Source organism: Pinus tabuliformis, chromosome 4_2, assembly GCF_031772625.1.
Source record: "Pinus tabuliformis cultivar Carrire ecotype Pingquan chromosome 4_2, CPIR1, whole genome shotgun sequence".
Lineage (NCBI taxonomy): Eukaryota > Viridiplantae > Streptophyta > Pinopsida > Pinales > Pinaceae > Pinus > Pinus tabuliformis.
This window is the reverse complement of record NC_142304.1, coordinates 28,216,898-28,288,986: the sequence shown is the minus strand read 5'-3', so window position 1 is coordinate 28,288,986 and position 72,089 is coordinate 28,216,898. Positions and strand designations below refer to the sequence as shown.

The 72,089-nt window shown below is 42.2% G+C and overlaps 1 pseudogene; it reads left to right on the top strand.

Annotated features, from left to right (window-relative positions):
* The first annotated feature begins 16,535 nt into the window (after positions 1-16,535).
* Positions 16,536-68,768, top strand: LOC149168182 (aldose reductase-like; annotated as a pseudogene).
* Positions 68,769-72,089: the final 3,321 nt, after the last annotated feature.

Here is a 72,089-nt window from a genome sequence, read left to right as displayed (position 1 = left end):
TTCACCTCACTTACAGGGGTACCTCTGCATTGCCAGGTCAAGCACTCCATCGATCTAACCCCGGGTGTGTCGCTACCCAATGAACCGATCTATCGACACTCTATTCTGGAGAACGATGAGATCAAAAGGCAGATTCAGGAGCTATTGCAGAAAGGGAATGTTAGCCCAAGATCATCACCTTGTGGGAGTCTGATTGTATTGGTACAAAAGAAGGACGGGACCTGGAGACTCTGTATTGACTATCGGGCACTGATCAAGATCATTGTCCAGAATAGGTACCCAATCCCACGGATTGATGAAATTTCTTACCAGATCAAGGGGGCCAAACATTTCAACAAGATTGACTTGAAGTCCGGTTATCACCAAGTTCCTATCGAACCCTCTGATGTGTGAAAAATTGCCTTCAAATCCAAGGAGGGCCTCTTCGAATGGTTGGTCATGCCTTTTAGGTTGACGAATACCCCTGTTACCTTCATGAGATTGATGGACGACATCTTGCAACCCTTCACCAATGCATTTGTGGTGGTGTATTTAGATGACATATTGATGTTTAGCCAAAGTAGGGAAGATCACCTCCACCATATTCGATAAGTCCTTCAAACCCTGTGACAACACAAGTTGTGTGCCAATTTGGAGAAATCCACTTTTGGCATGACTCAAGTTCAATATATGGGGTACATCTTTGATGAGAAGGGTGTGCATGTGGCCCCAGCCAAGATACAAGTCATTTGACATTGGCCAACCCCAACCACTCTAACAGAGCTTCGCAACTTTCTCGGTCTTGCCAATTTCTATCACAAGTTCGTATTGGGGTTCTCTCATATCACTTGGCCTTTAAGTCAAGTCACCAAGGGTGGAGAGAAAGCAAAGTTATTTTATTCTTAATCCCAACAAAAGGCATTTACTGAGTTGAAGAATCACCTTTGCTCTGCACCATTGCTCACATTACCAAACATGTAGCAACCATTTGAGATCGAGATAGATGCCTCTGACTATGCTATTGGTGCAGTTCTTAGTCAGCAAGGGCATAAAGTGGCATATCACAGTGAGACACTTTCAAACACAGTCCGAAAGTATCCCACCTATGACAAAGAGATGTATTCCATTGTGCAGCCATGCTGATAATGGAAGCATGACATTTTGGGGAAGGAAACAGTCATCCACATAGACCACCAACCCCAGTAGTTCATACAGACACAAGGGAAGTTTCAGAACAATCGCCATCATAAATGGTCCACATGCCTGCAACAGTTCCATTTGAACATTACATACAAGAAGGGAAGCACCAACAATGTTGCAAACTACCTCAGCTGAGCACCGGTCATGGAGTTGACCACTATGCTTGACCCTTGTGGGCACGAGACTGTGGGGTGGCCGCATCTTTACAAGAGTGATCCAAAGTTAGACAACACATATCAGACACTCCTGGAAGGTAAGAAAGCTCCAAATTTTCACCTCCATGATGCAATATTATTTTTGGCAAAAAAATGACATCAGGGAAAGACCCAAGGTTCAGGCACAAGGGGCCAATAATAGTTCGTTGTAGTCTAGGACAACACTGACATTTTCACCTTACCCCGTGGGATGAGTCTCACCCAAGGCATGCCACGACCGAAACTAAGAAGGGTTTAGTATAATGTCAGGGATATCTTAACCATTACTCTATATGTGACCCAATGCATATATTCAGTCTAACAACATATCAACATGGTGATCAATCTAACATGAGAATAGACTCGCAACATATTAAAAATTTTAGTGGGTCCATGAATCATAACCAAATACACACATAATACCAAGTAACCAGTCTGATTTCTCATTTATATTAATCTGGTAGAATATTCAGTACATTATACATTCGGCCTCAGCCATAGACAAATACATAAAATACTAGGCTTATAAAACATCGTGAACCCTAATAGACCTCAACTCTGGCTTCCCTGCTACTACTCTGCCCTTTAGGTCAGATACTCTAGTAACTCACACCCTTCTCGTTACTCATCCTTAACCAAAACTATTCAACCCTTCTCTCCTTGCAGTCTCCTCCTTTTATATGGTCTTCTGTTGTTTGCATTGCCAGTTCTATTTGGTTGTCTCTTTCCTCAGTTGTCTCTCGTCTACCTTGTCCTCTTGGATGCCCCTGCTTTATGCTAATACCTTTCCGCAACCGTCCCACAACTGCCTGTTCCTGTTTCTCTTGCTATTTGTCTTCTCTGTAACTTGATCATTGCTGCCACCACCTGTTTTCCCTTCTTCGTATCCTAAAAATCTTTTAAAATTCAAAATTAATGCCCCAACAGGCCTCGGCCACAGTTCTTTGACTCATCCATGAGTCAATCTATCTCAAGTGTCGTGGGTCCTATTGTTGTTTCTGTGGATACTTCTGTTGGTGGTCGCTCTTGTTCTTCCATTTGATGAGTTACTACTTCCATTGTCTCCTCTGTCATTGGCTGGGTGGTTCCTACTCTGGTTGCTCCTTCTTCTCTCTGCTGGACTTCTTTCCCAAATGAAGGCCCCAACTTAGGAACGACGGTGGTCGTTTTCTGCCTGAATTCATTGTATTTGTGGAGGGAAACTTCCCATGCAATTATGATTGAGTCAGCTTGTTGGGTGAAGTCTTTTGTTGCATTGGACGTTAGTTCACTTGGTCTTTGACTCTGCAGGCGGTTCCACTATTCCTCACTATTATTGTAGACTTCCTTTAGGGCCAGTACTTGTAGTCGAACCGGAGGTCTCAGGTCTCAGATGATCTTTTTAGTTTTCATTGATTCTTCCTCTATCTGAGCGACTTGTGCTTGAATATATGTGATTTGTTTGTCGATCTTTTGTAGTTGGTCAGAGTCTATGCATTCCTTGTTGTTGGAAAATAATATTTGGAGTTGTTCCCTCATAGGATATACTGGATGATTATTTATTGTGAGGCTTCTCAGCCAGTCATGAACTTTATCCATTAGGGTGTATCCATCGGCCAGTGCTTCAGTGAGTGCTTGTTTCTTAGCTGCCACCGTGCTGATTTTTTCATCTATTGTCCGGGCATATATCTCCACCGAATCTGGCAATGTTGATCTAACTGTCTCTAGCTTTTTCTTCATGTCAGTGTTTGTTGCCACCAGACTTGAGCATGCTGCTTGAATGTGGTCACAGCAATTTTCCAACGTGCATGTTGCAATGTCCTTTAGGGCTTCTGTGTTAACATCTGTTATCGTCAGCCAGAGTGACCGAAATTTTTCTATCACCTAATCTACCTATGCCTGTAGATTAGTATTTTCCTGTCTTAGGTGATCTCTTTCCTCTGTGACCTCTTGTAGCTACTGCTTCTGCTATTCATGTTCCTAGACCAGGTCATCGTGTATCCTTTCAGATCTTTGCGCAACTTGCTGGATGAATGCAAATAGTTTTGATGATGACCATTGTTGCAGGGTCTTGGTTTGCATTGTGTTGGGATCTGGAAAGTTCGCTTGAATGGGTAAGCCGCTGGCAATGGATTTTTCGGGGTGGGAGGTGGGAGAGTTTACTAGCTATGAGGGTGGGGTGAACTAGGGAGTGGATGGAATGATATTAGGGTTTGGAACCAACGAGAAATTTATAGGAAACACTGCCTAGTATTGGTCATTTCCCGCTAACTCCGAAATGGACGTGACTGGTTATTCCCCCTGCAGTGGTCCCAACCCGAGAAGTAACGATACTAGTGAGGCCATTTGGGTTCCATTGCCATGGGTGGCCCCTCTAGGCTATTGGGTTGAGTCTACTTCCATTTCTTCAGTTGCTATCCTTGTACCGGGGGGGTGGTTTCCGACAGGATTGCAGAGGTGGAGGTTGTGTGTGGAGAAGGTTCCCGCGACTGTGGTGGAATTACAGATGAATTTTTGGGGTTTCCTTCGATAATGGGCAATGCAGATATCGATTTTCTGACTTCATTAGTGAGGTTGACAATGTGAATTGCTACGGTAGTTCTGGGCTTATTGGTTGTCGGGGTTTTATTACTCTTTTCTTCGTGGGCTTTGGGATTGTTGGTTGTGATTGAGCATCCGGGCCAACAGTAGGAATTTCCACGGCTAGCAGGGTTTTGATTATTGGAGTAAACATAGTAAAACCTCGAAAAATAATGGATTGAGTTGTCTCACCTGAAGGTTCACCGAAGCTTGTGATTTTTTGCCTTATTGAAAACATTTGTTGTTCCATTTGTAGAACCATTGGCTCTATGTCTTCCTCATCTTGTCTCTTTCTACTTCTCTCTCTTGCTTCCCCTGTTTTCAACTATGGCTTAAATCCTTCAAAAAAATACCAGTATTTCCCTTCAATGATCTCACATGCAACCCTTGGCCATGACCCAATCTCGTTGTGGAGTTCTACCTCGGATAAAACAAATTTTTGCAGCTTCATCTTAAAGGTCTAAGGGTGGACACATCTGGGTCTGAGGTATGTGTGTCCATGCGAGACTCCAAACCAGATGTCTTATGAAAATTCATCCAGAAGTAGTTTGGGTATTCTTTTTATTCACCTAATTGTGTCCAGCATCAGCTCGTACCATTCGGTGAAGGTCGCCTCAGTGATTTCTTGCTGCTTGGGTCTCCTAAAACTCTCCATGGCTCATACCTTAGTGCTACCGGTTGTCCTTCAATAATATGCATCATCTCCCTTCCTCTTGGTGGTCGCCACTTCCACATTGCTAAATTCATCAATATGTATCCAAATATGAAATTAGTACTCCTCCTGTAGATATCCTCACAGGCCTCAAAAAGCTCATTTAGCACAAAAGCTGACCAGTTGAGCACTTCTCCCTTACAGCAGTGCTCCGCAATCGAGATTGCGTCCAAAGTGCACTCGTTTCTTGCAAAATGCCTCATTGTTTTGCCTACTATTATGTAGCAAGTGAATTTTATCTCAATTTTGCTAATAAGATCAATCTTTGCTCCCCTGCCCCCGCGCTTTGTCCCGTATTTCTCATAATAGTCATTATCTCCTTCCTTCTTTGCTCGTTTCGTTCCTGCTTGGAACATTGTATTTACTGCATTTCCTCTTACCAAAAGTCCTATGAGACGATGGATATCATCCACATGAATTGGATACTCCTTATCAAGCCACAACAATCCTCCATGCATTCTGCTGGCTAGGAGCTTTGTGCACTGCATCGCAACCAGTTGTGTGTCGAAAATCGGTAGACTCCTCAGATTAATTAACATCGATCGTTGTAGACCTTTGAAATCTTCTTTGAACCTGGTTGTCATCATGCCATCTCCCTTCAGAATTTCCTCTATGCAAACCTCCCTCTTTAGCACTAGAAATTGGAAGCAATCCATAAGATCAAGGTCCACCAAGGTGGATTTATCATATTTTCCATATGGATTTTCGAGCATGATAGTTCACTCATCGAGTCCGTCATCTGGGACTGAAATAATTCCCTTTGCCATTGATCTTCATCTTTGGTATACAAGTGTTACTGGAGGCCTTGAACTTCTGCACTTCTGCTACTGCTGTTCCTCAGAGAAAATTTGGAGTTCTTCTGCTACTTGCGTTTGAAATTCTGTAGTTTCTTGCATTGTCATGCAAATTAAGTAGACAGAACTTGACACGAATTTTTCTGACTGGACTTGGTAACTAATTACTACGGAAACTTTCCCCATGCAGCTTAACCGTGTTGTCCCATTGTTGGCTGACCTGGACCTGACATCTATGACATAGAATGGGGAAGGATGGAGTGGGCCACATGGTTAATAAATTTTTCATGATGGGGGGTATTTATTAGCTAAATTTGTTCCTAACAAGAAAATATTTTATGGGCCTCTATCTAACAGTTGTATTATTATTTACTTATTATGGAAAGGACTAGTTGTATGGTGGAAAAGACTGACAAAGCGTGTGACTATCCCTCGACCACAAATGGGTTGTGGTATCATGGCATTGTTTCCGCAACCTTATTGACACCTTTTCTTATTCTTGAAAAAGATAAAATACTTTAAAATACATGAATTACAAATGAACTTCATAATGAACTAAATAGGTATTACTAACTACAACCTACTTGCGGGCTCATCTTTGAGACCCCTTAACTTGATTGTATGGTCGTTGCCTTGTGGAAGGGTTTTAGGTGTGTGCCATTCGCCCATCCTCGTAGAATTATGTCGTCTAGTTGTGCTAGCCTTACCGCTCCAGAATCTTTGATCTCCGCAACTATAAACGGGCCCAACTAGTGCATTTGCAATTTCCCTGGAAACTTTTGGAATTTGTTGTCATATAACAGTGCATGGTCTCCGACTCGAAATGCTTTCTTTCTGATATGTCTGTCATGCCAATATTTCTGCCTCCTTTTCTCTACTAATTGGTGGAACTTAGCTAGGAATCTCAATTCATCCAGTTCCATCAATTGATCCATTCTTTCTTTTAATGTTGCATCATCTGTCATTTTGGTTGCTTGAGAAATAAACATGCTTGGTACTATGAATTCCATTGGGACCACTGCTTATTTTCCATATACCAGCTGAAATGGTGTTTGTTTGTGTATTCTTTTCATTGTTGTTCTGTAGGCCCATAAAGTTGTTGGTGCTCTTTCATCCCAGTCATCCCTGTTGGCTGATACAATTTTCGTGAGGCCTTTCTCCAGTATTTTATTAAACGCTTCAATTGTTCCATTGGCTTGTGGGTGGTATGGGCTAATTTTGTGATGTTGAATCATAAATTTCTTAAGAATGGACTCAACAGTTTCATTAATGAAATGTGTCCCTTGATCACTTGTCAGGCTTTTTGGACAACCAAACCTTGATATTATGCATTCAAAAATAAATATTGCAGCAGTGTCAGTTGTACAGTCCTTGACTGGTGTTGCTTTTTCCCATCGTGTGAGATATTTTGTAGTTGTTATGATGTATCTTGTGTGTGAATGTCACACTGGTGGTGTTATAGGGCCAATGAAGTCTATCGACCACTTCTCAAAAATCTATACTGTGTGAACTGGGTTTAAAGGTAGTTCATCTCGACGTGATGGCTTTCCAACTCTATGACAGACATCACAATTTTTATCGTATTCCTTAGAATCCTTGTGGATGGTTGGCCACCACAATCCTGCGTGCAGTATTTTCTTTGCGGTGGCTTTCCCTCCGACATGGCCTCCCGCAACTCCAATGTGACACTCCCATAGCACTTCTTCCCTTTCATGTTGAAGTATACAGCGTCTCAGAATTTGATCAAGGCCCATCTTGTAGAGATGTCCTACGATTAGTTGATGATCCATTGCCCTTACTACTAGATGTCACTTTTATGTTGACGTATACCCCTCCGGGCAGTACCCTGTCGTTAGTAGCCCAGCAATTTCTTCTAAGTAGTCTAGAATTTCCTCTATTCTGAATAAGTCAGCATCTAGTAATTGATCATCTAATGGCCCTTCATTCTCTCTTGACTCCAGCCTTGACAGATGATCTGGCCCCACATTTAGCCTTCCTGGTTTTATGACTACCTCGAATGTGAATTCTTGAAAGAGTAATAACCAATGACATATTCTGCCTTCCAATACTAGTTTTTTCACCAAGTACTTCAGTGTTGAATGGTCTGTGAAGAATTTGAATGGCGCTCTCAGCAAGTAGTGCCTGAATTTTTATAGAGAGTAAACCATGGCCAATGCTTCTCTCTCTCTTTTCATATAGTTTCTTTCTGTTGTCGATAATTTCCTACTGTAAAAATGTACACTGGGTGGTCCATATTTCTCTCTCCCAGATGCACCAGTACTGCTCCTAGTGTGATCCCTACTACATCGATATGTACATGAAATGTCTTATTCTAGTATGGGTATACAAGGATAGGAGTGCTTACCAGTTTTTCTTTCAAATTATTTAATGTTGCTTGGCAGGCCTCCGACCAAGTGAATGCTTCTGTCTTTTTCAGTAACTTCTCCATAGGGGTTGTAATTGATGTGTAGTTCCTGATAAATCGTCGATAATACCCTGTATGGCCTAGGGTGGACCACAGCTGCTTTACATTATGTGGGGGTTCCATGTTAATGATTGTTACAACCTTTGCGGGATCTACACACACTCTGTCTTTGCAAACAATATGGCCCAATAGTGTTCCGAATGGAACTGCAAAGATGCATTTTTTTAGATTCAAGGAAATTTGCAACTGTCTACATCTCTCAAACATGACCCTTAATAAGCTTGTGTGTTTCTTTAGTAAACTGTACATTGTCCAGTCATCCATGTATACCTCCAAGAACCTGTGAATATAGTCTCTAAATGCAGCTATAACGATTCTTGAGAAAACAGCTGGTGTGTTCTTCAACCCGAATGGCATTACGTGATAAGCATATGACCCCCATTCTGTTGTGAACATTGTCTTCCTCTTGTCTTCCTCTGTTATTCGAACCTGATGATAGCCTGAAAATCCATCAGTGAAGGAATACGCTTCATTCCCCACTACATTGTCCAGAACCTCATCACTAAATGGTGTTGGGAAGGGATCATGCACACATGCATTGTTCAAACTTTGGTAATCGACACAGATTCTGATCTCTGTTGCGTATTTCTTGTTCTATATAACGATTGGACTAATCCATTCCACTTCGTCCACTGGGAATATAAGTCTGGCTTCTAGCATTTTTTCAATCTCCCTCTTGACCTTTTCTTTCACTCTTGGGTTTAGCCTGTATGGTCTGTGCTTTACTGGATGGGCATCTGGTTTCAGCACAATCTTCATCTCTCCTATGTCCCCTTTTATCCCTTTTAGCTCAGCTACTGAGGCTGGAAATAAGTCTTGATATTCTTGCAGCAGGTCGAAGATCTCCCTTGTTGTTTGCTCATCCCAGTAATCTCTGATGGATGCCATCTTGGGTTTATCATCTGATCCGATGTTATGCTTTCACAATTTCATCGAGAGTAGGTGTGCGGCCTCTCCTGCGGGACTTTCTTGAATATCCCTTTCTCCTTCTGTTTCCTGAAAGGTCAAGTGTCTTAATCCTTCTAAACCATCCTCATCTAGTTCTGCGTCTACTTTGTCGCAAGACATATATTCTGGATAACCTGCTTCATAAAAATACTATAGAAACTTCTCATCAACGCAACCTTCCCATAATTGTCTTGGAGTGAACAAGACCCTTTTGATGGCATATAAGGTTTCAGTAATGCGTCGATCATCATCTTTGAATGAGAAGTTGTTGCTGAACTGGCTAGCCATGATATCCCAATCCTCCTTATGTCTACGAATTTACTCTTGTATGTACCATTCTTGTGGGATTGTACCTAGAGTGTGTATAAAAATATGCACCCAATGTTCCTTCGGAACCTTTTCTCTTTCCCATTTTTTTATACAGTCTTCTAAATGATTCTTAGGATCAAATTTCCTCTATACTTCACTCGATTTTGCAGTCAATCTTCTTCTTGACTAAACCTCTCTCTCATGGCTTGCTTTATATTTCTCCATTCACTCAACGTGTTGTAGTGCGCTCTCCACCACCTTGCCGAGGTGCATGTAACGCGATATCTAACAATGGAACCTTGTGATCTTCTATTGTGTCTCTATCTACCTTGTTTAAAAATATGTCCATTGATTCAATACGTGAAATCTTGGATAGTCGCTTACCTCTTCCCCTATCCAGTTTATCCTGCATATCTTTGTGCAACGTCTAGTATCAATCTCGTATCCCCCTTGCTTCCATGTGTCCCACGTGGCTTCTAAACCAGCTTTTGAGCTTTGAATACTCCTCCAACTGACTGATCCTCCTACTGTAGGATTTATATAATCTTCTCTCTTTCCTGTCGTTAGTCTGTACAGCTGGTCTAGCATTCCCAGCTCGTCTCTGTCATCCACAAGTTCCGTGAACCTGGGTCCTTGATATGGATCCAAGGGTTGTATCACCTGCATCCCTTCTGCTTCAAAGATCATTAACTCTTTCTTCAGGTTGATGACAACATAGTTTTCATATGCCCAGTCGATACCAAGAAGTGTTGGGTATGGGTCCTTGTCACCCATTATATCAATCACTTCAAATTCAGTATATGTCTTTACTCCTGCTACATCCACCTCTACATCTTCAAACCTTCCAATAGGTAAAATACAATATTGATTTGCCATCCTCAATTGTATTGGTGACTATTTAAGTTACGGATTCCCTAGTGCCTCCCATGTTTTCCTAGGTAAAATGTTTACATCCGACCCCAGGTCTAGCATTGTGTCCTTGATCTAGAATCCTGCAACCTGAGCATCGATCTGGAATTCCCTTCCGGTTCTCTTTTTGTTCTGCCACACTCTTCTTGTATGTATTTCTAGCAAGTTGGCAGATATTGGTTCTCCTTTCTCCTCGTCTTCTGGCAATATTGCTTTCAAAATTTTGCACAACTCCTTCAACATCTGTTAATCGTCAACGATCTACAGGAATAGCTTAAACCATTCTTCTATTAATTGAGCATTTCCGAGTGTGCGTTTGTCCTATTTTTCATTTTCCTTTGTCTCTTTCATTCCTTCAAATAATTTGGCTGCTTCCTGATAATATTGTTTTTGTTGTGTGGGGTTGTATGATTTCTTTGGGGATGCTACCCAAACAATTGAGGGCGGGTCCACCATACCCCAATCTTCCCATATCTTCTTTCCTACTCTTGTAACTATATTTATGTAAGTTACGAGAAGAGTGTCATTAGTACGAGACTCTGCATTGATCAGATCGACCCCTCTCTATCTAGTCCTCTCTTCCCATTTTTCAATGCGCTCAGAACAATCCTCTGTGGCATGTGTATTGACCCTACATTGCGAACACCATGGTCTTCTGGGGAGTAGACATTCTCTGGAAACATGCCCCTCCTGATCACAATTATAGCATCTTACGGGACCTCTACCTCCAGCTCTTCCTCCTCTCATATTTCCTCCTCATCCTCCCCTACTAGATTCATTTACTATGAACATAGACCTGTCCAGCCGCTCTTCTAAAGCATCTAATGCCTTGCACTAGTCAGTGTGATGCATTTTGGATGCACAAAATTCACAATAGTTGTTATTTGGTACATTGGAGTACTTTTGTAGTATTGGACATACCCATGGTAAATGTCTGTAATTCCTATAGATTTCACAGTATTCTTGTGTATTCCGTCCTGGGAAAGCTCCTTGCACTCCTACTGCCACAACTCCTATTATTGGTGGGGTTCTTAATGGTCCTGCAATTCCCCCTAAATTATTGATGCCTCTCAACCTTGGGCATTTTGTCGCAACATGTCCTTCCACCAGGCAGTGAGTACACCATACGTTAGGTCTAGCTGGTCGAATTGGTTGTAGATATTTCAGTTTTTTCGTTAAGTTGGCGATCTGATTTTGGAGGCCCATGATTGACGGGTCTTGCAATCCTGCCCCCCCCCGATACTCATGCAGGTATCCTGCCATGGCTTCTATACGCGACGCTTATTCTAAAGCATCTTGGAGAGTCCCAATCTTTTGTTGTGTCAACGGTGTTCTTGTAAGGGGTAAGAGCGCTTTGATGAACCAGTCTCTCTGATGATTAGGATCTAAGGTGTAGCTCAGCTTGGCAATAGCATCCTTAAATCTCTACATCAGTTCCCAAGTAGTTTCACCTTCCTTCTGCTTAATTTCCCATAGTTCAATAATCCTTGTTGGTCAGTCTAAGGTACTTTGAATTCTTGAACGAAGCCTCTCTTGATATCATCTACTGTGGGATTCTGGTTCTATTCTACCCATTTTATAAACCAACATAGATCTCTTTCCCTTAATGTGGTTTGGAACTCAATTGATTTGACATTATCTGGCATTTGACGCACTCTCCATATAGCTTCGCAAAGGTACCAGTGTTGTTCTACGTCTTCATTTCCTCTACCAGCAAATTCAAGATATCCAGTGAAAGATCTTGCCATGTTGACTCGAGTATGCGCCAACAACAAAAATCCTTTGTTTCTGGTCTGTTGAGATCTGTGTAGTCCTAAATTACAAACACTGCTAATTCCACTATTATTTACTATGTTAAAAATTTCCTTATACTTCTCATGCACATGGTGTACTCATATCGTTTTAACTAACTTAGCAACAAGTTTATCAGGGTTATTGTAAAGCACCAGGGGAAGGTCGGGGTGGATACTACCTGTACTTCGGGGATTCTGCTGCTGAATTCTTGTGGATGTTTCATCTTCATCAAATAATCTTCTCATGACATTACCTATTTCATCTTCCATTTCCTCTTTGTAACTGTCACGAACCTTTTCCTTCGACATCTTTCCCACAACCTATAAGGGAGAGTCCCCGTCATTATCTTGGCTTTTGTTCCTCCAATCGACATTCCTATCTTTTTCTACATCTTTCTCCATTCTCTTTCCTTCTTCTGAGCCCCCTGACACTGCTCCTGCTTGGTGGGGTCCCTCTGTCTCTCTTTCAGTGTTTGTACTACTCTCTCCTACCACTTTTCGGCTAGTAGTGCTCTCCTTTGTGCTCTAATATCTCTAGCCTTCCGCAATCCTTCTACATCCATTCCTTCAGCAGCATCTACATTCCCTAACCAGTAGCATCCTCCCCTTAGGCCCTTCCCCCAGTACTGGGGTTTTACGCTACCATGGTTGTTGTAGGTAAAGGTAACAGCCCTTCTTCCACCATGAACATATTAATCCACAACAGTACTTCCCTCACCAAATTCCCTTTTAATCCTGAATTAAAAATTGCTTCCACCCTTGAAAGGTACTGATAGTTCTTTGCTATGAACTCGATTATATATCCCTCTACTGTAGTATGTACCCAAAAATATACCCTCGTCAGATCGATATCCAAGTGTCTAAGTGATGCAAGGTCTGTGGGAACCTAGTCATGACGGGTTGGTGTCATTCCTTCTGGTCGACTCTGCACTTTTAGCCTCCTTAACCAATTATACAAGTCTTCTGGGAACTTACACCAGAAGATCTCGTATTGGTCACTCGCAACCTCAAAGTATAAAATCTCTTCACTTACTTTGGCAATAGGTTGACCCCGATGAATAGCCTGTTCTGATATAAACTAGTCTACTCTTTTATCCCACCAATCCCGAATCTCTTTCTTAAATATCCTCGACACCATATTCCAAACTAATTCTTATAACTTCAGGTCCTAGCAACAGAACCATTTGTTGGCACAAAAATGACATCAGGGAAAGACCCTAGGTTCAGGCACAAGGGGCCAACAATGGTTCGTTGTAGTCTAGGACAACGCCAGCATTTTCACCTTACCCTGAGGGATAAGGAGTCTCACCCGAGGCATGTTGCGACCGAAACTAAGAAGGGTTTAGTATAATGTCAGGGATATCTTAACCATTACTCTATATGTGGCCTAATGCATATATTCAGTCTAACAACATATCAACATGATGATCAATCTAACATGAGAATAGACTCGCAACATATTAAAACTTTTAGTGGGTCCATGAATCATAACCAAATAAACACATAATACTAAGTAACTAGTATGATTTCTCATTTATATTAATCCAACAGATTGTTCAGTCCATTATACATTCAGCCTCATCCATATACAAATACATAAAATACCAGGCTTATAGAACATCGCAAATCCTAATAGACCTCAACTTTAGCTTCCCTACTACTGCTCTGGCCTTTAGGTCGGATACTTTGCTAGCTCGCACTCTCCTCACTATTCATCCTTAACCAAAACTATTCAACCATTCTCTCCTTGCAGTCTCCTCCTTTTGTATGTTGTTTTGTTGTTTTCACTACCAGTTCTATTCGGCTGTCTCTTTCCTCGGTTGTCTCTCGTCTGCCTTGTCAACTCAGCTGCCACTTCTTTTTGCTAACACCTTGCCGCAATCATCCCGCAACTACCTATTCATGTTTCCATTCCCAATTGTCGTCTTTGAAACTTGACCGTTGTTGCTGCCACCTGTTTTCCCTTCTTCGTATGCTCAAAATATTTCAAAATTCAAAACGAAGGCCCCAACAATTATGCCACATGGGACACATATTTGTTATTTTAGTGAGCGTGCCAAGATGATTTGGGAAGCTCACTTGTTGGCTTAATGGGCCCTGAGCTAGGTCAAGCGTTAAGAAGCCAAGCAAGTCCCTACACTACTAGCCCTTTCGGAATCAATCCACGGAGCACAGGCTGAAGTCTCACTCGAAGCAGTATGGGGAGATGCAGGAACTAAGTTTCCACACCCTGAGATGGTTGTGATGTTGTTTTTTAGACATTCACTCTACCTTCATAGATCGATAAGCCCTTTAGGGCTTATCAATGTACTTCTCTTATTCATCCTTGGAGCCTCCATGAAAATCTCTGGTCATCCTTTGCAAACCCTAAATATATAGATTAGGTGCTTACGCGCTTCTGTAATTAGTCTTACTTTTGTGTCTACTCAGATTAGCTTAAGTATTGGTTAACTTTAACATGTATTATGGTTATCTTTACGTAAACATATATTCTTACTTGCATTCATATGACAAAGTGAAATAGATAGATTCGCGCATCAATATAGCATTAATTCATAGCCCTAATATTCAACATAGCATAACCGCAACATTAATAATAGAAGTACAATAACGCATACACAAATGGAAAGTACACAATAATTTCAGGATACTTCTCTTTATTGATGATTTGGATTCCCAATACAGACTCTATCCTCCCTACACACATAGCTGCAGGGCTTCACGCACTCAGCTGCAAACTTATACCATAGGCCTCTGCGCATTCAGCTGCAGAGCCTCTTCCTACACTAAGACTCTCTCTCTTAGCTCTTTACAAACTCATAAAGTACTTCTACTTCATTTTTTCTTCTACTCTACTCTACTACCCTAGACTCCTCTTAAGACCTCCGTTTTATACAATCCCATGGTCGTGGACCAAGGGCGGATCTCCAAAACTGACACAACCTATCTAGACTAAGGGTAGAAAACCCTTTTTGAATTTAGATATCTTCACGCTCTGCGACCACAAAATGCAGAGACTTTACTTTTCTTTATACAAACTTCGGGCCTTCTACCCCAAAACTTGGGTTTTTAACCCCAAAATTGACCCCCAGGGGACCCGTTCCCAACAAGCCCCCAACACAAACATGGTGACTCGCCCTCGAGTCACTCGATCAACATGGAGATCTTGTCGTGAAGACCTTGCAACTCGACTTGGATGACTGCTACCTCGGCGACGCATTGTGTTTCCGCCTGCTTCATCTCCTCGACCAACTGCTTTGTCACTGGCCCTACGCTATCAGAATTAATCTTCTATTGAGTCTCCTGCAAACTAGCCAATTTGCCTTCAATAATGGTCGTGATCAAGTAGGCCTCATCCAACCAAGGCTTCAATCTAGCCTTCAGCACGGCTTCCTTATGCTGAGCTGCATCTACCTTTTCTTTCAATGCCTTGGCCTCCTGCAGTTTAACTAACCTCTGCCTGATGGCGACAGTGCACATTGTCGCTTTGACTTTGTCATAGCACTGTTGGAGCTCTCATGCTTCTGTTTCTAGTCATTGTACCGTAGGATCTTCTTGCAGACAGGTGACTACCTCGAGCGACTGCTTAAAGAGCGTGGTACAGTACTTTACTGTGCTCTCCACCGCTGCTACCACGTCTTTCACAATGGTCTCACGCTGCTCTCTGATCGTTGAACTGCAATTCTGCAATTTTGAGGTTCAGCTCCAGCTGAACCTTTTCCAAATCTATGCATGCATCACGCACTCCTGCAGTGAGTTTCTATACCCGCACATCCACTGGTTCAGCCTCGGGAATTTCCAGCTCCAGGACAGTCCGGCATGCTTCATCCACAACCTTGGTTGTGTTGATTCTTGTCTATAAGGTTGGTCACAAGGTTAATGGCAGAGTCTTGTTGCACAGCCATCTGGGTGTTGTTGACCTTCTATTCATTGATGATCTACAAAGTTCATTGTTCGTGGGTCTGAAGTTATTCGATCACACCGTCCTGCAAAAGGTAAAGCACCTCATTCGGAAGCGCGGCCAGGTTGAGTCTAACTCCCTTGAGTGCACTGACAGCGGGTCTATCAACTTCAGTCTCTGTTGTTAGTGCTCCATCCAGCAGCACTATTGCTCGGGGGTCCCTTGCACGCAGCATCTCAGTAGCTTCTGAGGTGCCAAGGGCCAAACTGGTGGGTGTCATGCTGGTCTGTATCTGTGATGCGTGGATCTGTAGCTCGTGCAGACTCGTATTAATAGCGTCCAATGTTTGTTGTTGCTGCTGCTCGAACTGCTGCAGCAGTTCCGTGGTGGCATCCCACACCGTATCCCCTATATCATTCAGATCCCCCTCTGTTAGGGTGATCAGATCTAGAGACGTCTTGGTAGCCTTGGACTTCTTCCATGACCCTACTTTTTCTGGACCTTTGGTGTGCTTGATATGGAACGGACTCGTCTCCGGATCCTCTCCTCCCTGCTCCATCTGTTTGTCCTCTTCTTCCTCTATATCTGGTGAAGGCGATTTCTGACCTCCATCAGAGCCGCACTCCTCTCTTGCCTACCCACCCAACTACTGCGTAGTAGCGCGCTCCGCCTTGGCCCTGTCGTCGGCCTCCTTTCTCCTTTTCGCGGCCAATTGTTCCAACTTCAACTTGGCTTCTTCCTTCTTCCGCTACATGGCGGTCTTGCTAGATCCCGTCATCGAATCCATGGCATTGTGCCAATCTTTCGGCCAGCAGTCAAGGACTGCTGCAATTGCATCATCGGTGGCCAAGTATGGCAGGTCATGCCATTTCTGCTCAAGGTCCTTCTGCGCCCGTATTGACACATGGTGGAATTCAGCCTTGAATTCCACGTATTCTTGTAACTTCTCAAAATTTGTAGGTGTCAACTGCGACTTGCGGTTGATGGCCATATGTATGCTCATTTCCATCAAGATCCAGAAGATCTTGTTATCCTTTATCCACTAAGGATCCTTCATCGCCCACAACGAAGCGAACTTCGCTGCCTCTGGTAGGTCCGGCATGACTAGAGGGAACTCACTATCTTCAAGTAGCTCCCACGCAACCAACACTATGGACAGCAATAGCCATGCATAGTGAAAAGTCTTACTGTGATTTATGCCTCGTGGCAGTTCACAAGGAACTCACCGCAGAGGTAGCGCACCCAGTTAAATTGGACTCCCTCCACACACTGGGCCACCAAAGTTATCACTGGTGTCAAAACTTCATCTACATGAAACTTTTGCATCACCTTTCCTGCTAAGATTTGCATTGCCACTTTGACCGCAAGGTCACAAATGCTCAAAATGGCATGGTCGCGCGACTTCTTTAACAGCTTGAATTATTCCTTCATCGCCTCGGTAAGCGCATGCTTGCCAGCCTTTCCACCAAACACCATGGCCAAATTTTTTCCTGTATATGGTAGCCGCATGATCCTATGGATCAGCATTTTTATGATGGGTATCGGCTCCTCCAGCCACAGACACCCATCGTGCACCAAACACATCAGTTGCTTGATCACTACCAGCGTGATAGGTGTGCGGTAGTAATGTGGTGCCCATAGTAGGTTTAGCAGGCCTGCCTTGTCCACACCTTTGAGCCACTTCCTCGGCTCCAACGTGGTTACTCTAGTATTTTTGTGGAAGACCCGATGCGTAAGTTGGTATGTCGCTAAATGAGGGAAGCACTCTGTGTCTGCTAACTCCTAGTCCTCCAACCTCAAAATGGGGACATGCCCCAAGCGCGACCCCTCAAAGACGATTTGGTCCTGTAGGAGGGGTGTGTGCAGGGTGACTTTACTCTCATCAATCTCTTTGGGCACCTTCGTCTTGCCCCTGCGCGGAGAAATGTATTCGGGAAGCTTAGATATGGGGTCTGACCCCTCAATTTCAATGACCTTCGTTTCCACTGTAATATCCTCATCATCCATGTGGATTTCTTCAACCTCTTCTTCTGGATCTAGGTCAATCATTTTGGCCTTTTCTTGCGCGTGGTTTTCCTCGATTGTGGGTGCCTCCTAGGTGATGCACACAGCGGCGGTGGAATTTTCTACTTTTCCTTCTTTGGTTTTGGCCCCTCCTGAGTTGGCGTAGGCCTTGGCTGGGGTGTCCTAGGGGATTTAGGCACTTCTATCGGTACTTCCGCAAGGTCAACTTCTGGGGCAGCTCCCTCTGCTATCATTGCCACCTCTGGAACAGTTCCCTTGGTTGTCACTGATTAAGCGCTCATAGCTTTTGTGGGCATCGACACGATGTTATGCAACAACTCCTGTGTCACTTGTGGAAATGTCTCAAATACAGAACTTACTAGCAAAACTTCAAAGATTTCCCAGTTCATGTGCGCCTAAGAGATCAACAACTCAATTCTCAAAATTCCATGTGCTTTTCGCTTGGCAGCCACCTACAATTTATAGGTACTTTAAAATTGAAATCCAACTGTTCCCCCCAAAATCGGTTCATTAATGCTAGACTGGCGGTAGATTTTCAAAGATCTGGTCCATAAATTCCGACTTAAATGCCCCCCCCCCCCCCGCTCCCTTTAACCATTTTTTCATCGTCAAATCATGAACAGTGACTTTAACGGTCACTTTCTGGATATCCTGCACGGTTTTTCCCTTGGTAGCACAGCTCCCTGTGCGCTTCTACGGAATTTGTGACATATCTTTGTTTCGCACAGTTCCCCAAATGCACAGCTCTCCGACCCAAGCAATGTAGTTTATAGTCTCGCGCTTCCTTTTAGCTGCTTGGAGCACTAAGACTGTGCTTCCCTCATATAGTGACCTAGCTGGATCACCAGTGTATGGCTTCAATCAGTTTCCATTCACCTTCCTTGGGAAGGTTTCTCCATTCAATTTAACCAGCTGAACTTCTCCACCATCGGTAATCTCCTTGATGACATATAGCCCTAGCCAGTGCATCCTAAATTTCCCTAGAAATTTAAAAAAAATTACTGTCATATAACAAGACCAAATCATTTACCTTGAAGGTGCGTAGTTTGATATGTCGATCGTGCCATGCCTTTTCTCGCTCCTTTTGAACTTGTTGATGAAATCCAGCTAGAAATCGGTCCTCCTCAAGCTCTGCTAGCTACACGAGTCTCTGTTCTAGGGCTCTGCGGCTGCCATTCCTGTTAGTGTCGCTATGCATGGACTAGGTGCAATGTATTCCATTGGCATCATAGCTTCTACCCCATACACGAGTTTGAAAGGTGTTTTCCTAGACAGCTTCTTACAAGTCATTCTATAGGCCTATAGAACCGTGGGTATGTGCATATCCCAGTCATTTCTCTGAGCGTTGCAGACCTTCATCAATGCTCTCTCCAGTATCTTATTGAATGCTTCCACCATCCCATTAGCCTGTGGATGATAAGGCGTACTTTTTTGATGATACACCTAAAATTCTTATGTCAACGCGCTAATTGTTTCATTAAGAAAGTGTGTATCATGATCGCTCATCAAGATCTTTGGATAGCCAAATCTTGTCAACACATATTCAAAAATTCACTTTCCTATTGTCACGCCTGTACACTCCTTCACAGGCTGCGCCTCCCCCCACCTGGTCAAATACTTAATCGCGGTGATGATGTACTGCGCACCTATCTTCTTTCCTTGAGGCTGAATTGGACCCACAAAGTCAAACACCCATTTCTTGAATGGTTGTAATGTCACCTGCGGCATCAGACGCAGTTCATCCCTCCGCGATAGCCTGCAATTCCTTTGACATGCGTCACATGCCCTACAATATGCTTTCGAATCCTTATGCAGGGTTGGCCACAACAACCCAGCATGTAGAACCTTCTGTGTTGTTGCTTTCCCTCCATAATGTCCTCCTGCAACTCCTCCATGAGCCTCAACGAGGATGTTGCTTCGTTCAAATTCAGGCACATAACGTCGCAATATTTTGTCTAACCCCATTTTGTACAGGTTCCCTGCAATGATAGAAAAGTTTGTCGCGTGCACTACTAGTTCCTTCTTCAGATGACTTGTATAACCTTTCGGAGCCAATACTATCATCAGGAAGTGGATGATATCTTCAAAGTGACTGTCCATGACACGTACCACAAAGAGATGCAAGTCAAGCAAACCCTTCCTCTAAATTAGTAGGTTCCTCTTCTATTTCAATGCGCGACAAATGATTAGGTCCCGCGTTCAGTCATCCTGGCTTCACAATAACTTCAAAGTTGTACTCCTAGAAAAACAGCAGCCACCTCCATATTTTTCCCCCCAACACAAGCTTGTTGACCAGGTACTTCAATGTGGAATGATCCATATACATCTTAAAGTGTTTGCCTAACAAATAGAGCCTGAACTTCTAGAGCGTGTACACCATAGGAAATCCTTCGCGCTCTATCGTCGAATAATTTTTCTCTACTTTAGATAGCTTCCTACTTGTGAACGCTATAGGGTGATCTAGTTCTCCCTCACCATCTTGTGTCAGCACAGCCCCCGACGCAAGACATGATGCTTCCACATGCACATGAAATTACTTCTTCCAGTCCGGGAAGACTAGGATCGGCATGGTGACCATTTTCTCTTTCAGCGTGTCTAAGCTCTTCTGACATTCATCATTCCAACAGAATGTAGCATCCTTTTTCAAAATTTCTCCATAGGCATGGTGCTCTAGGCATAGCTCTTGATGAACTTCCAATAGTATCCGGTATGCCCTAGAGTTGCACGTAGCTATTTCACATTCCTTGGCACCTCCAAGTTGATTATCACCGTGATCTTCGCAGGTTCTACCATCAATCTTTGTCTGCATACCACATGACCCAGCAGGATCCCAAAAGGGACACAAAATAGACACTTCTTCAGATTGAGCGTGATCTAGTATCTCCAACATGTATCTAGCATCAAGCGCAGACTTGCCACATGGCACTTGACCAATCCAAACACTATCCAATCGTCAAAGTATACCTCCAGAAATTTATGAATGAAGTCTTTGAATGCCGCAATGACTACACGTGAAAAGATTGTTGGCGCATTCTTCAGCCCAAAAGGCATTACAATGTATTGAAACATCCCCATTTAGTCATGAAGGTCATCTTACTTCTATCCTCAGGTGTGATTTTGATCTGATGGTACCCAGAAAACCCATTAGTGAAAGAGTATACTTCTTTGCCACCTACATTATCCAGGACCTCGTCAATGAATGGGGTCGGGAAAGGATCATGCACACAAGTGTCATTCAATTTCCGGAGATCCATGCATATCCTTATTTATTCTTTCTATTTCTTTTCCTGAACCACTATTGGGCTTACCCAATTAGATTCTTCCACTGATTCAATAATTCATGCATGAGCATCTTATCTAACTCAGCGCGAACCCTTTCCTTATACTTCGGATTAAGGCGGTAAGGTCTTTGTTTTATAGGTTTCGTGTCTGGTTTCAAGGTGATCTTCATGACACCCAGGTCTCATATTATTCCCTTCAGATCAGAAAACTTCATGGGGAACAAATCCTTATATTCGCAGAGGAGCTCAGCGACCTTGTCTACTGTCGCATCATCCCAATAGTCCCCAATCTTTGCAAATTTTGGCTCCGCCTCTGTGCCAATGTTGACCTACCTAGTTTTCAATGGCGCAGTTATGTCTATATACTCTATCTATGGACCTTCAACCTTGTTGTGACCCTTGGTTTCTAGAATATTAATCTTTCTGGGATCCTTGTCTTCTTCTTCAGCGGTCACATTATAGTGTTCTTATGCGTGGTTTAGCTAGGTAGTCCAATCAGGTTGAATTAGGTCCAAATGATCCTGCGGTATCCTAAAGATCACTGCTTTAACCTCCTGTAGCGTCGCGTCAATACAGTCAAACCCATCCTCAAATTTGAACGTCATTATAAACCCCTAGCGCAAGATGTCCCATTCTTCAGTGCCATGGCGGAGCTCTATTTCCAAGTACCAATTCATTGGTATGACATCCAAGGTATGACAAAACAGATGCACCCATTCAGGCTGGGGCTCTGCTCCATAAGCATTAGTCTATTTGGCTAGGTGATCACGCGAATCATCCTCAAACTTCAAAAGAGACCAAATCAAGAATCAAAACAAGAGCAAACAAAGGAAGAACAAAGGCCAAAATCCCCAGCGGAGTCGCCAATTTGTGATGTAGGAAAGTGTTCCCTCTGCGGACAGAGGCAACCCCTCTAGCCCTAGAGTGGGTCTAGTCACAAACAAGGACAGATCAACAATAGCTTTCCTTAAATAGTCATAGTTGGAGGCCTACCTCAATCGGTGGTCGATGGAGTTCCGTTGCGCTACTCCAGCTTCCACTTTCTTCTCCTAACAAGTGATCGACCTGAAACAATGCAAAGGAAATACAACAAAGCACGTAACCGGAAAACAACAATGATCTATTTACTCACAAAGTCAAGAAGTCATGAGCTATCAAGTAAATTACATACAAGACATAGGAATTGATTGTATTAATAATGAAATAAGAGTAAGCTTACAACCAAAGTCTTGACGTCACAAGCCTTCTCAGAGGGATCCAGCCAGCATGTTCTTCAAGCATTCACTCTTTGAAGATGGATCTCCCAACATACAAGTCTCTCTCACTCATAAGTTTTACACAAGATTAAGGGCACTTCACAACCTTCCACAAGCTATCAACAATCCCACACTTGTCACACTCACACCAGCGATCTAGCAAACCCACAAACACTAACAGCACTGCTCAACTAGCCAACTATCAAAAACTAGCAATGCATAGCAATGGTGAGAGTTTAAATAGGATAAGGAGTCTCCATAAAAGGTGGAAGAGTGAGCTTATCCCAAAGGAAGGTAGCACAATTGATGGAACTGCCATGCCAGAGAAAGGAGGGCGATACAAAATATGCCAACAACCAGGTCTTGAGTCATCTGGAAGGCTGACTGTTGGAACAAATTCGCCCAATCTGGATCATCGCGGGGGCATAACTGAGCTATAGCACTCACATCATTAGTGAGTAACATAGCTAGTTAGATCATCGCTAAAGATTATAAGTAACCTCGCATTGGGACATTCAATCGGGCCATAATGGGAATCAGATGTACTTCCACGATGGCAACACAGTTGTACTATTTATGAGCACCTGTCAGCGCATATATTTAGTCCACAGACGCGATGAGGCAGATAACTTAGGAAAAATGGGTTTGTTGGCAGCACAAGAGAGCATTTGAGCATGTTTGACTTGGACACATGACACAGTAGAAGGACTGGAGTGAAGACAGTGACAAATTACTGTGTAACAGATGCCCCCTAAAGTATGAAGCCCGAGAGAGTGGGAGGGGTGAAATGCTTTATGAAACTGATTGAGCTGGAACACCATATGGATGAACTGGCACGCAAGTATAACTGATATCTCTGATTATGAAGTACATGTAGTCTAGGCATGGGCGCAGCCATCCAAAAGACATACGAACTAGGTCTATGGTATGGACGCAGCCATCTAGCTAATAAGACCATAATGATAGAGGTATGGTCGCAGCCATCCATCAATGAGTCATGTAATCACGAACCAATCCACGCAGCCCAAACATGTGTAATCTGAGTTCGGGGTCTTGAACCCATCCGATCATAGTACAGATTCTAACATGCAAATAGATGTGCTGAGGTCGAGCATGATAGAAAATCGCTTGATTACCGGTCAATGATGAAAACCGTTAACAAGCGCGAGAGAAACCACCAATAATGCTAATGGTTCTCAAGGTACTTTTCAGCACAATCCACGAAGTGTGAAGAAGGAGCTAAAGTCGAACACTCATGGAATCACCCAATTGACGACCAATAATGAAAGTTGACCGTCAGGTGTGAAGAACTTGCCATTGAGGCATGCAAGCTCTAAGGTACCAAAGGGGATCTCTAGATCGATCTCTTGGATAATGAGCTGATGTCGACAAGAGACGACCCATCGCAGGAGGGCCATAATGTTTCCCCCATCAATGACACGAGATAAGGAACAAGTAGTAGATGGCAAAATAGAGTATCAGAGAGAAGGCAAGGGTGTAAAAGGCAGAAGGATTATACTCTTGAACATGTCGGCGACACGACTCCAGAGGGTGGCAGCATTCAAGTACCAAGGGATCAGAGGCTTAATGAAGACGACGTGAATCAGATGGAATGAGGCTAAATGGTAACCCAAACCCACAGAAGGCCAAATGACGATGTGTGGATGTCCCAACCCGACAAGAAGCAAAAGTGTCGATGTTCAAGAGTGAGTAGCTGCCATAGACAACCAATGATAAACCTGCTATTGAATCCAACCTAGTAATAGTTTAACGAGCCCTAGGGAGGAGAAGCTCGAGTCTCGTCATGGTGATGAGTCCAATGTCGTCAGGGTTTAACAAGTCCGACATAGGTAGAACTCGAAGTCTTTTTCATGTTTAGAGAGTTTGAAAAAGGCACGGAAAAGAAAACTCCAGGGGGATCCTTTTTCATAGATTTGTGTCTCTTGAGCCGAAAAAGTATAAAACGATACTCGAAAGAACCACCCGACCATTACGATCGAGGAGTACTTTTCGTAATGAGTGACTTCGACCCGAAAAAGTAGAAAATCGGTCAGAATCACGTTGTTTCGTAACCAATAACGAGCTTGAAACGACAAAGGCCCGGCAACCTTTTCGTGTTTACACAGTCAGAAAAGAGCTTAAAGGCGACCGCCTCTTATTTCTTTTAATGAGTCAAGAGGGAAAACTCGGCTATCTTTTCATTTTTCAAGTCGGAAAAGACGTTAAAGACGACTTTATGGATCAAGTGCACACAAAGTTGTCATAACTCCACTACCTATAGCTCTGCACAAAGCACGTCAAACGTAAACCCATTCGATATAAAATGAAAAATATACGTAAAAACAGAGTTAAAAAACCATTCTTAATTAACCATGTGATAAAAAAATGAGAAAAAAACCCACATTTATAAAATATAATTTTTTATTTTTGAAAAATTACTATAAAAGGGGGGTAATTCATTCGTTTTTACCATTGGTACTATTCATTTCACCTTGGAGAAATTTGGAGCACCAAAGTTGGTGAGTTGATTTCAGCCCCATTCGTCCACTGTTCATCCTGAAAATTCTTCCTGGTAGATAGACTTTGTCCTGCGCTTCAATTCAGTGTCTTTTTTATGCATTTTGACATTAGATGTGTTAGTTTAGGCAGATTTTTTGAGTCGGGCTCCGCTGCTCGGTCATCGCGGGTATATCGCTCGGGTCCACGATGACCGAAAATATTTACACATAACGTTCTCCGATCATTGTGGGAAATTGATGTACTTCTGTTGACTGCGAAAAAATAGAACTGGCAACCTCGCGTCATCGTGTCTGTTTTAAAAACAGACGTGATGGCGATGCAAAATTATGTTTTTGTGCAAATTATGGATTAAAATTTGGAAACGAAGTGCTAATTCGTTTTCTCTCATCATGCAGGCCATAATGGCATTTGTCTGGAAAGAACGAACACATGATGATAATGATTTGGAAGCTTTTGCCGATGTTGGGTGCCAAAATGCATTACGGGCATGCGGATTGCTCAAATTCTTCCTTACTCCGCACCTTCGGTCTCAGCCCGATTTACTGGAGCTATTGATTTGAGCCTGGAATCCCATAGATGGGAAATTCATTATCCGAGGCTGGGACATCGAGTTCGATGCCACCGACATATATTTTCTAACTAGGTTGTCCTGTCGTGGTGAGAGGCCCATTCTAGAGGGGCAGTGACCTGGGTACGATTCCCTAGATATGCTGATGGCTCAAGTGTTCCCATGGGCACGCAAAACGAGGAGCGAGAAGGTGGCAATCCCGACAGTGGAGGACGTGGTTCTTCGTGCTATGCTATTCATGGTGGCAGCGGGCTCCCAAGCCCAACACAAGGCATCGAAGACCCATCTCCGGTTGGCTCTCGAATGTCTCAATCCAACCATGTTTAACTGGGCAGAAGCAGTGACGGCCAATATGAAGAGACAACTTACCAACTGCTGTCGAGGAGAGATGAAGCAGTTTGGCTACGGGTCAATCTTAGTCCCGCTCATGCTGGAGCAGGTGCCGGCATTGTAGTTACAGGACATGGATTTGGATTTTCCCAGACCACGTGAGACTAGGGCCACACGGTGGGCACACATCATGCCACGAGGAGGTGGCAGATGACCAGTGTCGTGGGGGACATTGTTTTGAGAGTGGTTGGAGCGCCAAACGATCTTCGTTGAGGATTGGCCATATGCTGGCATGGACTTCCGCGGAGATCCTGACATGCAGCTGCCCGCTGGAGAGCAGTGGGATGATGGTGGTAAGACACTTGATCACATTATTTTTGCATTTTATTTTTTATGATGTTTTCATATTTTTTTTCATGTATATGTCCTAATGACGAACTCTATGGTATGCAGATGTGGGACCAGTGAGACCCGTCGGGTTGGCTCCAGAGGTGCGGAGGGATGCACAGGGCATTGCAGCACTAGCCTTGGCTCCCCCAGCTGATGATCCAGTGGAGACAGTGGCCCGAAACCTTGAGGGCCTAACAGCAGGGATCCCAGATTACATGGGGATCGAGGAGGTCCCCATAGCATTCTAGATTCACACAGTAGGAGTGGTACCCAGGGTGCACCGCCTATTGAGGTGGGTGGCATGAGCGGTGGTGTGCTATAGGGAGCATAACCCACCGCAGTAGATGCCTAGGTTTTATTTCCTGCTGATGATTTTTTGAGAGACATGTGTCTCGGATGTATGGAGAACACAGACTCTATTTGGACATGTACACTTATTTTTTGAGTGCCTTGGTGCGCCACACGAGATATATATATATATATATATATATATATATATATATATATATATATATATATATATATATATATATATATATATATATATATGTATATATATGTATATATATGTATATATATATGTATATATGTATATGTATATATATGTATATGTATATATATGTATATATATATATATATATATATATATGTGTGTGTGTGTGTGTGTGTGTGTGTGTGTGTGTGTGTGTGTACATATTCCTATGGTTTATTATTGTGTTTTACATGCTTCTTATATGCTGTTTTGATTACATGTTACGCAAATGTTTGTCTAATACATGGTTTGCCAATGCATCAGTTAACGTGTTTAATCTTCGTGGAATATGCTGATATGTGATAAAATCAAAATTCCTTTCTAACAATTTAACACGTAAATACAACCTTAAAATCCGATGGTCTCTGACGGAATATCGCCCATTGAGTTGGTGGACGACAAGCTGAGAATCCAGGTTCACAACCAATGTACGGATACCGAGATTGATCGCCTCGGCCAGTAACTCAATAACAGCACTATATTCAGCGACATTGTTTGTGGTACAACCTAGACAAACACCTTGAAGGTCTACCAACTCACCATGAGGATCGTAGATCACCCATGCCGCAGAAGAGAGGTTGCGGGTACTACGGCAGGAACCATCAGTGAAACCAACGTAAGGTGCACCAAACATCTACACAATAAGTAAAAGACGCAATAAGCGGCAATACGCCTACACACCAAGCCAAAACATGAAAACACACACACACAACACACCTGTTAAAAACACACGTATGTACAAATCAGAGTGCATGAAATTCACGCATAATATTTTTTCAAGTAAATCCCATTTTGGGGCTTATCCAGAGGATTCCCTTCATAATCAATCAGCTCATAGACCCCTTTTTGCAAAATTCGCTTTACAATATAAGGCCCGTGCCACATGGGCTTGAATTTGCCTGCCCCCATCTTATCATTTGCTTGATCGTAGAGCAGGACTAAATCTCCTTCAACAAAAGAACAAGGATGGACAGTATGATCGAAGTGAGTTTTCACTCTCTTCTTCTGGGCTTCAATAGCTAGAGAGGCTAGTCGACGAGTCTCGTCCAGTCGTTCTAGGTAAAGAAGGAGTTCTTCTACTGGAGTAGTGTTGGGGAGTAATTCGACAGCTAATTTCAAAGAAGGGATCTCGCACTCAATGGGCAGGGTAGCCTCCAGTCCGTAAACTAATTGGAACGGGGTGAAACTAGTGGCATCCTTCATAGAAGTTCGGTAGGACCATAAAGCAGAGAACAACATCAAGTGCCAGTTAGACTTGTGATGCCAATGGTGCGTTGAAGCATTATAACTAGAACCTTGTTGACGGCTTCTACTTGACCATTGGCCTGAGAATAGTATGGAGTCAAGCTATCATGACACAAGCCTAGCTGGGTTGTTAGCTCAGTCATCATATGATTATGGAAATGCTTACCGTGATCAGTGACGATAGCCTGAGGGACTCCGAACCGAGAGATAACATGATTAAACAAAAATTGTGCCGTTGTGTGACCGTCTTCAAATAGTGTAGGAATCGCCTTGGCCCATTTTGTGAAGTATTCAACGACAACGATGATATACCCATGCCCCTTGGTCGAGCGAGGGTTATATGTCATATAATCAATGCCCCATTTGGCAAAAGGGCTGATGGTAACAACAAGGTGCAATGGAGCAGGGGGTGCGCGCATCTTCCGCTGGTAGATTTGGCACTCGTGATAGGAGCGGACGACAAGAATGCAATCCTTGAAGATGGAGGGCCAAAAGTAACTAGCACGGAGGATCTTTTGAGCAGTAGCATATCCGGACATGTGACCACCACAGGTGCTAGGCAGTCATGTAGAACTCGCTCAGCTTCCTCGAACGTCAAGCATCGGCGGAGAACAAAGTCGACACCAAGATGGTACAGGGTGTCCCCAATAATACGGTAGGGATGAGATTGATGGCGAATCCATCGCCGAGCATCCTTAGACACATCGGGATGAAAAGAGGACGTCTGTAGATAGACAATGATATCCCCGTACTAGGGATCAAGGGTGCTAATTAAGAACAGAGTTTCGTCCGGAATATGGTCCTCTAACCGAGAGGGCGCGGTAAGAGATGGCAAAGAGCAAAGCAACTCATCAAAGACAAGGGATTTGGTAGACTCGGCAGTGGTGAATTCCAAGTCGAACTCTTGGAGGATAACAATCCACTTTGATTACTTGTCCCCTAGCAACTGACGTGACAAGATGTACGTCATCGGGTTGCAATCAGAAACCATTGTCGTGGTGCGCAACAAGATATAATGGCGGAAATTTTGGACGGCACAAACGGCGGCCAATGCCAACTTCTCGACGTAAGCATATCGAGTTTCCGTATCTAGTAGATTGCGGCTGAGATAATAAATGACATGCTCAGTGTCATCGTCATCATCTTGAATGAGAACCATGCCAATAGTGGTATCGGTAGCGGCCAAATACAGAGTGTAGTCACGATGATAATTAGGAGGACACAACAACGGAGCAGAAACAAGGAGAACCTTGAGGCGCTCGAAGGACTCTTGAGCAGCGGCATCCCAAAGAAAAGGGGTATCCCGCTTCAGTAACCGCGTATAGCCTTTGGCCACTTCGGCATAGTTTGGAATAAATCGTCGTAAAAAATTCTCTTTGCCCTGCAAACTCTGCAATCTCTGCAAAGATGCAAGGGGAGGGAGATTCAGAATGGCCTCGACTTTAAGGGAATCCAAACAGATACCCTCTCGGGAGATGATGAACCCAAGAAGTCTACCTGACTCAACGCAAAAGACACACTTATGTGGATTAAGCCGGATGCGGTAGTGCCGACAACAGAGAAAGATTTCGCGAAGGTGAGCAGGATGGTCCTGGCATTTTGCTGAATGAGCTGGTAGATCATCCAGGTAAGGTTGCACAATGTGTCGAATATCATGGAATGCATAAGACATTGCGCATTGGAAGGTGGCACTAGTGTTTTTTAAACCGAAATGGAGCTTTTTGTAGGCGAAAGTGCCCCACAGACAGATAAAGGTGGTCTTGTGCTGATCTGCGGGCGCAATATTAATCTGGTTATAACCAGAAAAACTGTCCATGAATGAATACATTTCACTCCTGGCACACTCATCAATGAGCTGGTCAATGAAGGGTGTGGGGTAGTTATCTTTGGGACAGGCCCGATTAATATCACGGTAATCAACACAGACCCTAATAGTGCCCTGTTTTTTAGTCACAGGGACGATATTGGAGACCCAATCTATGAGTGGGATGGGGTAAATAAAACCATCCTTAAGAAGCTTTTCAACTTCCGCTTTAATAGCCGCAGCCTTTCGGGGGTGCACGAGGCGTAGACACTGCCGGACAGGCTTCGCACCCATATATGTAGGTATCTCATGCACCACGATGCTAGGATCGATGTCGGGCATTTCTTCATAAGACCAAGTGAACACATCATGGAATTCGCGAAAAAGATCAGTATAGAGCTGAATCTCCATCGGAGTACAAGTCACTCCAACATGGATATGCTCGACAATCCCTAGTTTAACAGAGATGTCGATTGGCTAGGTTTGCGTGATGTTTCCCATGTTCCCTTCAGAAGACACTTGATAAACTTGAATGGGTGTCTGAAGGGGTTGGTGTTGGAAATAATACTAAGAGGGGGGGGTGAATCAGTATTATCAAGTCAATAAAACTTTTTCATTTCCAAACTCTGATTCATATATTCTACTTCCACAACTTCTTATGATTAAGTTAATTGATCTTCAATGAGTGCATTAGAACATTATCAACCATATTATCAGTTAACAGATGCAGTAACATAGAATAGATCATCACACATAAGGCACACACATGAACACCATGATATAAGGTGGAAACCCAATGCGGGAGAAAACCACCTGCTGCAAGTCATCTCAATCTTCTTCTTAATAAGAAAATCCTTTTACAATATTTTGTACTGGTGCAGTCTTATACCAGTATGGGAGCTACAACCCCCTTTTTCTTGTACTAGCCGATCCATTTACTAGTACGCAGGCTGCTACCTGCTACAATGCTGCATAGATTTCCCTTAGCTCTTGTACTAGCTTAGATACTAGTACGTAGGTGCTGGCCTACAATCTTCTCTCCTCCAGGTACCACGTTTCATCAATTTTCAGACTGGATACACTGAAGCACAACACATAATCTGAAAGGCCACATTTCATCCAATTTTCATACTAGACCCGACAACAACATTGAAGCTCACAACATTCTGAATCACCCAATCACCAGATCAATACATATACAATGAGAGTTTTCAACCAGATCTAGTCCACCAGATCATATAAGGATAAGTCATTATGAACCTGATCCATTCATCTATCAATACTGAAGCTAATCATAATCATTCAATCAATCATTGTTGTTATTAGAACATAATATCAGAAATCAAACATCACTTCAAAACCCAAAATACAATAATAATAAACAGAGGCAGCTAAATAGATTTCGTGAAAAGTCCGCAGCTTCACCCATAGAACACCTGCGTACATCCGCACTGTTTCCAACTGCTTTCCTGCGTACCCACGCACTGTGCCTCATGGACTTCCTGTGTTCCTGGGCTCTGTGTCTTATGAACTGCCTGCGCACCTCTGCATCTGCAGAGCTTTTGGGCCTGCGTATCTGCGCACCTGTAGCTCTTCTGCGCCTACGTATCTCCGCACTTTTCTTTCACTGCACTTGTGGTCCTGCGGGTATAGACAATTTTCAGACTTCAAGGATAACTCAGACTATCAGATCTACAGATCTGATCATGCGCCGAATGGATCTGAACCCATTAGTAGATCCGACTTGTAATCCTCATGTTTCTCCTTGATTTATATTCAGCTATCTCTCACAAACCCATTACTAGAATTTCAGATCTAGCTTCTCTTAAGATCTTCTTCTTTCAAAAGTGTCTAGCCAAATAATCTCCTTTGCTTTATATAGGCAGGCTCTTCCTAAGATCATGGATCAATACCATAGATAACCAATACAAGGGATCCAAACCGGAGCTAAATTAGATCCTAAACCACGGGCCAAAACCATAGAATCAAGAACGGCGGGCTAAATAGCACGGGCCAAACATAAGAAACCCCACGTGAGTGCACTTCTCTGTCTTGAAGTGAGTGAACTGGGGTCTGCACCTTTTACATGGTGTACCTGCGGGTATGTACGCACTTTATCTATGACATGCCTGCGGGTCCGCAGCTTTTGTACGGTGTACCTGCGTACCTCTTGTTTTCTTCATTATTTGTGAGTTAATCATCAATCTCTGCTACTGACCTGTTGTACAGTGATCCATCACCTATATGAGTTGCCATCAAGGACAACACTTTAGCCATAATGCCAACAATCTCCTCCTTTGGACTTGATGGCAAAGCTTACTTGTGAATTGTCATCTGATCCCTTTGAACTGTCCTACATCCATGTATTCTGTCATATCTGATATCTCTTTTGTGGATTCATCTGAATGTATACAAGTGAGATGATCTTCTATGAGAGGGTTGCCATCAAGTACAACACATGCATCATAATGCCAACAATCTCCCCCTTTGGACTTGATGGCAACAACACCAAATCACTCTCCCCCTTTGACATCAAGGGCAAAGGGTTTTGCTCCCCCTAAGAACATGCTCCCCTTGACTATAAACCAGATCTGCTGAAGTCTCTGAATGAGCTCCCCCTTTGTATATGCCATGGTGCACCAATCTGATAATGCTCTTTCTGAAATATCTGCTCTGCTATATAGTGTTGTTCATGCTCAAGCTCCCCCTGACTGTAAGCAAGGTCTGCAAAAAGATGTTCTACAAGAAGAACATGACTCTATATATCATAAATGACCTTCCTATCACCAAAAGACTCAATACATACATCCATCACCCAACCAAGTGAGGATACATCAGAAATATGACAACCAAATACATTACATCTTCATCCCAGGCATAGTGGGGAAACCAAACATAGGCCGTTACATGACCTTGATATGACTAAAATATTTCATCAAATGACTAGATAGAGACACACTATTACACCATGAGTCTTGATATGACCTTTACATCGAATGATATACATGACATTTATAACAGAGACCAAACACCTAAATAAGATCATGATAAACATCAGCAATGAAACTGAATGATCTGCTCCATAGCATCTGTCACCAGCAACTTGTATTAGTGCATGAATCATCAAGGTATGTCCGTATCAACTCATCCTTTTGAACAGAATTCTGTATATACAGAATCATTCTATCATATGTGAGCAACACCATAGCCATCCAGATCTGCATGGACCAAGTATCATCAATTGGGAATATCAATCAACATATGTACGAAACAACCTATCATCATATAGGTAAGAACTCATCATCATCAAGTCTCCAACAATGCAACTTTGAATAAGCATCCATGTATCCAGCCAACAATCCTCATCCATATATGTGCCAAGAACAATAGGAATCCTGCATCATAACTGTAATATATGATCTTTATGCATATGACGACAACAGCATATGAGTGACTCATCATCAAGTAAATAAGATGTGAATTCAAGCTATGAACTTCTCCTTATCCTTATTGTTGTGGGGAAAAATGCCTATTTAGAACGATCCTATCCACCTAAGGTGTGACAGCGCCTTAGCAACAAACGAATACAGCTATTATGATTTCTTCCTTTATGAAATGTGAAAGAGGGGAGATTGGCAGACTTACCGTTGTCTTCCGGTTGTCCCTCGATCTAGATCCTCTTCCCCGTTGTGTGTCTACAGCTACTCGCCTCCTCGCTTGCTCAAGAGAACAGCTACTTGAATCCCACGAGGTCACAAGAGAACAGCTACCTGTGACAAGAGAACAGCTACTTGCGACAAGAGAAGAACACAATACAAAGGCAAATGTACATATTCATAAATGATTCAGGATTAGAAGTAAATCAAATACACTAATGCAATCATACAAAGTACACCAGCATATAGGAAAGAATCCAGATAGCTTTATTGAAAGTAACAGGGTTCAGGAAGAGATACAACCCATGGGGCTCCAATCCAGCATCTCCTTCCCAACAGAATGGAATTCCCTCTTCAGCTCCCTTCAAAGCATAAACACCCAATGTATCCAGCCACAAACCAACAGCAATTCTTTACATTCACAAAATTCCAGCCTCTAGATCCCCTGGAGGAGAGATCTATATATAGTTATTTGGAGAGAGGATGAGTCAGCTTGAGATCTAACTAGTGTCCTCTCCCTCTGTCAGTTCTTGAGTCCACTTGGAGGTTCTTGCTTCCACTTGGAGATTTGGAACCTCTTACTCATCACCAGTCGAATTCCCTGGTACAAGTGTCATTTTGGAAACTTCCTGGGCATTGACACCTTGAGAAATGAGCCTGCCACTTGTCCAGTTACGCTCAGCGCAGGTAGCCTTTGTTGCAGTTGACATTCAACGCAGGTAGACAGTGGAGCAGTTGACATTCAGCGCAGATGCTCAGTGGAGCAGTTGACATGATCCAGAATTGGCTTGTTTTTGAGTGTTTTCAGGTGGAGAACTTCTGTGAATTGCTGTGGTTACTTGGCCTTGTTCCTCTAGGGGTAGGAACAACATGTTTAGGGACTTTGGATCCCTTGATTATCGACATTTCATGCTCAGTGATGCAAGGCACAAAAATGTCTATAACAGTTGCCCCCCGTGACCAGTACCTCTTTATTTTTGTCAAGCTTGAGGAGGATAACATATGCTTTTTCTATAACCTGCCCTTCGGGCAAGCCCATCGCTATGTTTTAACGAGCCTAGCGATAGGGAAACTCGTTCTCGTCTAAAGACAAGTTTGTCGCTATTTAATCATTTTAACGAGTCTAACGACAAGGATAACTCGGTCCTTTTCATTTTTAGAGAGTCTGAAAAGATACATAAAGTTAACTCCAAAATTCCTTTTTCGTCATCTAATCCCTTAAGTCCGAAAAAGTATAAAACAATACAGAAGGGATGAATTTTCGATAACTTTAACGAGCCGAATAAAACAAGCGCTCGACCTTTTTGTGCAATAATCCCTCAGGTCCAAAAAGATTAAAATCTAGAGGAGGGATAGCTCTTCCTGTCCTTTAACGAGCTGGAAGGCCAAAACTCGGCAATCTTTTCATATTTTACGAGTCAGTTGAAAAGAGCTTAAAGAAGACTCGTCTTTTGAGGAACGAGTGATAAATAGGGATAGCAACTGATTCCAGGTACAGCTTGGAATTTTCCAATCACGGCAGTGTCACAAGGATGGCTAGGTGAAATCACTCTTCGCAGCTGTTCCTCAAAATGGGTAAACAATCATATGGAGGTGAACGATCGGCCAAATGAAAAGTGGAGGTGGCAGGTGCAAACACGACCAAGGCTTTAACGGCTGATAAATTTACGATCACTGTGGTTATTTACCGGGATAGGTTCATTTTTTAGATAAAAATGAGCTTAAACACTGGAGGAAACTCTGCTCACTACTTATATTTATTTTTTAACGAGCATGAAGACCGCGTTAAAACTGCTCGGATCTTGCGTTTATTTTTTAACGAGCATGAACTTTATGCTAAAACTGCTCGAATCTTGCGTTTATTTTTTAACGAGCATGAACTGTGTGCTAAAACTGCTCGATGATAAGTTTGCATGCCCCCAGCATAACAACGCAAATTGAGGTGCATGCCCCCCAAGCTTCATTGCATTCAACTTGGTGGTTGGAATGAAGGTTTACCTTTGAGATTTGGAAAGGGGATTGTTTCATTTTTTAATGAGGTTGACACAGTAAAAGAACTATCCTCATGACTCCTTGTTTCATTTTTTAACGAGGTTGACATAAGATAAGAACCGTCCTCAGAGTCCAAATCCATCAAATATAGAAGGTTTCATATTCCACTGAGGCCACTTCCGCCAGATTTTTCGGAGGCGGTAGGGCAAAAGTACCCATTAAGGCAGGGTCTTTTAGGAGACCTACTCCGATATTTTGGAGCGAATGATCACTTCTATGGATCATGGGAATGCTTCCAGTAACTTGAGAACCATTGGGGAGGAAGTTTTGTTGATCGACGATTGTAATCCCTCCTTGAAAGGGAAATGCAATCTTTCTAAAATAGGTCGACACAACAGCTGCCATGGCATAGATCCATGGTCTTCCTAGTAGGATGTTGTAGTCAAGATTCCCATCGATGACTTCAACATCTATTTCTACTATTTTTCCCCCCAGTTCAACCTTCAAGTTATTTAGGATACCATATGGGGTATATGTCCTTCCGTCGAATGCTTTTAATGTTGTCGAAGATCGCGACAAGGTTGGAGATCCTAAAGTTTTCCAGCAACTCATCGACATAATACATGTAGATTCCCCCTCATCAATAATTGTTCGATGAACAGTTTTGTTGAGGGCTTTCACTTGGATAAGGAAAGCTAGTTGAGCTGGTAACTGAGGATCATATCCTTTATGATCAAAGGCCACAAGATTGGAATCCATTGGGTCAATTCCACCTATTGTTGACAATAAAGCTTGCTCTTGGGAGAAGCAATTTTGCGGTACCTCAAGTGTCGACATAACGGACGGCGATTGGGCCAGGTCCTCTATCTGTGCTATTTTCGCACAAGGATTAAATGTCGATTTGTGTACTGCTCCCTTTTGCGACTTTATCATTGGCTCAGGGACGATGGGTGGCACAACTTCGGTCAAAGTTGTTGTCGAACTACTAGGTTGTTCATTAGCCTTGTTGTTCGACAGCTTTGGATTCCTGTAATCCTTATTCCTTGTCAAAGCATCATTTTGCTGCTTTGATACAGACAACATAAGCACTTGGGATCGGGAAGCATTTTGATTATCAACCAGCTCGGTTCTCGGGCTTGGAAACGAATCAGTCAACACAGCTGAGGTTTTCGAACTCTTAAAGAATCTTTTAAGCTCAGCTTTGTATGGACAATCTGCTGTCCAATGATCCTCATCGCATATATGACACCCCGTAGGGGGTTTCCTTTTTCTCCCTTTCTTTTTCTTCTTGCCCCCTGGTTGCTTCAGTTGTTTTCCCTTGTCATCCGACATGGCACTTACTTCCGAGGCAAGAAGTTCCTCATTTGTATTTTTACCGGAAATCTTACGGGCCTTTTTAGCTACAGCCTTTATCGATTTCATGTTTTTTGCGCCAATCACGCCATCGCCGGCATGAGAGTCACTATTTGATTTAGGAGGAGGAGGAATTGAAAATTCCGGTCTAGGGGCGTCAGGTATTTTATCATAGAGCATGCCGGACTGAGTATATACTAAGTCTAGATATTGTGCACGAGCAATAACTTGCTCCTCCGTTACGACTCCCCCCTTGGCCACATCTTCCGTTATGGCAGGAAGTAACGACTTTATAAACCATTCAGCTAATAGCTGATCTGGAACGTAAGTCTTTACCATCCTGCGATGACGACGCCACTCATGTATATGATCGGATATATGTGTGGCCATCGTCTACTTGAAGTTGGTTAAGATTTCCGTTCCAGTTTCATACCTTATTGGTAATTGAAAATGGGTTAAGAAAGTCGTGGCTAGGGAACTGAAATTGTCGAAAGAGGCTCTAGGTAATTCAATATACCATTTAGCCGCTGGACCCGTTAATGTCCTCTGAAAAAGGCGAAGCCTTATCGAATCATCGTTCAGGGTGTTCGACGAACACCACAGATGAAAAGTCATGACGTGATTCGATGGGTCTTCACCTGGATTTCCATTGAATTTAGGAATGTCCGATGGAAGTTTATGCGGAATCGCTGGCCACCAAGGGGCATAAGCAATTGGATCATTCGTCAGCCGGTTTAGATTTAGTAATTCTAGAGTTGCTACAAAGGGTAACTGTTGATTCAGGTTAGGCGGAGCATACCCAGGATAAGATGGAATCGCCTGAGCAGTGGGTCTTTGCATACCAGCATAATGTATTTGATGCTGGCAACTTTGACAAGTTTGATGGGCATAACCGTTATTATATGGTTGCCCATTACTTGCAAAGACTTGTTGCTCGGGTCCTTGATATGATTGCTGGAATTGCGGTTGTTGAGTTTGAACCAGCTCTGGTTGTTGGACCATTTGCTGTTCTCCAATACTGGATGATTGAACAAGATGAGGAGTCATAGTACTTGTTTGAGCCTGAGTCGCTCCAGATAAGGAGGCACTAACCGGAGGTTGTGATTGAGTTGTCGAGACAAGAGGCTGTTGTATGGCAACCTGAGAAACTTGGGGTTGACATACAACAGGTAGCGCTTGTACTTGCGACGCAATCAACATACCAGGTATAGTGGCAACATTCGACACAGGGTGGACTGGTTTCATTGAATATGCAACCCTTGGTTGCTGAGGCAGTATTGGTACCCATCCGCTGGATGTAATTCCAGTTTGACCTGAACTTTGTTGTAAACTCCCATATGGTTGTTCTCCGGGGGGGAACAATGAAAAGGCATACTGCCCTCCATATGGTGGCAATCCAGTGCTTAAAGGGTAGATTGGCCTTTGAAGACACATTGGATCAAGTTGTTGAGTTTCAACATAAGAAATACCAGATGATAATCCGGATGAAGAAATAGGAACTAACCATGTCGTCGAAACAGTCTCTGATTGGACTCCAGCTTGTTGTTGACAATTTGCTGGGACAGATGGTATACCAGCGAACATCGTTGGAGTAGCAGCAGGAGGCTCTGCCGCTGCTGTGTCGGATGACACAGTCCTGGATGTCGACGGTTGTTCAGACATATTTAGTCTATCCAAAAGATTTCCTAACGATTCTACAAGAACTTTGTGATGAAGGTAGACTAACTTCGAAGATCAACGCATGAATAAAGGGTGATTGTTCCGTTTAAAATAAATTGTTAACGACGCTTTAGACACAACTTGCTTTTTCAGTTTTAAAGAGTCGAGAAAAAGCTAAAGATGACTCTAGTCTCCTTCGATGTTTTAACGAGCCCGAAGTGACAAATGCTCGGATGTACTTTTTCTGTTATAGAGTCTGAAAAAGGCCAAAAGAAACTGCTCTGGAGATCTAGGCAGAGGGTGTGCCAAACCTTTCGCAAAACCACAGAATACTTTTTACGGTACGGGTGGTCAATCTTCGTGAATGCTGTGTTCACTGCATTGCGATCAGTAGGGCGGCCGACACGGCTTCCTAAGGATAAAGGATATATGCCTATAGGGGTCTCCCAATATATACGCGACGGTACATGGGAGCACAAGTCCATATTAGCGCTATCGTCCCTCAGGAGGAATCACCCACCTTCTTCGAGATCGACAGTCACTAGGTTTAACGACGCCGGAACACGTCTCTACCTAGACCTCTATGTTGTGTGTTATGTTGCAAAGCGTTGTTAGGTTCATTCAGTTTATTTTAAGTTGATCTTTTTTAAGTTTGTCTTTCAGGATCACCACGAGATGTATGGAACAATTCCTAAATGCAGTCTACGATGATAAGCAAGCTTTATAATCTTTCAACTTTGAAAATCCTAGCTACTAAGGGAAAAGAGAGCGACTATCTTTTCTCAAAGAGCAATCAGCACACTCTAATGCACTCTTCCTAAACCAAGCATGCAAAGTTATCAAAATGCAAATGCACAATGCAGGTGTTTATTTTCCACTTTCTTAGTATAAATGCCTACAAAGAAAGCTTTTTGTACAATTTTAAATTTGCTTTTAAATGACTGAAACAAACAAGTTTACTTTTTCCAAAATCAACAAGGGTAGAAGAGATTACAATCACTTTGCGATTTTCGAAATGAATACTTGTTTTGACATTCAAAAGTGACAAATTCAAACCAATAAGCAAAAGAAAATGTATAATCAAACTGCAAACAGCCAATGAACTCTCTCCTAAGATCACAATCAATCAATCAATCAGATCTGAATCAAGGGCTATAGGATGATTACTTTACTCATGCAAAGGAAAACTGTAAATGACACCACAAACACATAAAACACTTACAGTCTTTTTGTACAAAAATGAGGCGGAATTCAAGCAAAGAAAAGGGGTTATCAGACTGGTACCTATGCTGGTTAAAGGCTTCAAAAACAGAGATCAAAACAGGGCAAAAGACAGCAGAGAACCCCAGCTGCACAAGGCAAAACTGGTTCAGCGCAACCTCAACACTGTGGTTTTTACATTCAGTGCAGGTAGCCTTCACGGGACCTGCACTGAAATGCAGAATGCCTTCACAGCAGTCGCGCTGAAGGAGAAACTCTCGTTTCTCTTGGATTCTGGGTCATAAAATGCTCAAAAATCAACTGTTTCAAGCCAAATCAGAAACACAAGCAAGGTATAAACAGAGGGATGCTTTGAGAGGGTACTAAAGACTATCACAAAGGATCATCAAGTCATTTGTGAGTCCATTGTTGAGATCATAGACAAAAATCCAGTAAAGGATCAAGGCAGCAACACTCTACTTTGCAAAGCAGTTCGATTGTTGCCGTTGAGTCTATGAAGTAAACAATGATGTAAACACAAATAAAATGACTAAAAAAAATGTCCCCAGCGGAGTCGCCAATTTGTTGTGGGGAAAAATGCCTATTTAGGACGATCCTATCCACCTAAGGTGTGATAGCGCCTTAGCAACAAACGAATACAGCTATTATGATTTCTTCCTTTATGAAATGTGAAAGAGGGGAGATTGGCAGACTTACCGTTGTCTTTCGGTTGTCCCTCGATCTAGATCCTCTTCCCCTTTGTGTGTCTACAGCTACTCGCCTCCTCGCTTGCTCAAGAGAACAGCTACTTGAATCCCACGAGGTCACAAGAGAACAGCTACCTGTGACAAGAGAACAGCTACTTGCGACAAGAGAAGAACACAATACAAAGGCAAATGTACATATTCATAAATGATTCAGGATTAGAAGTAAATCAAATACACTAATGCAATCATACAAAGTACACCAGCATATAGGAAAGAATCCAGATAACTTTATTGAAAGTAACAGGGTTCAGGAAGAGATACAACCCATGGGGCTCCAATCCAGCATCTCCTTCCCAGCAGAATGGAATTCCCTCTTCAGCTCCCTTCAAAGCATAAACACCCAATGTATCCAGCCACAAACCAACAGCAATTCTTTACATTCACAAAATTCCAGCCTCTAGATCCCCTAGAGGAGAGATCTATATATAGTTATTTGGAGAGAGGATGAGTCAGCTTGAGATCTGACTAGTGTCCTCTCCCTCTGTCAGTTCTTGAGTCCACTTGGAGGTTCTTGCTTCCACTTGGAGATTTGGAACCTCTTACTCATCACCAGTCGAATTCCCTGGTACAAGTGTCATTTTGGAAGCTTCCTGGGCATTGACACCTTGAGAAATGAGCCTGCCACTTGTCCAGTTATGCTCAGCGCAGGTAGCCTTTGTTGCAGTTGACATTCAACACAGGTAGACAGTGGAGCAGTTGACATTCAGCGCAGATGCTCAGTGGAGCAGTTGACATGATCCAGAATTGGCTTGTTTTTGAGTGTTTTCAGGTGGAGAACTTCTGTGAATTGCTGTGGTTACTTGGCCTTGTTCCTCTAGGGGTAGGAACAACATGTTTAGGGACTTTGGGTCCCTTGATTATCGACATTTCATGCTCAGTGATGCAAGGCACAAAAATGTCTATAACAGTTGCCCCCTAAAGTATGAGGCCGTTTATCGGGTGAAATGCTTTATCCAGGAGGGTCCGAAGTTCATCCATCTGCTGGGAGGAGACCTGTAATAAAATACAATACAATACATTATGATTCATTCTTCTTTCATGATCTAGCTGAGGTGGGCATTCCCATGCTCAGCTTTATAAATTCATTTTTGTACATAGAATAGACGATTGTCTGATGGTAGACTAATAATTTTGGTGAAATTATCATCCTTTGAGTAGGATGATCATCTGCTGCAATGATGTACATGTCAAATGTCTCTATTTTTCCTGAATATATATCGCAGCCCGGATGGATGAAACTAGATCCGGGGTCTTCAAACTCGTTCGATCTTCACTCTAAGTACAAGTCGATCCATGTGAGAATTGCACTAAAGTCGAACATGGAAAGACATCGCTTGATTACCGGTCAACGATGTAAACCGTTAACAAGTGCGAGAGGAATCACCGATAATGATAATGACCCTCAAGGTACTGCAGTACAATTCACGTGGTGTGAATAAAGGACTTGGCGTCGAACACCACGCAAAATCTTCTGGTCGAAGGTCATTGATGTATACCTGTCGCCGGAAGTGAGAAACTTGCCATTGAGGCATGCAAGCTTCAAAGTACTGAAGGGGTTGTTCCTAGATCAACTTCTTGGATAATGAGCTGATGTCGACAAGAAGCGATCCGTCACAGGAGGGCCTTAATGAATCCCACATCAGTGACACGGAACGGAGCTAATGACTTTAATGGAGGTGAAAACGATCTGTGACATATGATTCAGGGTGGCGGTCATGAATGGATGAAGGATAATGTATGGTAGTGGATGGGACCCGGTTGACTCTTTCTGAACGACTTCTCTTGAACATATGGCGACACTGATGCGATGGATCGGTAGCATTACCCCAAATATGGATGGTATGGTGAGACCATGGTGATGTGACCGGTGAATGAAACAACCCAACCCGAATGTGGTACGGAGGAAAAGTGTCATGTTCAAGAGCGACCTGCTACCATCAAAGTTTTCTTGATTTTTCCCAATTTTTCCCCAGTCATTACTGACCAGTACCTCTTTATTTTTGTCAAGCTTGAGGAGGATAACATATGCTTGTTCTATAACCTACCCTTCGGGCAAGCCCATCGCTATGTTTCAACGAGCCTAGCGATAGGGAAACTCGTTCTCGTCTAAAGACAAGTTTGTCGCTATTTAATCATTTTAACGAGTCTAACGACAAGGATAACTCAGTCCTTTTCATTTTTAGAGAGTCTGAAAAGATACATAAAGTTAACTCCAAAATTCCTTTTTCGTCATCTAATCCCTTAAGTCCGAAAAAGTATAAAACAATACAGAAGGGATGAGTTTTCGATAACTTTAACGAGCCGAATAAAACAAGCGCTCGACCTTTTTGTGCAATAATCCCTCAGGTCCAAAAAGATTAAAATCTAGAGGAGGGATAGCTCTTCCTATCCTTTAACGAGCTGGAAGGCCAAAACTCGACAATCTTTTCATATTTTACGAGTCAGTTGAAAAGAGCTTAAAGAAGACTCGTCTTTTGAGGAACGAGTGATAAACAGGGATAGCAACTGATTCCAGGTACAGGTTGGAATTTTCCAATCACGGCAGTGTCACAAGGATGGCTAGGTGAAATCACTCTTCGCAGCTGTTCCTCAAAATGGGTAAACAATCATATGGAGGTGAACGATCGGCCAAATGAAAAGTGGAGGTGGCAGGTGCAAACACAACCAAGGCTTTAACGGCTGATAAATTTACGATCACTGTGGTTATTTACCAGGATAGGTTCATTTTTTAGATAAAAATGAGCTTAAACACTGGAGGAAACTCTGCTCACTGCTTATATTTATTTTTTAACGAGCATGAAGACCGCGTTAAAACTGCTCGGATCTTGCGTTTATTTTTTAACGAGCATGAACTTTATGCTAAAACTGCTCGAATCTTGCGTTTATTTTTTAACGAGCATGAACTGTGTGCTAAAACTGCTCGATGATAAGTTTGCATGCCCCCAGCATAACAACGCAAATTGAGGTGCATTGGGGAAAAATTCCTATTTAGGACGATCCTATCCACCTAAGGTGTGACAGCGCCTTAGCAACAAACGAATACAGCTATTATGATTTCTTCCTTTATGAAATGTGAAAGAGGGGAGATTGGCAGACTTACCGTTGTCTTCCGGTTGTCCCTCGATCTAGATCCTCTTCCCCTTTGTGTGTCTACAGCTACTCGCCTCCTCGCTTGCTCAAGAGAACAGCTACTTGAATCCCACGAGGTCACAAGAGAACAGCTACCTGTGACAAGAGAACAGCTACTTGCGACAAGAGAAGAACACAATACAAAGGCAAATGTACATATTCATAAATGATTTAGGATTAGAAGTAAATCAAATACACTAATGCAATCATACAAAGTACACCAGCATATAGGAAAGAATCAAGGTAGCTTTATTGAAAGTAACAGGGTTCAGGAAGAGATACAACCCATGGGGCTCCAATCCAGCATCTCCTTCCCAGCAGAATGGAATTCCCTCTTCAGCTCCCTTCAAAGCATAAACACCCAATGTATCCAGCCACAAACCAACAGCAATTCTTTACATTCACAAAATTCCACCCTCTAGATCCCCTGGAGGAGAGATCTATATAGAGTTATTTTGAGAGAGGATGAGTCAGCTTGAGATCTGACTAGTGTCCTCTCCCTCTGTCAGTTCTTGAGTCCACTTGGAGGTTCTTGCTTCCACTTGGAGATTTGGAACCTCTTACTCATCACCAGTCGAATTCCCTGGTACAAGTGTCATTTTGGAAGCTTCCTGGGCATTGACACCTTGAGAAATGAGCCTGCCACTTGTCCAGTTACGCTCAGCGTAGGTAGCCTTTGTTGCAGTTGACATTCAACGCAGGTAGACAGTGGAGCAGTTGACATTCAGCGCAGATGCTCAGTGGAGCAGTTGACATGATCCAGAATTGGCTTGTTTTTGAGTGTTTTCAGGTGGAGAACATCTGTGAATTGCTGTGGTTACTTGGCCTTGTTCCTCTAGGGGTAGGAACAACATGTTTAGGGACTTTGGATCCCTTGATTATCGACATTTCATGCTCAGTGATGCAAGGCACAAAAATGTCTATAACACTTATGAAGATCACCATGTAAGCACCATTATAGGATCAACCACAAATCTGATCTAAATATCAACTATGTAACCCCAAGAATCATCTGAACAACTCATAACCATATCATAGCAACATGAATCATTTAAGCATCATCACCAAGGACTATTAACCATAATGCCAACAATGCATTAAAAGCATATGCTCCCCCTAAACCTGTGCCATCTTGTTTACTGTCAGATCTGATCATTCATATCAGCAAGAAGTATCAATACATCATCATTATCAAGTTAGAAACAAAATACTTCTAACCATCATATCCACACATCATTAGCAAAATGCAACCATTATCAATTAGAGCAAAACTGATCCTTTTCTTGAATCTATCCCTACTGCCTTTCTTCAAACAATCATATACGCGACTGTGCAATAACAAATTCGCGTATATATGCAACTTCCCTTTATCAAGCTTGCGTAGGAGATTGAAGTTTTACACTTCCGGCTCCCTCTGTTATGTCTGTATAATGTGTTGTGCCGCCACTTTCTGACTGAACTTCCTTTTTCTTCCATATCTTCAAGTGTGATGATGTTTTCTCCTTTTGGTGTGATGTCCGTGCTTTGTTCCTGCATTCCTTTGCTATATGTCCAAGCTTGTTACATGCATAACATCTTATATGTTTCATATTCCTTTTGTAGCAATCAGCAGCTTTGTGACCAAACATATTGCAAGCAAAGCAATAACCATTAAAGTACCTTGACTGAGATGATCTGTTTGTTTGATGATCTTGAACCCTTCTTCTTCTACATCTGGCTACAACATGTCCAAGGTTATGACATACATAACATTCAACATTATTCATAGGAGGAGTAAAAGATTTTCTTTGAAGAATTTCTTTCCTTGGTTGATGATGAGATTGACCTTTCATCTCTCTTATCTCCTTGTTGATCATTTTAGATTTCTCTTTAGAGTTCCTTGCCTCACCTTGTGAACTAGATTCACCTTCAACAGATTCATGAAAGCCAAGACCAGTCTTTATAGTAGGAGACCTTTGACTACTAAGAATATCATCCAAGACTTTAGAACTATCTTGAAATCGTAAAAGCTTATCCTTTTCTTCTAATTTACTTTCAAGATATTTACCTCAACCTGAAGTTGTTCTTCCTTTTCAAGAGATTGCTTTTTCAAATCTTCTTCAGCTTTCCTTCCTTCTTCCATTTGTTCCCTTAGATTGAGAATCTCCTTTTCTTGTTCTCCATTCAGATCCTGCTGCATTTGACGAACTCAGAAGGCACATTCCAGTTGAGATTTTAAGCTGCTGACTTCGTTGTCTTGTTTTTCAATTGCTTGGTGAAGATCTTCATTCTGCTTCCTTGATTCTTCAAGATCTTCCTTTAGTGAGCGGATCTTGGCTTCAAGATTTTCATAATGACTGGATCGATCTCTGAGCTCCTTGATTGTTGTGTTCTTTTCAATGACTTCATTTCTTAGTGATGTTACTTCATCCAACAACTTTTGATATTTGTCCTTAAATAGCTTCCTTACCTTGCTTCCTCTCTCTTGATGAGCTTTTAGTTCGGCAGTTACCCTTTCAAAAGCACAGTTCCTTTTGTCCAACAGATCTTGCTGAGTTCTAATTTTGCCTGTAAGACTTTTAAGTTTCGCCTCAATTTGATATCTTTCTTGCTCACCCATAAGAGCAAATTCAGTAGTCTCACTATCACTTTCATCTTTTCCAAAAGGAAAGATAGTTGGAACATCAGAGGATAGCAAATTCATACCTGATAGTTCATCTTCATTCTGAAATGATTCTGAATCTGATTCTGAATCTGAAGAGCTTCTTATACCTAATCCCCAATCGATTCTCCCACTGTCATAGTTCTTCTGAGATGTATTCTTCTTCTTAGGTGCTTTCTTCTTAAGCTTCTTTCCCATTGTTCCACGGATCTCCTTCAAGCGATGAAGCTTCTACCAAAGGACCTGCTCTGATACCAATTGTTGGAAATAATACTGAGAGGGGGGGGTGAATCAGTATTATCAAGTCAATAAAACTTTTTCATTTCCAAACTCCGATTCATATATTCGACTTCCATAACTTCTTATGATTAAGTTAATTGATCTTCAATGAGTGCATTAGAACATTATCAACCATATTATCAGTTAACATATGCAGTAACATAGAATAGATCATCACACATAAGGCACACACATGAACACCATGATATAAGGTGGAAACCCAATGCGGGAGAAAACCACCTACTGCAAGTCATCTCAATCTTCTTCTTAATAAGAAAATCCTTTTACAATATTTTTTACTGGTGCAGTCTTATACCAGTACGGGAGCTACAACCCCCTTTGCTCTTGTACTAGCCGATCCATTTACTAGTACGCAGGCTGCTACCTACTACAATGCTCCATAGATTTCCCTTAGCTCTTGTACTAGCTTAGATACTAGTACGTAGGTGTTGGCCTACAATCTTCTCTCCTCCAGGTACCACGTTTCATCAATTTTCAGACTGCATACACTGAAGCACAACACATAATCTGAAAGGCCACATTTCATCCAATTTTCATACTGGACCCGACAACAACATTGAAGCTCACAACCTTCTGAATCACCCAATCACCAGATCAATACATACACAATGAGAGTTGTCAACCAGATCTAGTCCACCAGATCATATAAGGATAAGTCATTATGAACCTGATCCATTCATCTATCAATACTGAAGCTAATCATAATCATTCAATCAATCACTGTTGTTATCAGAACATAATATCAGAAATCAAACATCACTTCAAAACCTAGAACACAATAATAATAAACAGAGGCAGCTAAATAAATTTCATGAAAAGTCCGCAGCTTCACCCATAGAACACCTGCGTACATCCGCACTGTTTCCAACTGCTTTCCTGCGTACCCATGCACTGTGCCTCACGGACTTCCTGCACTCTGTGTCTTATGAACTGCCTGCACACCTCCGCATCTACAACGCTTCTGGGCCTGCGTATCTGCGCACCTGCAGCGCTTCTGCGCCTGCGTATCTCCGCACTTTTTTTTCACTGCACTTGCGGTCCTGCGGGTATAGACAATTTTTAGACTTCAAGGATAACTCAGACTATCAGATCTACAGATCTGATCATGCGCCGAATGGATCTCAACCCATTAGTAGATCCGACTTGTAATCCTCATGTTTCTCCTTGATTTAGATTCAGCTATCTCTCACAAACCCATTACTAGAATTTCAGATCTAGCTTCTCTTAAGATCTTCTTCTTTCACAAGTGTCTAGCCAAATGATCTCCTTTGCTTTATATAGGCAGGCTCTTCCTAAGATCATGGATCAATACCATAGATAACCAATACAAGGGATCCAAACCGGGGTTAAATTAGATCCTATACCACGGGCCAAAACCATAGAATCAAGAACGGCGGGCTAAATACCACGGGCCAAACATAAGAAACCCCACGTGAGCGTGCTTCTCTGCCTTGAAGTGAGTGAACTGGGGTCCGCACCTTTTACATGGTGTACTTGCAGGTATGTACGCACTTTATCTATGACATGCCTGCGGGTCCGTATCTTTTGTACGGTGTACCTGCGTACCTATTGTTTTCTTCATTATTTGTGAGCTAATCATCAATCTCTGCTACTGACCTATTGTACAGTGATCCATCACCTATATGAGCTTCCATCAAGGACAACACTTTAGCCATAATGCCAACAGTTTGGATGGCAGACAAGGAGCAAACCACTCGAGACAGGTAAGCATTTCCCGGTGGGCAAGGATAAACGAGGAACAATGGTGGTGATTGGACCAAGGGGGTTCCTCGAGAGACATGGTCTTGATAATGGCTTCGTCAGAAGGAAATATTTCCTTTAGAGGGTCCGAAGAAGCATCGTCTCCAAGCAAATGAGAATGAGCGTACAAGTCAAGAGCTCTTCTCGAAGGAGCAGATTCAGGGGGGGAGCCGATGCAGCAACAATTTCGATGTAGTTGAGCTTGGCAGGACTCAACAGCATCTCATCGCCCCAAGATTCTATCTGATCAGTGGGGGGAAGAACCCAAGGATCAGAGCGAACAGAAATAATATTGATAGGAGCGACGTTGGGAGGTGGGAGTGAAAAAACACCCATAAGGGTAGGATCTTTAAAGAGTCCAGCTCCCACACTCTCACATGGAATGGAGGTATGCTCCACAAAAGGCACGTTGCCGTCGAAGGAGGAGGCGAAGAAAGACAGTTGGTCTACTGTGATGATCTCCCCTGATGAGGGAAACGAATGACACGAAATAGAGATGAAGCCATGGCTCACATGGCATATGTCCAGCTTCGTCCCAAAAGGAGGTTGTAAGTGAGATTCGCATCCATGACTTCAGCTTCCACTTTGACCGTCTTCCCTTCCAAATTAATAGGCAAGCGTTGGAGTATACCGTAAGGGCAAGACTCTCTCCCATCAAAGGCTTCTAAGGTCGTAGGAGACTGGCTCAGAGTCGGAGAACTAATAGCCTTCCAACAAGCAACAAACATTATGCAAGTCGAAGCGCCTTCATCAATGACTGTACGATGAATCGTTTTAGAATTGATGATGACCTGGATCAGGAAGGCAATTTGGTGAGGCAGTCTAGGTATATGCCTATCGAGGTCAAAAGTGATCAAATCCGAGCCGGCTAGGTCAATGCCACCGATAGCTGATAGTAGGGACTTCCTCTGAGAGGGGCAACTCTGGAGAACTTCTAAAGTGGACATAGCTGACGGGGCCTAGGCTAAGTCCTCAACGATGCTATAGTGCTAAGCAGCACGAGCATTAGGGTTGTAAGAATATTTTTGGAGTACACCTTTAGGAGGGAGTCGGATGGGCGTCTCAGTGCTTGGTCTCTCAATATGGAGCGGACCAAAACTGGACAGAGGAGCGCAAGAGGGGACCTTAGGCTCTTTCCCGGTAGGCGACGGATACTCTTTTGCCCGAATACTAATGTGGACAGGAATCTTCCCAGCCATAAACACTTGAGAACCAAAGGGAGAAGAGGATTGAGATGAATCAGCCACCATTTGCGTTTGTTGTGAGGGAAAAGGCTCTTTGAGCACGGCAGGAGTTCCGAGAGCACCTTTAAACAAACGACGAACTTCAGACCACCTCGGGAAGTCTTTGGTATAGTGATCCTCATCATAGATAAGGCAAGAATACGTGGGCTTGCATTTGGAACCTTCCTCGAGTGGAGGTTTAGGGGAATCCTACTTGGGTTGATCAACTTTATTCTTTCCTTTTCCCTTCTTCTTTCCTTTCGAGGCTTTGTCCGCCGTGGTGGACTGGACGGCGTTAGCCTCGGAAGTATTACCAGAATTGGATACAGCCTGAGAAGTATTTTCATTCGAAGCATTTGACTTTTGCTTCCCAGGGTTCGTAGAACATTTCTTAGAAGGCGGATTAACAGAACCAATGACGCCATCAACGGATGGTGTTGGCAGGGCTTTGGAAGTTCCGGGCCTCGGGGCATCAAGCAAGTAATCATATAGTGTACCAGACCGGGAGTAAACCAAGTCAAGGTTCTGAGTACGCGCAATAGCCTGCTCTTCAGTTACACATGCCCCCATAGCAATGTCCCATGCTATCGGACTGACAAATGAGGTCATGAACCAGTCAGTTAGAAGCTGGTCGGGAATCCAAAACTTAATCAAATGGCGACGATGTCTCCATTCATGGATATGATCGGAGATATGCGTAGTTGTTGTTTGTTTTAAGGATGTCAAGAGATGTGTGCCCATTTCATATCGAATCGGCAACTGAAAATGAGTAAAAAATTCCATAGCCAACGAGTTAAAATCCTAAAAAGATCCGCGAGCTAACTCAATATACCATTTAGCAGCAGAGCCAGTGAGGGTCCGTTGAAAAAGGAAGAGCCAGATTGAATCATCAAGCCACGAATTTGACGAACACCATAGATGATAAGTCATAACGTGGGCTTGGGGATCTTCTCCAGCTTTACCATCAAATTTGGAACAATCGCCAGGAATCTTAGTTGGAACCGGTGGCCAATACGGATTATGAAGAATAGGATCATTAGTCAGTTTAGACACATCCGGTAATTCCAACGTTGCTAAAAAGGGTAATTGAGGGTTAAAGGACATCTGAGGCCGCAGGTAGGAGGTAGCACCAGAGTTCTAGCCAGCTACTTGTTGCCCCCATTGATTCTGCCCGGACGGATTTGGCCCAGGAGGGTTTTGTCCGTAGGGATTTTTTCCATAGGGGTTATAGGATGGCTGACCTTGGATTTGCCCCCTAGCATTCCATTGATTACCAACTTGGCCTGCATGAGCAACATACGGTTGCTAGTAATTCTGATAAGGACTTACCTACAGTTGTTGATAATTTTGGTATGGGGCAAATTGGGTTTTCCCTTGGGATTGTTGGAAACCATAAGGCGGTTGGATTCCAAACTGAGCCTGGGAGCCAGGCTGCGTTTGATAAGCAGGTTGAGATTGAGACCCGAACTGCATTCAAAGACCGGATTGGATCTGGAGCCCAGATTGGGGCTGAAAACCAGGTGGAGCTTGAGAAGCAACAATCATTTGAGTGCCGGTTGAGCAAGCCCAGATGGATGTCCTTTGGAGAACTGAGGCTGAGCCACCTGGCTAGAAGGTTGAGCTAGTTGAGATTGAGATTGACCCATTTGCCCAGAAGGTTGAGCTTGCTGGGTATTGGGTTGTCCTTGCACAACTGAGGGATGTCCGGATGGCTGAGCGGACTGGACAGTTGGTTGACCTGATTGGATTTGAGGCTGACCAACCTGTCCAGATGGTTGACCAGACTGGATAGTGGGTTGGCCTTGCTGAATGTAAGACTGACTGGCTTGCCCAGAAGGGTAGCCCTAATGGACACCAGGTTAACCTTGTTGTATGTAAGGTTGTCCCGAATTACCAGAAGGTTGCCCGAAATAGGTAAAAGATGAACCACCAAAGGTCGAAGGTTGTCCCTGGAAGGGTTGTCCTTGTGGGCCTCCAGGTTGCCCTGGATAAGGATGTCTGTAATACTGCTGCCCATTGGAGGGTTGCGTGTAAGATGGCTGACCTTGATAAGGTGGTCCTTGAAAATTGGTAGTGGGTACTTGGCCACCATGATAACCGGTGGTACCCCAAGCAAAGGATAACGGGACCATAACCTCAACCGCAAGCTGAGATGGCAAAGTCCTGGGGTAATAAATATGAGCTCCTCGAGAATCGTAATAATGAAATGGATCTTGGGGATACAGATTCTGAAGAGCATGCAAATATTGATCGTATGCCCCCCCTGCTGGAATGGAACCAGAAGAAGGTGGGGCATTTAGTGTAGGATCAACAACTCCGGGTGTAGATGCCGACGGGCCACTATTTGCCAATCTGGATGAAGGTCCAGCAATAGTGGTCACAATTGAGGATGCAGTGATGGCACCAACAACAGGAGATGAAAAAGCCACACAGACAGTTGGAATAGTCAGGACTGAGGTGATAGACACATTGTGAATTTGAGGAATAAAAGACTCTGAAGTCAAAGTGACGATATGAGACCACATAGAACTCGTAAGGGAGGTCCTAGAACCCATAACATCCCTCAAAGCCTTATAGCGTAAAGGCAGCGTGACACCGAGAGAGGTGACACAGAAGGGTGTAGTCTCAGTTGAGATAGGAATTTCACCGCTCGTCACAACGGATTCTTCACTCGTAATGGGGGATGTGTCATCCATGTCAGAAGAAGACATTGGGACTGAAACACTAAGAGGAGTATCGGGAATATCTTCTTCAGAAGGCTCCCAAATGGGGTTCCAATGAATATCGTAAGAATCGTCTTCTGGAGTGCGAGAGTTAATCGGTTGGATACTCGGAATAACAGGGAGAGTATCACTGACAACCGTTATCTTAGGAGCGACAGAAGAGGGAGACCCTTGGTCACTTGGAATTGGAGACGGGATCAGTGATTCCGCCAAGATGATTCGATTCAAAAAATCCTAGGAAAACTAATGAGAAAGAACCCTACTCAAGTTAATGCAAACAAGATCTAACAGGGTAAATGTGAACGTGGCCGAATAAGTTTTAAGACACAGGAACAGAACTTGACCTTTTCATCTTTAAAGAGTTGAGACAAGGACAAAAAGATGACTCTAGTCGCCTTCGAATATTTAATGAGCCTGAAGTGACAAGTGCTCAGATGGAACTTTTCTTTTAGGGAGTCCAAAAAGGAACGAAAGTGACTACTCTGGAGAACTAGGCAAAAGGTTTACCAGACAACCCGTAAAACTGCATATACACCTTGGCAGTCATATGAAGACCAAGGACTTTACGTACGGCAGTCAATCTTCCCAAATGCTGTGTTCGGTGTGTTACGGTTTGTAAGGCAGTAGACATGGCTTCCTAGGGATGAAGGATGATAACCTAGTGGGGTCTCCCAACATATACTCGATGGTACATGGGAGCAGAATTCCATACTAGACCACTATTGAGTCATAGAAGGAGGAATCACCCAACCTTGAGTGGAAACAAAAGTGACTAGGTTTAATGACGTCAGAGCACGTCTCTAGCCTAGACCTCTAAATAGTGTGCATTATGTTCCAATGTGTTGTTAGATTTATTCAGTTCATTTTAGAGTTGATATTGAATTATGTTTCAGTTTTTAGGCCTTATCGTATGTATACACCAAATCCTAGGATACAGCTAGAATGAATGAAAAATCTTTTTTCTTCAATGAACACCTACCTACGAGAGGGTAGAGAGATCATTCCCAAACCAAGAAAACCAAGACAACAAAGGTAGTCACTCAACGCATACAGACATCAGTCCTTAAAGTGCACAGATACTATTAATGAGAGATCTTATCATTCGCTTTCCAATATGCAAACTTGAAATGCAAATTCACTTTCACTTTCGTACACTAGATGAATGCAATATTTTGATTTTGATGTCTTTAAATCTAAAAGAAACAAATAAGCAACAATCAAGTGTGGAAAAACTCGGTTGATCCAAACAATTGTGATCTATGTTCGGTAGCAAAAAGAAATCGAATCAATGCCAAAGATTGGTTCAATCACAATCACTAAACAATCAACCAAAAGCAAGCAAAGGGGAAGGCTCAATCAAACCAACAAAAAGCTGCAAATGAACCTTGAGCAAACAGAAACCAAGCCAACCGATTCAAGAAACATGAAATAATGAACTAGGTCACATAGGCAAAAAAGAAAGATTCATTCAACAGAGCTGACAAAGAAGTGCCTCAACCATAAACAGTGAAAAACAAGCTACTAAGTAGGTGAGAAAAGCAAGGGACCAGCAGGACTGATGGACTCAGGAGGCAGAATTGAGAAAAATCAATTCTACAGTAATCAGCGCGGAAGTACACGACTTTTCCATGATGGTCAGATTTTCAGAACCGTCATGACTGTGGGGCGTAATTACGCGATGCAAAGAATATTACAAAAGGGTGGGTGCGATGACAGCATGACTATTAAATTTAAAGTTGCGATGATTTTCAAAACAATGATAGGTGAACCAAAACTCCCAAATCAAAAGCAGTCAATCCTTCAATCAAATAGAGATACTTCCCAGATCAAGCCAGGAAACTCAAAATACTGGTAACTAATCCCCAAAATTCAAAAGAGACCAAATCAAGAATCAAAACAAGAGCAAACAAAGGAAGAACAAAGGCCAAAATCCCCAGCGGAGTCACCAATTTGTGATGTAGGAAAGTGTTCCCTCTGCGGGCAGAGGCAACCCCTCTAGCCCTAGAGTGGGTCTAGTCACAAACAAGGACAGATCAACAATAGCTTTCCTTAAACAGTCATAGTTGGAGGCCTACCTCAACCGATGGTCGATGGAGTTTCGTTGCACTGCTCCAGCTTCCGATTTCTTCTCCTAACGAGTGATCGACCTGAAACAATGCAAAGGAAATACAACAAAGCACGTAACCGGAAAACAACAATGATCTATTTACTCACAAAGTCAAGAAGCCATGAGCTATCAAGTAAATTACATACAAGACATAGGAAAACATCATTGATTGTATTAATAATAAAATAAGAGTAAGCTTACAACCAAAGTCTTGACGTCACAAGCCTTCTCAGAGGGATCCAACCAACATGTTCTTCAAGCATTCACTCTTTGAAGATGGATCTCCCAACATACAAGTCTCTCTCACTCATAAGTTTTACACAAGATTAAGGGCACTTCACAACCTTCCACAAGCTATCAACAATCCCACACTTGTCACACTCACACCAACTATCTAGCAAACCCACAAACACTAACAGCACTGCTCAACTAACCAACTATCAAAAACTAGCAATTCATAGCTATGGTGAGAGTTTAAATAGGAGAAGGAGTCTCCATGAAAGGTGGAAGAGTGAGCTTATCCCAAAGGAGGTAGCACAATTGATGGAACTGCCATGCCAGAGAAAGGAGGGCGATACAAACTATGCCAACAACCAGGTCTGGAGTCATCTGGAAGGCTGACTGTTGGAAAAAATTTGCCCAATCTGGATCATCGCAGGGGCATAACTGAGCTATAGCGCTGACATCGCTAGTGAGTAACGTAGCTAGTCAGATCATCGCTAAAGATTATAAGTAACCTTGCACTAGGACATGCAATCGGGCCATCGTGGGAATCAAATGTACTTCCGCGATGGCAGCGCAGCTAGACTGTTTATTAGCACCTCTCAGCATGTATATTTAGTCCACAGATGTGATGAGGTAGATAACTTAGGAAAAATGGGTCTGTTGGCAGCACAAGAGAGCATTTGAGCATGTTTGACTTGGACACATGACACAGTAGAAGGACTGGAGTGAAGACAGTGACAAATTACTATGTAACAATCCCTTCCATCATACTTGTCTATCATCCGTACTTTCGGCTGTCCAAAATGTATTCTCATCATCCTCCTATAGTCACACCAATCACCAAAATTATCCTTGTGTGTACCCCACCATCTTGCGGGTGTACCGCGCAGTACCCAGTCCAAGGCCTGGAAGCGATTCTTCTCTAGCACTTCTCTCTCAAATGCATCCAAAAATCGATCAACATTAGTTAGCCCATCATAGTGAGGCAGATTCCTTACTTCTAATGACATGCATCACAATGACTTGGTCATCATATTACAATACAGCGTAGATACTTCATGCAGTCGGTTATGCCAATGCTCTAATTCTTCATCTGAATCTGATGTACAGGAACTCTCACAGTCCCATGTGATACGCCCATCTGCTGTCGGATTTACCCAATCCTGGTCTTGGGCCGTTATCTTGTAAATCTGGTCCAAATCATCATCACTTTCATAATCACAGATTGCTTTTGTATAGCGCGGTCCTTCTGTAGGGTCCAGTGGCACCACTACGCGAAGCGCCTTCTTTTCAAATATCATCTTTCGCTTCTTTAGGTTGATTACCACATTCATGTTAGTGGTCCAATCGATTCCAAGGAGCGCAGGGTAGGGATTGTTATCATCCACAATCTCTATTACCTCAAAATCCGCCAGTGCACTTGCGCCTTCGATGTCAACTGTCACCCCTTGCAGCCTCCCCATCGGGATAATTTTTTGTTGATTTGCCATCCTTAACTAGATTGGAGACCACTGGAGCGCAGGTCTCCCCATTCTTTCCCACGTTTGATTTGGCAAAACATTTGCATCGGACCCCAGATCCAAGATAACTTGGTCCATTTCGTACTCCCCTATCTGTGCAGTGAGCCTTATCTCACGCCCAGTTCTTACCTTATGCTTTCCAAGCTTTCTGACTACATGCAGTTTGCTAGTAGTGTTGTCCTTGCCGGTTCTTGTAGGCCTTTCACAGCCTTACTATCGCAGAGCAGTTTCATGCAGGTCTCCAAGAACGTGTAATCATGGATGGGTCCATTTCTTCAACTGGTTTCTACTGACTTCCTAAGGTAGAGGCCTCAGTGAAGCTTTTATTTACTTTCATAAATGTTGCTTTCGCGTGCTCCAAATCAAACCCAGTCTCCTTTTCTGGTGCTCTGTGGACCCATTCACCTTCTGCAGGCCACTTCCCTTTATCCTCCCCAGTTGTTGTTCCGCTCCACTTCATAATGTTTACCTTAGGGTCTTCCTCGCAAGGCTCATCCCTCATCATCTGGAGGTTCTGCATTGGCTGGGGAGGCTACGTCCCCTTTTCACGAATCTTAGCCAACAATATAGGGAAATCTTCAGTTGCATGGTCAAACTGAGTACAGTAGCGGCATGACATTCACGTTGAATTCAGACAGTCCCTCGCGTAGTGTCTTGGTCCTCCACAATTATAACAAATAAGTTGCCCTCAGCTTCTACCAACCCCCCCTCCACCTCAACCTCGACCATGCCACTGATACTCACCTCGCGTTCCCCCAATGCCTTGGTCCAGAGGCCACGTTTCTGCCTACACCCTGTATGCAGGTATCCTGTCCATCATTAATTCATAACTACGATAATTTCACTCGTCGTGACCTACTGATTGACAGAAATTGCAAGAGCTGTTGTGGTGTGTGTATGAATTTCTACAGCAAATGGCAATTGTCAGTCGCATGTTTCCCAACCACCTGGCATATACCGCACCATAGCGCAGGCCCTACACTTGGCCCTGCTGCAACCTCTGGCCATAGAGGCATTGGTCCCCCTGCTACAACATAGTTCGCAAATACTGGACAGTGATCCTTGTCATGCCCCTGACCTTTGCATTTTAGGCACCAAACTTCTTCGCATGCCTCTAGCCGAGCTGCTCTGTCCTTCTTCAGACTTTGCATTTTGAGGCAAAGGTTTTGCAACTACGCATGAATTTGCTGAACCCCCAGATTAGCATCCTACATTGGTGTCTCATGTAGTCTCATCACAATTTCCAGAGATTCTTCCTGGGTCCCAATCTTCTATTGTGATAGCGCAACCCTTAGGTGGGGCAAGAGCGAGGCCATAAACCATTCGCGGTGCTGCCCATCAGTTAGGTTCACGTTGGCTTCACGGATCATACACTTCAATCTTTGATCCAAATCTCAGGGTGTCTCCCTAGGCTTCATCATTATCTCCTTGAATCCCACAATTGATTGTGCTTGAGACTTAGGTCTACTAAATTATCTATTCAGCATAGCCTGGATATCTGCCAACACGAACGTTGGGTTATTAGTATTGTACTTAATGTACCACATTAGCGCGTTGTCCTGAAAAGCATTATCCAGCATGGCTTTCTTCATTTGGTCATCCATGATACCCTGAGCTTCCCGTATAGCCTTCACGATGAACCAAACTGGTCAGGATCTTCATTCCCTATGCCCTTGAATATAGGTATCTTTACGGAGTTCGCCATGTTGAATAGTGGTGGAGGTGGCGGTGGTGTGGGTGATGGGGTGAGTGGTGGAGGTGAGGATTGTGGTGGTGTGGGTGATGGGGTGAGTGGTGGAGGTGAGGATGGAGGCGGTGTGGATGGATGGGACAAGGATGGGGACGGTGTAGGTATTCACGGAACCCTTGTCTTATAAGCTGAATAGCGCTTAGTGGAGAAGACTACAGTGTTCCTTTGTCGTCACTCAAAGGAGGTTCAATCAGCGGGCTATACTCAGGACCTTTTCTTCCTTTGTCCCTGAAAGACCTTCCACTTCGCGTAGCTCCAAACGTCAAGGTAACCACATGACCCACTTTTCACACATGAGCATCTTAATCCAAGTACTTAGTGACTTTAAACACTTACCCTGCAGTCCTTTAAAGAAGTGGCCCTCTGCTTCGCTGTAACTGACAGAAGTATTGACCACAAACTCTGTCACAAATCCTCCTATGATGTGGTCGAGCCAATGGTCGACAGCGCGCGCGATCTTATCTTCAGAGGCTTCCAATATCTGTACTAACTCTGGTGTCCAAACAATCGGATTGTCAAGCCTCCACCTTCCTTGGTCGTCTGCCAACTTCGCGATCCACTCGTATAACTCAACCGGGAAGGAACAGAAGAAGATTTCGTGTATTTCTGTGTACATATATATATCTAGCCACTGTTCTTTCGTCAATCGCAGATTTTTGTTCTCTTGCACCGCAAATTCATGGATCTTTCTATCCAACCAGTTTTCGATCTCTTTCTTAGTTGGATTCCATTGATACGACATCGCACATCTCGTTAGGCAGATCCTGGTCCCGGCAACGGAACCATTTGTTGGCTTGATGGGCCCTGACCCAAGTTTAGCGTTAAGCAGCCAAGTAAATCCCTACACTACTGGCCCTTTCAGCATCAATCCACAGAGTGTGGACTGAAGTCTCACCTGAAGCAGTATGGGAGGATGTAAGAACCAAGTTTCCGCACCCTGAGATGGTTGTGATGTCGATTTTTAGACCTTCACTCTGCCTTCACGCAGATCGATAAGCCCTTTAGGGATTATCAATGTACTTCTCTTATTCATCCTTGGAGCCTCCATGAAATTCTCTAGTCATCCTTCGTGGACCCTAAATAGATAGATCAGGTGCTTACACACTTTTGTAATTAGTCTTACTTCTGTGTCTACCTAGATTAGCTTAATTATTGGTTACTTTAACATGTATTATGGTTCTCTTTGCGTAAACATATATTCTTACTTTCGTTCATATGGAAAACTGAAATACATAGATTCACGCATCAATACAGCATTAATTCATGATATTCAACATAGCATAACCGTAACATTTATAACAGAAGTACAATAACGCATACACAGATGGAAAGTACACAGTAATTTCATAATACTTCTCTTTATTGATGATTCAGATTCCCAATACAGACTCTATCCGCCCTGTGCACATAGTTGCAGGGGTCCACACACTCAGCTATGGACTTCTACCCTAGGCCTCTATGCACTCAGCTGCAGAGCCTCTTCCTACGCTAAGACTCTCACTCTTAGCTCTTTACAAACTCATCAATTACTTCTACTTCATTTTTTCTTCTACTCTATTGCCCTAGACTCCTCTTAAGACCTCCTTTTTATACAATCCCATGGTCCACGGACCAAGGGCAGATCTCCAAAACTGACACAACCTATCTAGACTAAGGGCGGAAAACCCTTTTTGACTTTAGATATCTTTAATGAGCCTTGGTATTGCAACTAGACTACTGCAACTCCCAAGGCTACCGACTTTAATTATCAACCCGGGGTTTGTACAAATTTAAGAGGTATCGGCACTATATGTGCATCATACAATGTGTCCTTCCTTTTCTCTCATGATGTATTGGAGTGAATGTACTAAAGTCAAATCCTAAACTAATTGCAGAAAATGAAATGTTCGAATTGGAACCTTAACCTATTGAGAGAAAGAAAGTACAAGGAAAGAGACTGAAATAAAATGCTAAAACATACCATTTTCTAACTAACTACTAAGAGGATTTGCTTAAAAAGAATGCTAAGTTAACATGTATGCAATCCTACTATCCTAAGCATGCATATTCAAACCATCAAACCTTCTACTGTTGTGCATGTAAATGAATAACATAAATATATTTTTCTTTTTGTCTTTTTTCATGTGAGTGTGAAAGCTAATCTCTTTTGGTGATGTGGCAGGTGGCTTGGAGATTATGGTGGATGGTTGGAAGGCTTGGGAGACCCTTAGGTTACCTTGTGTGGCTTCCTGGAGGTTTTCCCTCAATTCAGCCTCAAAACAGGCCACTATAGGAAAACCTACAGGATGTAGTAAAAACCTACAGGATCCCCTGAAAACCTACAGGATACAGCTGAGAGAAAAATGATGGGCGATGGAGGCGACGGAAGGCTTAGGGAAGGTGGTTGGTGGATGGAATGGAGTGATAAAATTCCTAGGATCACTCAGAACTCAAAACCAAAGTTGGGAGATGGGTGAATTTCCTCAAAAAGCTTGGAGAAGTTTCCTTGCGAAATGATGAAATTGGTGAGGGTTTAATGACCAAGAAAATCAAATCCAAATTGGATGGGACAATTTTTTTATTAACTAGGATGTCTTAGGTCCATATTACAAGTGGAATCACTCAAAAAGACCTCTGTTAACCCATGCAAAAAAAATAAAAAATAAAAACATTACTAGTCGAAAATCTAGAAATTCGAGAACTAGTGAGCTAGTAAATCTAAAAAATGCCTAACCAAATCAAGTGCAAATGTAATGGGGAAATTTTTGTTATGAACTAGAAATTTTTTGTCATTTAATGCATGTGGAACCAACTAGATTGAAGCTTGTTAGCATGCTCTAAAAAATAACAGAAATTTACTTTTCTTTGCTAAAAAGAAGGTCCAGCAATCTAGATTTGGGAATAAGAAGACTAATCCAAGAAAATCAATGATTATTATGAAGTTCCAAAGGTTTTCCAAGGATGAAATAATGCTTGCGATCCTACAAAATAACTTACATCAACCATTTAACTCAATACTACAACAAAAAATCATTAATACTAAATGCAGAAATAGAAAGAAATAAAAACTAGAGATGCATGTGAATAAGTAGTCAAAAGAAGGAAAGAAAATGATACAAAAGGGCTCTGAGGTTCCTGGGATGGCCAAGCCCAAGGAAACTCAGAGACCTATGGAGGAGAACAAGATTTAGAATCTGCACATGACACCAATCTTCATTATTTTCATCAATAGAATTACATCCCTACAAGAAAATACAATGGAGCTGCAAAAATACAAGCTCTCTCCACAATAACACTAATGAAAATCTATCTCCCTAGGAAAATTAGATTTGGTACTTATAAAAAATGATTAGGAATCATTCCCCATAAATGGAGGAAGCTTTCCCCACCAAAATCCCTTGATTAATGGATCTGGTCCCCAACATTAGGAATTTGCATTAAATGGCAGGGAACACATTCCTAGATTTTCTCAATCATTCCCTAGAGGAAAATTCGACTTGGTACTTATACAAAATGATTAGGAATCATTCCCCACGAATGAAGGAATCTTTCCCCACCAAAATCCCTTGATTAGTGGATCTAGTCCCTTGATTAGAGGAACACATTCCTAGATTTTCTCAATCATTGGAGTTCCATAATATGTGCCATAATTCCATAATATCTTGTTGATTTATTATTTATTATTGATCCTCTTGTAGTAGGTAACAAGTCCCTAAATTATCTCCTCCTCCAAATCTTCATAATCTTCCCAATATTCTCATAATATTCCACAAAAATAAATAATATTAGGCACAAATACCCAATTATTCATAAACCTTCCTAATGAATATATTAAAGTTGAAAATAAATTATCTAATGCAAAAAGAGAGGTTTAATGTGCTGAAAGATGGTCATAGGCCTTAATTTATGTTTTAATTTAGAGGCATGGACCTTAATTTATGTCTAATTTAGAGGCCCATCAATTTTCGCGCTCTACGACCAAAAAATGTGGAGACTTTACTTTTATTTATACAAACTTTAGGCCTTCTACCCCAAAAATTGGGTTTTTAACCCCAAAATTGACCCCCAGGGGACCCGTTCCCAACAGCACTATAGTTGGGTCTCTGGACATTTCAGGGTAGAGAAAACAACAGTAATGATGTAGAAGTATTTTTATTGGCCGAACCTTCGATAGGATGTTGGGAAGTACATCAGATCCTACATTGCCTGCGCCATTGTCAAACTAACCATCAAGAAGAAAGGCCTATATACTCCTATGCCTACTCCTAATCGACCTTGGGAATCCATCTCCATGGATTACATGTCGTTCCTTCCTTCTACTAAGCATGGTAATGAGTGTGTTTTTTTGGTCATTGACAGATTCTCTAAGATGGCCATTATGGCGGCCTGCAAGAAGAGTATCACAGCAGAAGCCACTGTTAAGCTCTTCTTTAAACGATCTTGGGTACATTTTGGGATCCCATAGTCCATTATCTTAGATTGGGACAGCAGGTTCCTAAGTAAATTTTGGTCAAGTCTCTGGTCGATGTTGGACACCAAGCTCACTAAGTCCACGGCTTTATACCCCCAAACTGATGGCCAAATAGAGGTCGTCAACATGATGATCATACACATTATGCGTATGTACAACTCGAAGAATCCATGCACATGGGATGAAAGCATCCCCTATGTCTAGCACATCTACAATTGAGCTCTCCATAGCTCAATTGGCCGTAGTCCCTTTCAAGTGGGGTTCGAATTCCAGCCACTATGTCCTATTGATGTGGCCATACCATTTGCAACTACTCAGGCAGATTCAGCTCATGCCTAGTCTAAAGTTGATAAGGCTAACATCTTCATTGACCACATTCAGTACATCCCCCAACAGGTCCATGACATATTGGATAGGGTCATTGCTACATACAAGAAGCATCATGATCAGCATCAGGTGTCGCAAAGTTCTAGGTGGGCGACAAAGTTTGGTTACATTTGCAGAAGGAGTGCCTCGTTGGGCCCCACTACAAGCTTTACCTGCTCCGATATGGGCCTTACACCATCACTGAGGTGGTAAGGGATGATGCTTTCGAGCTCAACATTCCACCATTCCTTGGCCTGCATCTAGTGTTCAATGTGTACCACCTTCGACCATACTTTCCACCATTACTAGACACATCAAACATTGCAGAACAAATCACACCAACAGAGTTAAACCCAGACTGCATAGAATAGGCCACAATTGATCTGATCATGGACACGCAAATCAAGAACACTCACCACAGAAGATCCAATTGTATTGGGTTGTCAAAATTGGCCAATTCCTACACCAAGGCAAGTGGCTCACTGGGGATCAAGTTCAACGAAATTTCCCCATCTCATAGAGGCACTCAATGCAAAGGGGACCATTACTTCCTAAGGGGGGAGGACATATCCAAGTGGATATTGGTGGCCACCCACCTATTCCACTTGGACCCCCGCCATTGTTTCTTTTCGGTTTCCTTAATTGTAGTGCACTTACTATTTTTGGTAGTTTTTTGTGTCCTAAACTTCTTAAGCCGTTTTGAGGGACTAAAAGATGTTTTTAGGGAAAACGGAGAGATCAGAAAAGTCTTAAACCGATTAATGATTTAGTTTTCGACCTACTCTATGAGATATTCGAAACGGGGTATTATCATAGCCAAACGGAGATCGTATGCCAAATTTACAACCCCAGGAAGTTGATGTACCAATTTACCCAAACGAGGCCCACAATTTTGGCGCTTCATCTCCTTGTTATCACCAAAAAATTGATCATCTAGCCCAATTTACTAGATGGATCGATGTATACCATGTAAAGTCAATTTTACCCTAGTAAAATTGCTTTCACTGTGAGAAATTACCTAAGAAACCACCTTTATTAAGTAATTTATAGTTAAACCCATGAAGAATAATTAAATAAATAATTATTTATTTGATTTTCTTCTAGGAATAATTAATTTAACCACTCTTTTATTATTATTCCTTCTCAAATTTGACACAATCATGAAAAATAAATAGATAAATCATTATTTTTCTTATTTTTCTCTAAGAATAATTAATTAATCACTAATTAATTATTATTCTTTGTTAAATTTGACTAAATCCCTTAGGAATAATTAAATAAATCCTTATTTGTTTATTATTCCTTAACTAATTCCTTGAGATGATAAACAAATTATTTATTTATTTATTATTTCTAAATAAAAGTTTAAATACTTTTTCCCTCCTAAATAAATATAATAAAATATTCCAAGTGGTTATTATAAGAATGGGATCAATAATATTTTATTATTGCTCGTTATTCGAGGATAACTCGATATTTTGTTATAAACAGAAATGTTTTCCATTCATTATTCACTTTTGATTATTTTCATTGTTGCACTCACTATTGTAACTCTGATTATTTTCATTGTCGCACACCATATTTTTGTTGGGTTTATCCATTATAGAGGAAAGAGACTCTACAGACGCTGAAGACATTTGAGGATAGCCAAGAACACATCCCATAGAGGGGGATTGGTAACATTTATCTGTTCTCTTCACAGGTGTTATTATAAAATTATTCTTTACATATCTAGGTTCCATTAGATAATTGGGGTTATTACTCTCCCTCGCTGTTTAACTATGATTGTAGCATAGATCAGAATTTTGGCAGGTTTTGTTTCTATCAATAGTTATAGATCTACAATGTTTAGTAGCCACTTATATTGTTGAGATTGTTTGTCATCCACAATCTTAAGTGGGTTCTTTTCGTACATCATTGAGAAGAAAACACTACAACACTCCTAGGGTTAGGTTTTTGGATGTTTAGGGTTTTCCATTGTTTCTCAATAATAAATAGGCATTTTAGCCTCATTGTGACATAGTTCATAGGCATGTAGCCACCACATCTCTTCTGAGAGATAAGCTACCATCGCCCGAGCTAGTTTACTTCTATTTATGTTAGCATATTTGAGTTCTTTGATGTTAATGAAATGAAGTTTTATTTCTATTGCATCTCTGTGTATATGGGTATTTATGTATTTTGTTTTGTTCCTTCCTAAGTCTAAATCAACAATATCAAAGCGGTCTTCTCTTTCTTTGTTTTTCTTTGCATGTCCCCAATGAGGTCCGGGTATAAGGAGTTAGGGCTCAATCTCGTTGAACCTTTGCAAGACCAGCCTCGCAAAACCCAACGGCCTACCATGGCGGAAGAAAATAAAGATGAGGGGGTATGAGATCCTTTCAAAATATTGCTGAGGAAACCCTCAAGTGACATATGAACATGATGATGGATAAATTTGCCCATATCCTTCGACGACAACCCACAAACAATGCATATTCATCCAACAACCACTCTAGAGGTGTCACTCCTTTTAAGGTACAAGTTAACTTTGATATTCCCATATTTGAGGGCCAGATAGATGTAGATGCCATAGATAAATGGTTAAATCAATTAGAAGGATATTTTTCAGTTCATGACTTTTCCGATCGTGAAAAGATTACTTTTTCACTTTTCAAATCCGCCCCACACATCAAGGACTAGTGGGAAAGCTACTGTGAATAAAAGAATGAGAGGGAATCTTCATTGTTTTCCTCCGCACCCATTTGGAATTCTTTCCGAGACGTCATCAAGGAACAATGTTACCCTATCAGGAGCTATGATGATAAATACTTAAAGTGGACCATGCCACAACAGGGAAGGGACCAATATGTTTTGGAGTTTACAAATTTTTTCCATACCCTTCAGACGAAGCTGGGTATCAAGGATTATGAGCGGCATTTTGTACTCAAGTACCGCAACTGTCTACACAAGTATGTCCAAGACGAGATGGAGTTCCTAGACATCTCCTTGCTTGGATCGGCGTACCGATACACTGTCAAGATTGAGCAAAATTTTAAACAAAAGAAGCGATACTTTGGATCTACGAATCTAAAGCAAGGAAAAGGTGCCCCCAAACCATGGAGCAATGGAAAAATCCAAGGTGGGGCGACCCAAGACAACCCTTCAAAGCTGCAAGCAAAGAACAACACCACAAATATAAAGGACACAGGAAAATGGTGTGAGTTCCAGAAGAGGTGCACTCACAACACAAGTGAGTGTCGGGCCAAGCAGTCACTAGTGGTCGAGTTGAAGGCTTCTGAATCAGATGCATGTTCCAAATCTGAGTCAGAATCAGACAAGGGGAATGAAAAAGGGAAGCAGATCATTGATGCGGAGCCCAGTGCCACTGTGGCCACCACTAAGATGCAGAAGAATGATCTTGAAGATCCAGAGGAGGGGGAATGCCTCTTCCACTCACAAATTTGGGTCAAGGGATCTCCGCTGCAGTTCATTGTCTACAGCGGGAGACAAAAGAACCTCATTTTAGCAAAGTTCGTGAAGCATTTGGTCCTACTAACTACAGCACATCGGCAGTTGTACACCATCGGGTGGCTTCACTATATTGATTATCGAGCATTGAACAAGATCACTGTCCAGAATAGGTACCCAATCCCATGGATTGATGAACTTATGGACCAGCTCAAGGGGGCCAAATATTTCAGCAAGATTGACTTGAAGTCTAGTTATCACCGGGTGCCTATTGAACCCTCTGATGTGTGGAAGACTGCCTTCAAATCCAAGGATGACCTTTTCGAATGGTTGGGCATGCCTTTCAGGTTGAGAAATGCCGCCGCAACCTTCATAAGATTGATGGACGACATCTTACGACCCTTCACCAATGCATTCGTTGTGGCTTATTTAGATGACATCTTGATCTTCAGCCAGAGTTGGGAAGAACACCTCCACCATATTCGACAAGTCCTTCAAACCCTGCAGCAACACAAGTTGTGTGCCAATTTGGAGAAATGCACTTTTTGCATGACCCAGGTTCAATACCTGGGGTACATCATTGATGAGCAGGGTGTGAATGTGGACCCAGCCAAGATACAAGTCATTCGGGATTGGCCAGCCCCACCCACTCTAATAGAGCTTTGCATATTTCTAGGTATTCCCAATTTCTATCGCCAGAAAACTCCCAACCAATCTACAATATTGTTTTCGGCATCCTCTTTGAAATATTCGAAATAAGGTATTATCATAGCCAAACAGAGATCGTATGCCAAAGTTACGACCCTGGGAAGTTGATGTACCAATTTACCCAAACGGGGTTTACAATTTTGGCGCTTCATCTCTTAGTGTTAGGTTTTTGGATGTTTAGGGTTTTCCATTGTTTCTCAATAATAAATAAGCCTTTGAGCCTCATTGTAACACATTTGAGAGGCATGTAAGCGCTACATCTCTTCTCAGAGATAAGATACCATCACCCGAGCTAGTTTACTTTTATTTCTGTAAGCATACTTCAGTTCCTTGATATTAATGAAATGAAGTTTTATTTCTGCTACATCTCTGTGTATATGGGTATTTTTGTATTTTTTGTGTGTTCTTGCATAAATCTGGATCATTTGAGGCAAGAGCAAGCATAAAAACTAATAATAAGGAAATAGGAACACAAGAGAAAAGAAAGGAGGAGGGGGGGAATTGTAAGATGACACAAGATAGCACAAGAAAACAAAGTTGCTCCACAAGATTACCCATGGGTGATGCAATTTGAAGTAAATACAAGTTCATAAGTGGGAATGAAATCCTTGTTGTGGGCCTTAGCACCTGGAAAGCAGACAAGGTTGCTACAGATGTTTTCTTCAATGCCATAGTGCAGGTAATGGACCTTGGAACTTTAATTAAAGTGAAAAATTTATTAGAATACTATGTTGTTATACAATTGGGCATTGCAAGATGATTACCGCCATATTGATACTAAACCACATGGCCTTGAGGAGGAGGCGATGATTTTTCTTTGGGATTCTAGGATTATTGAGCAAAAATTGTAGGTTAATTGATTTTTTTAGGACAATGAATTTCTTCAATAGGCTTGCATGGTTGATTGCTTGGTTGTGTTTTGCAAGTTGGCTATGGATTGAGAGTTTCCATGGATGCAGGCATTAATAAGAAGGATCTGATTGTGGTATCCAAGCTTTGGTAGGTATTATGTTTTAACATTTTATATCTTCTCTACTTCACATTTTAGATTGATATCCTATTTATCGCATAAGACACTTTCAAACTATGATTAGCTAACTTGTTGTTAAACCAACATCCTTCACCTGTATCTAATGGGCTTTTCATTCTCTTTCCTATTTGGGAGTTGGACAGATGCACTAATATGTCTATGAACAAAGTCAGGGTTCCTCTTGATATGTATCTTAATGACCTACAACTTGACTATCTTAATATTTACTTAGTATGTAGCCCTCATGCTTAAAGTGCAGTAATATTATTTTACTCCATAGATTTCTCATCTCTCATTTACGTGGTCTATTTGACCCACTTGGCTTATATAAAAATACTAATTAAAAAATTCTCGTGTGAAACTATCTATCTTTGTTTCATAGAAAGAAAATCTTAATCAAATGAGAAATCAAATTTAATTAGGAGTCCTCTGAACCAACAAAATCAACATCAAATGAGAAATTGAATTTAATCATGATTCCTATAAAACTAATTAAAAATGATTGATTTGAATTTATCTTTCGAGAAATTTTGTAGGCTACATATCAAGAGAGGATGTCTTGAATTGATTCTTTTGTTTATCATCTTCTTTTCCAAATCCATTGACCATTTCACTTGAGAGAAGGGCATGCATGCCTCCCAAAGTTGGTGATGTGTTAGATTTAGACATGGAAAGTGTATGGAGGGAAATGGAAAATTTGGTAGCTGAAAAAAAGGTTCGAGAAATTGGGATATGTAATTTCACAATGAAAAAGTTGGAATCTCTACTTAACTATGCAAAAGAATTCCTTTTGTATGCCAGGTGCCATAACACTTGTATACAAAGTTTTCTTCCTTGTGCATATTTTACGGCCCCTGTCAAATAATATGGATGTCACTTATACATGATATTTATGCAAAAATTATGGCACATGCAGGTAGATTTTCCAAGTGACCAGAACGAAATAGTGGCTCTTCACGAAGAGATGGAGGAGATGAATTCAATGGGGGCAAGGGTTGAGAAATATTGGTTGATAGAAGTGTAAGCCAATAGGAGAAGTGTTGTTACATGACATCGACTCTCATATGTGGAAAAAAGTCAAAATTCATGGATTACGTGGCAAATTGTCGATGATAGATGCAGGCAGATATGGACGACGCGATCTATAATTGTAAGGAATGACATAAGCCAATTGGATTTTACGATATGCGTCATCCTCAGATTTTCTATGGACAGACGATGAAGGTTAATGGGCAAACACACCCTTATAAAACACTTTCAGTGTAATTACACTCTATTTTTTCAGTGGAATATTTGTTTAGCATAAGGTTTGTGGGGATTGGAAAGAAGAAACATTTCAATAACTTTGTCCATTTTTTATATTATAGTTCACTATAAATTTGGTGGTACATGAAATAGAAGTTAAGGTTTTTTCTTAGTCCCAAAATCTTGCTTAAGGCACATATTGCACCAAAAATATCATGTCTAGAGATTGAGATATCTAATGAAATAGGATTGGTGCCATTAGAAGAGGATGAATTAATGTATCATAGGTCCACATTTCACACCTTGAGGTATTATAGTTGTGAAGTGACAAGCATTACAAATAACTCTCTAATGATAGAGAAAAACATCATCTTTCGCTAATTCTACCATAATTTTCTCTTCAAAGGTTCAAATTGCGTGAGATCAATGACAGCGTAAAGAAGATATATTATAATTTTTCTCTAATTGGTGTTGGGCGCTGGATCCCCCAAGGGTAGTTTTGGGGATTAAAGCCTAGATTTTGGTCCGATTTTGTAAATTCCAATGTAAAGACTCCACATTTTGTGGGCGTGGAGCGCGTAGTTGTAAAAGAGTCATAGGGTTGTCCACCCTTATTTTGTTATCGTAATGTCGGCTGTAGAATATCTAACCATGGTCTGTGGACCATGGGATTGTATAAATAGAGCGAGGCTCTAAGTAGTTAAGATAGCATAGAAAAAGAATCATGATGTATGCGAGATAGATCTGAAGTGTAAAGTCTAGTTATGCGTTGTAGAGTAGGAAGAGGCTCTGCAGATGAGTGCGCAGAGGCCTAGTAGTCCGCAGCTGAGTGCGTGGACCCCTGTGGCTGAGTGTGCAGGGTGAGTCGAAGTCTGTAATCATTTGGAAGCAATAATAAAGAGAAGTTTCTATCATTTCTATGTATTTATTTCCTATTTTATGCATCAGATATATTGGGTATGAATTACACTTCTATTGTTTATATGATGCACGAATATATATAACTATTATTATTAAGTGAATGTAAGTTAGAATATTTGTTTACACGAAGATAATCAAGACTTATTAATAATATAAGTAAGATACTTGGTGTAGTTTGGGAAATAGCACAGTTCGCTACCATAATAGCGTGAAAGCCTCTCAGCCCCTGGTTAGGGCTGCGCGAAGACCGATTGTAACAGATCGTGAAGATACGAAAAGTTAGAACATAGCGCGAAGCGATCTGTGTGAAGGAAGGTCTAGTTGGACTAAACCAACATCACAGACATCTCAAGGGTGCGGAAACTTGGTTCCAGCATCCCCCCATACTGCTTCGGGTGAGACTTCAGTCCACGCTCCGTGGGCTGATGCCGAAAGGGAAAGTAGTGTAGGGATTTGTTTGACTAAATAACTTTGAACTTGGGTTAGGCCCCCATAAGCCAACAAATGGTTCTGTTTCTGGGACTAGAATTTGCATAGAGATGTGTGATGTCGTATCATTAAAATCCAACTAAGAAAGAAATCGAAGGTTGGTTAGACAGAAGAATTCACGAGTTCACGGCGCAGGAGAACTAGAACCCCGTAACTATCAAAAGAATAGTGGCTAGACAGCTACCTGTATATGGATATCCACGAAATCTTTCTCGCGTCCTTCCCTACTGAGCTATACGAGTGGATCGCGAAGCTAGCAGATAGCCAAGGAAGGTGGAAGCTTGACGGTCCTATTGTGTGGACCCTAGAGTGATGAGCCTCATAAATGGGTAATTATATGGGCTCATTTTACCTCCTAACCTAGTAAAATCAACCATTCTCTTAGCTTATTATATGATTTTCTAATTATATTTATGCTTATAGAGTGAGTTGAGTTAGTTATGATGCCATGTGGTCTAACATGTATTTAATGCAAATTATTGATGGATTTCGAGGTCAAATCCAAAGATCCAATGGTCAAATGGTAGCAATAACTCGAAGTAGACAGAGGAGAGAAATTATAGGATGGAATTCCCCTCATTTATTACTCCTCACTTCGAATTCCCCTTCATTTAGCTTAGAGTACAAGTAGTCGAATCATGCACTAGAAGACAGCCAAGCAAGTGGAGGATGATTGAGAGTTATCTCGAGTTTTGGGAGCCAAGCCTCCCTGATTTTAAGGAAGCTGTTGGTAGCTTTAGATGTATAAGTAGAGAGGCCTAGGGCCTCACTAGGGTTGGATTTTTGCTTATGTAAACTCTGCTCAAATTTCGAGCTTATTATTTTGTGATAGTTTCATGTAAACTTGCTATTTTTTGATAATGAAGATGGAATCATTTTTGAGCTAGCACTGAGCTACCTCAGAGGGCTGAAGCTCCTGGGTTAGGGCCCAATCCAAGCAACAAGCTTCTCTTTACTTGTATTTGTATGCTTTACTTTAGTTTGTATATTAATTTGCTATTAGTTGTATTTCTTTTGTGGTTAAGAATAGGTTGCTTTTGATGATTTAGTAGTTTGCTTCCATTTGTGCTTTCCGTAGCAGGTTAAGCAGTGATCAAAAAATATTCAAAAGGCTAGCAACAGTTCCTTGGCCTCTCTTCCTCCCTCTGGGACCATGATTTGAGGCAAAGACCCTCTTGCTGCCCCAAAAACACAGGTTTTCCTCCTTCATAGTACTTCTAGTGTTTGCAGCTTTTTAGTAGGTTAATAGTCCAGTTTTGCTTTGCTTCAGATCTTCCTTATCATGTTCACTTCCTAATTTGCAATAGTCCTCTTTCATGCTTTCCTTGCTTGCAGAATTTCTCAACATTTCCTTTCATACGTCATAGTTTAGATCATTTTAATGCAAAAATCTGCTTTTCCTAAATGCACTCATTTCATTGTTTGCTTGATCTTCTTGGTTAACTGTCAATTCCTTTGCAACAGATCTCTTCTAGTAGTAGGCCAACTTAACAGCAATCACATCCTCCATCTGATCCATGCCCTATAGGTCTCCCAAACCTCACATCAATTATGCCTTAGTTTCCTACATTTTCCATAGAACCTCTTCCTCTCTTCTTGAGCAAACCCAATCATCTTTCTCTCTCCTAGTGGTTCATGGTAGACCTTAGGTGCCCTAACACCTCATCCAAACCGTCATCCACCTTTTCCA